This window comes from Pinus tabuliformis, chromosome 5_2 (genome assembly GCF_031772625.1).
Source record: "Pinus tabuliformis cultivar Carrire ecotype Pingquan chromosome 5_2, CPIR1, whole genome shotgun sequence".
Classification (NCBI taxonomy): domain Eukaryota; kingdom Viridiplantae; phylum Streptophyta; class Pinopsida; order Pinales; family Pinaceae; genus Pinus; species Pinus tabuliformis.
In genome coordinates, this window is record NC_142306.1 from 702025766 (window position 1) to 702097854 (window position 72089).

A 72089-nucleotide genomic window follows, 5' to 3' on the forward strand; every position below is an offset into this window, starting at 1 on the left:
ATCTACTAGTATTCTTCCAAATTTTCCAATCATGGCAGGACAACAAGCACCTACGAGGATAAAAAGAATTGTAGCTGCCAGATATGGACCATTGGTCTTGCCTGTTCCTTTAAATCCTATGCTTGTGGGAGAATATCAAAAATATATGCCTAAATTCACTGGTACAGAGGGAGTAACAGCAGAAGAACACCTTGAAGCTTTTTACAGTTATGCTAATAATTTAGATATAAGTGAAAATGATGTGTGGATGAGAGTTTTTGTCCAGAGCCTTGATGGAGAGGCTAGGAAGTGGTTTAGAGAATTACCCCAGAGATCTATAACTGATATTGAAGCATTAGATGATGCATTTTTGAAGCAATGGGGAGATAAAAAAGACTTGCTGTATTATCATACTGAGTTTGGTAATCTGAAGAGGGAAAATGGTGAATCTTTGCCTGATTTTAATAAAAGATTCAATCGAATGTATAGTAAGATACCAACTGAGGTAAAGCCTACTCCTACCTCTGCCAAACTTATTTACGCCAATTCTTTTGACTCTGATTTCTGCCTGTTATTGAGAGAAAAAAGATGTGCTACTCTAGCTAATATGCAGGATGTAGCACTAGAAATAGAGTCTAATATTATGGTTGCAGAAAAGTTAAAAAATCAAGCTGACAGAAGGAAGCAGAGAGCTTAGGCTTATACTTCTTCTGCTTCATCTTCAGAGCCTAAATTGGAAAAAATGACCAAGATGATAGAGTCATTAGCTGCTGAAATTTCTAAGTTAAAGGTTGAACAGAATTCAACAAAAACAAGGCAGCAAAACACATTTTCTCCAAAAAATCAGAATCCATTCAGAAGAGCAAATGAGCAGTTACAAATAATGCAGAGGGGTGAAGAATCAAAAGAAGAACAGAAAGTTAAAGCCCCCTTCCAAAATATAGTCATGGAGGAGGAACAATTGGAAGAAGATGAGGATGAAATTCACTGCATGGAAGATAAAGGTAGTGCTACATTTTTTACATTGGCTGAGTATGAACAATCGTTGCTGCAAGAAAAAGACAATCAAGAATGGGACAGAGGAGCTGTTCTACAAACTGGTGAGCAGTAGTAGAGATATAACCTGAGGTCAAATGCAAAGAATTTCAAAGAAAATTCTGCCCAAAGAGCTGTTGTCCAAACAGAGTCACAGAATAGCAGGCAGAGAAGACCAACAACTAATCCAGTCATCCTCAAAGCTCTAGTTCAAGAGGTAAAAAGTTCTGATAAATCATCTTCTTCTTTCAGCTTTGAGTCAGAAGTTTAGAAATTGAAAATATCTGTGCCTCTGATTGAGTTGGTGAAGAGTGAAGTATTTAGGAAGCCTATCCTTGAAGCCCTTGAGCTAGAAACCAAACAAACCTCCACTGACTCTGTTAATTTGCAAGATGACAAGCCTGCCATTGTGCTCAGCCCTATGATTGAACCTGCTGATAATAATTCTCCATCTTTTTATGTCTCATTGACCATTCATGACAAAATCCTCCACAATTGCCTGCTAGACACAGGGGCCAGCCACAATCTAATGCCTAAAGCTGTCATGGAAGAGTTAGGCCTTGATATCACTAGACCCTATCATGATTTATTTTCTTTTGATTCAAGGAAGGTGAAATGTCTTGGATTGATTAAAGATCTGGCCATTACCCTAACTCAATTGCCCATGAAGAGTATGATGATGGATATTGTGGTAGCAGATGTCCCTCCTAAGTTTGGCATGCTGTTGTCTAGAGGGTGGATTAAGAGACTAGGTGGGACATTACAGAATGATCTTTCTTATGCCACTGTCCTAGTTTTTGGAGGAGAAAGCAGGAGGTTATATAGAGAAGCACAGTTGGCCTATAGTATCAGTGAGGAGAAGAATTCTAAAAATCATCCATTTATGCAGTGGACACCGATTTTGGAGCATGTATCCTCCAAATAGAAGAGTTTCAGAAGGCCTCAATGTAGATCAGGAAACCAACAGTTCAGGCTGAAGAAGAGCAAGGAAGTCAGGTTTGGGAGATGTTCTTTAATGGAGCATGTACCAGGGAGACTGCAGGAGCAGGGGTGGTGCTAATATCTCCACAACAAGAAAGCATTCAGCTGTCTTTTAAGCTAGTTTTTCAAGTCACAAACAACATAGCAGAATATGAGGCTTTGCTGTTGGGCCTTAATGCAGCAAAAGACAGAGGAATTGGAAGCATAAAGGTGTTTGGAGATGCTGATTTGATAATTCGGCAAATTAATAAAACATTTCAAGCAAAGCACCCAAGGTTAAGAGCATACAGAGATGAGGTATGGAGAATCAGAGATTCTTTTGATTATTTCTGCATTTCATACATTCCTAGAGGTCAAAATCAGCTTGCTGATTCCCTTGCTATTTCTGCTAGTCTATTCATACCTCCCATGCCTCCCAGACTAGTTTATGAAGTTCAAATGAAATATAGACCATCCTTGCCTGATAATGTCCAGCATTGGAAATTTTTTAATGATGATGATGAAATAAATAGGTTCCTTCAAGTCATTGATGAGTTTTCTGAGATGCAAATTGACCAAGAAAATGAAGCCTTGGAAGAAAGCCACCAGCCCCAGCTTAGAAATAAAATTGGTAAAAACAGCATCATCCAGCTTCCTAGTAACCATATTCCTAAGGGTCTAATTCCTCTTGAAAGAATGTTTGACCAAAATGATGTGCTTTACAAAGCTGCCCAAAAAGAAGACCAATCTGCAGTCTGTAAGCATGATATAAGAAGTCCAGGTCAGCCTAGGTATGTGAATTTGTCCACTCATTTGTCTGCTGATCAAAGTGCTGAATACTGCAATTTAATGAGGCAGTTTGCTGATGTGTTTGCCTGGGAGTATAGTGACCTGAAAACATATGATAAGAACATAATTCAGCATAAAATTCCTTTGAAGAAAGATACTATTCCTTTGAAACAGAAGCTGAGACCAATAAATCCTATGCTTCTTCCAGTAATTGAAAAAGAAATTAAAAAATTGCTGGCTGCCAAGATCATTGTTCCTCTCAAATATTCCAAATGGGTGGCCAACTTAGTGGTAGTAAGGAAGAAGAGTGGAGAAATCAGACTGTGTGTTGATTTCAGAAATTTAAACAAATGCTCAAAGAAAGATAATTATCCCTTACCAAAGATGGAGCATTTGCTGCAAAAAGTCTCAGGAGCCAAAGTGATGTCATTTTTGGATGGATTTTCAGGCTTTAATCAGATTGCTGTGCACCCAGATGATCAAGAAAAGACTGCATTTACCACTCCTTGGGGCACTTTTATGTATGCTAAGATGCCTTTTGGATTGATGAATGCTGGAGCAACCTTTCAGAGAGCTATGGATATAGCATTTGTGGGAGAGAAGGACAAATTTGTGCTTATCTACCTTGATGATATAACAGTTTACTCCAGCAGCCATCAAAATCATTTGCAGCATTTAAAAAAAGTGTTCTTGAAGTGCAGGAGGTTTGGAATATCAGTCAATCCCAAAAAATCTCAATTTTCTTTAAATGAAGGCAAGCTGTTAGGACATATTGTGTCTGCTGCAGGTGTTCAGATTGACCCAAAAAGAGTAAAATCCATATAGACTTTGTCTGTCCCAAGATCAAAGAAAGATATCCAATCTTTTTTGGGCAAAATTAATTTTGTCAGGAGGTTTATTCCAAATTTTGCAGAATTGGTTAAGCATGTGACCTCCATGTTGAGAAAAGGATCAGAGGTAAGATGGATTGATGCGGCAAGAAAATCATTTGAGTCTATTAAAAATGCTATTATGGAGGCTCCCACATTAATAAGTCCAGATTACAGCAAGGAGTTCTATGTATTTTCTTTTGCCTCTGAAGACACCATTGCAGCAGTTTTATTGCCGCAAGATGAAGAAGGTTCAGAACATCTAATAGCATTTTTCAGCAAGAATTTGAGGGATGCTGAACTGAGGTATGATAGTATTGAGAAACATGCATATGCTCTTATCAAATCCTTAAAAGACTTTAGAGTTTATATCCTTCATTCCAAAATAATTGCATATGTACCCTCTGCTACAATTAAAGATGTCTTGACACAACCTGATGTTGATGGAAGAAGGGCAAAATGGATTGTAAAATTGATTGAATTCAATATAGAAATGAAGCCCACAAAGCTCGTCAGAGGTCAGGGGCTTGCCAAGTTATTGGCTGAAGAAAATTGCAGGTCTTTAGACATTGATTTCTTGTGCACAAATGTAGAAAATGGTCAGACAAATGAAGAAGAGGAAACAACTGAAACAGAGAGAAAGCAGTTAGTGGCCAAGAATCTAGCTTCATGTAACTGGTATGCTGAAATAATTAATTTCTTGCTGAAGCTAGAGATCCCTTCAGGATTTACTCAAAGTCAGGCCAGAACTTTAAAACTTAGAGTAGCAAAGTATTGCATTATGGAAAATCTGCTCTACTGGAGGGATCCATCTGGAATATTTTTGAGGTGTCTGGACAAAGAACAATCAATAGATGTGATGCAACAGTTTCATAACAACATGTGTGGAGGGCACCATTATTGGAAAACTATAGCCCATAAAATTCTCAGAGCTGGGTATTATTGGCCCACTTTATTTTCTGATGTGTTTGCTTTTGTTAAAACTTATGACAGGTGCCAAAGATTTGAAGGAAAACAACAGTTGAAATCCCTGCCCCTAAAACCAATTCAGGCAAAAGGACCTTTTCAGCAATGGGGCTTGGATTTTATTGGAGAAATCAATCCACATTCCAATGGCCAGCATAGGTGGATACTAGTAGCCACTGATTATTTCACAAAGTGGATTGAAGCAGTCCCCACCAGGAAGGCTAATCACAATGTGGTCATGAAGTTTTTGACAGAAAATATCTTCAACAGATTTGGTTGTCCACATAAATTAATTACAGATAATGCAGCAGCCTTCAGGGCAAAATAATTGGTGGAAATGTGTGATTCTATGGGTATTAAACTTGTTCATTCCACCTCATATTATCCACAGGGAAATGGTCTGGCGGAATCCTCTAATAAAAGTCTGATCAGGATAATTAAAAAGTTGTTAAAGGACAATAAAAATAATTGGGATTCAAAGCTCAAGTATGCACTATGGGCTGATAGAGTCACCATTAAAAAATCCACAAGCAATTCTCCTTTCAAGCTGGTATATGGCACTGATGTTGTATTTCCAATTCAACTAACTCTCCCTGTGGCAAAATTCCTTCAAATAGAACAGGATGAGGAAGAAGAAATGGCAAAGAGGATCACTGATCTAGCAGAGTTACATCAGATTAGAGAACAACTGGTTGAAAGGGCTGTAGCACATCAGAGAAAGATCAAGGAAGCCTTTGAAAAAAAGGCAAAAACAGATAATTTTCAGATTGGTGACTTGGTTTTGAAATGGGATGCACTAAAGGAAAAGAAAGGCAATCATGGGAAATTCTATGCTTTATGGACAAGGCCTTTCATCATTTCATAGGTTCAAGGGAACAACACCTTCATACTAAAAAGTATGGGAAGAGAGGTAGTCTTTGATGGCCCAATTAATGGGCGGTTTTTGAAAGTTTATGTTGTTTAAGGTCTTTGGCCTTAAAAGTTGTAAATGTTGTGTTTTTATCAGCTTTAGTATAGATGCAGTATACTCCATGCCCAATGGAACACTATGAATTTTGGCTAATTTGTTTGCAGCTGAAAAGGCAATGGTCTGCAGGTTCTTGAGACCTCACAGGGAGGATCTCATCCCTAGAAGGACCCAGTGTTAGCTCTGCTAGTTTCTTCAGCATTTGATGGATCAAAATAGGTGTTGAGCAGTGTTGGTTTGGTTGTATAAGGCTGGCAGCAGTTTTCATGCTTTATCCTTCATTTTCCCTTTTCTCCTTATGACTCCCACACCTTCGTTTCCTTCATCCCCTTAAATTCTCCTCATTCCCCTTTAAACCCCTTTGACCTTGTTTTCCTCCCATAACCCTGCATAAACCTTTGAAACGGCTTTTGGGCACTTTTTGTGTTATAATTCTATTAAACCCCTTTAAACCCTTTTTTTCCCATCCCCGCATGTTCTTTGTTTAAATTTCATAAACCTCGATAACTTTATAAAGCCCATATTAACCTATTTTCATTTTACCCTGGCACTATAGTCCTAACCGTTTATAACCTTGCATATAATAAAAAAAATCATAACCCATAGATTTAATAGAGCCCAGGCCTGCCCTCACCTGTCACATCATCCAACATACATGTGTATTAAATCTGGGCCATCCGATCATCTCCTGTAGAGATCTAACGGTTATCGCAACCCCCGCCACTGTAAATCGCTCGTTCGTTAGTCTACAGGAAAGTGGTTTCCCCCACCGACCTACCCGCCACACGTCGTCATATTGATGCATCGCAACGCCCTGTACGTAAACTGCCGAGCCCAGGTAAGTGGTGCGGGGAAACCGCTTACCGCCGCCGTACCCTTCCCCCGCTCATTAACGCGCTCACATCTTTGCTGCCCGTCAACCGTCTGATCTCCCCGATCATGATCCGACGGCCCTCATTGCATCTTCTTTTTCATCTCTTGATAGCTCCTCCCGCACAATCTCCGCCATTGATTTTATCATCCGACGGCTGGGATTTGTTTCGCTGTTTAATCTGCCTCTGTGTCTTACATCGCCTCCCGCCAGTTTCCAGTGTAATTTTCGTGTTTATAGTAGTCCTGTGCACCCGAAGAAAAAGGGAGCTCATGGTTAAATACTCAGCGCATTTAATCTGCAATCAACTGCTTTTAAAGACAAAATGGCCAAAGGACAGAAAGGACACCCTCGAGCAGTTCAATGACTGCAGCAGTTATGGAAAATATTCAGTTAATATTTTACCTATTCAGGAAGGACATCAAAGTACAGAAAGAGCTATTTTGTTCATTAAAAACAATCGAACTGTTATCAGAGACCCATATCTAACTATAAATGTGGTTGGTGGTCCATTATGACCTCTCCACGCTTAGCAGCAGAGCAATTTTTGTAAACAGATTCTATATATACCCAGAAACACGATGTAATCAAGTTGATGAGTGTTATTCTGTTGTAAGCTTCAACTTCTAGAGACTGTAACTATTGTGAGACCTGCAACTTCTAGTCTTCATTTCCAACTAATACAAGCTTCTTTTGTTGTCAATTGCTCATTTTTCACTTCTTATATGTTCCAGGTTGTGCCTGTCATGCATTTATTTATGTGTTGTTGATGTTTAGCATTGGACGGGCTGTCATCCCACCTCTGTGTTAAAATATAGCTAGTATCATTGAATTTGTATGCAGGTTTCTGTTGTTTTAATGCCAGAGAGCTGTCATCCTGTCTGAGCATTAGTAGATAGATTTGTAGACCTTTTAACTGGTTGCAGCTAGACAGCACAGGGTCTTGTGCATCTGCTAGTGTGATCAGTATTCTCCATCATCACATTTTCCTTAAACTATGAGTAATTGGTGGTTAAAAGCCCTGTAGTTTGGGGGTGTTCACCCATGTCTGGGGTTAAGCATAGTAGAAGTGGTTATCTGGCTTAAATATGCAACATTTATTTCATTCATCCACCATTTATCCAACAATTTTGTTGAGTTTGTAATGTTCCCAAGCATCTCTGAGATACAACCTAGGAGAGTTTCTTAGGGTGACAACAGGGAGTATTGAACAGGTTTATGTCAAAACCCAGGAAGGAGCACTCGACAACAGTGAAGTGGGTTTTCAGGTATTTGCGTGCCACTAGTGATTATGGTTTGTGCTACCAAGGAAGACCAGGATTGGATAGAGTGTTGGATATTCATGGCTTTGTTGATGCAGACTGGTGTGGAGATCTAGATCAGAGAAGATCTACAAGTGGGTATGTGTTTAACCTATTTGGAGGTGCAATCAGTTGGATGAGTAAGAAACAATCTGTAGTGGCACTATCAACTATAGAGGCAGAATACATGTCAGCTGTTGAGCAGTAAAAAGGGTCTTTTTAACCTCTATTTACCCTACATTAATTATCAATCCAGGTGCGATTTGTTATCTCAAGAGTGTACTTAGTTTGAGGCGGTCACTTGTTAAGAGTAATGCTATTAGTATAGTGTTTTTACAAAAGTAGATAAATGCTGGAAACAAATTCTAAATGCAATGGCAAGAAACTTAAATGCTTTGCAACCAAATCAAGAACTATAGCAATCATCAGTCAAGGATGCAGTAATGATAACTCTTTCCTTTGTAAACTAATGCAAATGGAAATCAATCAAAGATAAGATCTCCAATCTGGGAACTAGACAACAATAGTCAATGTTCACTACAGTTGTAGATCTTGCTGTTCACACCAAAGCAAATGCTAGAAATGACAATTCAATTAACAGAAAAAGGAACAACAACTGATCTATTGAAAAGGTTGAACAACAAAGCTAAATCTACAGGAATGAACTAAGGAGCAATCTTAACCAAAAGGAATTGAACAACAATCTTTAACTAGTAAATGAATTGAACAACAATCTAAGAAAGGAACGACAAACCTAAGTAAGTCTACGAAATATTGAACAACAAACTTAAATGTAAACACACAGCGAATCTAGAATGATGGAATCAGTAATCTTAGTTCAACATAACAAGTATTAACCATAGTTATAAGGGAACAACAATTGCAGTTTGTAATGGAACAGTAATCCGAATGAACAGCAATCACAATTATAGCTAAACCATAGCTAAATGAACAACAATACCAATTTGTAAATGAACAACAATGTTACTTTGTAAATGAAAAGTAATTTCAATCTGTAAATGAACAACAATGTCAATCTGTAAATGAGCAACAATGTCCAAATTAGACAACGCAATATGATTTCAGAATGAACATCATAAAATTTTTAGTTGCAAATAATAATCTTACTATTCAAATACGAAAACAGAACAAGGAAATGAAATGTCAAGGAACAACAGATTACTGAATAAAGCAAGTAAAGGAAATCAAACCACACACGACTTGTAATCGAAAAATAATGATACAGAAAGCAAGTGATCCACTAGGGCTGGGGCCTTAGCCACTAGGGATGCACTGATGTGGTTACTCTAGAATCAGATGACGGAACAACAACGAAGTTTATGTATTAATCATAAAAATAGAGTTACAATGATCGCTCTTTAAAGAGAGTCGATGATCAAAGTTCAGATTGCAACAACAAATTTTATAAATCAACAATAATCCGCCCCCTGGGCTAGCAGCACTATCCCTTTTTATAGTGGCCAGGTGGAAATACCAAAAATACAGATATCCTTAAGGTAGTGATCCCTCAGGATCAAAGGATCCTGAGGGATTCACCATATCTTTAATCTTCAATTATCTTTTCATCCTCTTGCGCTGATATTGCGTTTCTTCTTCCTTTTCCTAGCCCATGCGCTCCAATCTCGATTTCCTAATCTGGATGCAGTTTCTTGTCAAAGGGACAACAGTTGGTTTTAACTTGTCTTTTCCTCTGAAATGGCGATCTTCCATTTTCTTCATTTTCTGCACAGAAAAAGGCAATAATCAGTCATTTTACATTAATCACAAATCTCTTTATCTCTATCATAATCCTTTATCATATGTCCATCTTTAGAATGTAAAGAAGTTATGAATTAAAGGAAAAGATAAAGAAATAGGTGGCAATTACATACCTTTTCTAATGCTCAACACACCCGCCTGCTTACCCTTTTTCATGCCCTCATGAAAATATTGTAATTGACATACAAGGAAGTTAGGGAATAGGTTAGAGAAGGTTTTTCATGCAACGGTCTAAAACCATGATTTCTAGCTAAGACTTCAAAAATATGCCCTGTCTGACCTTCAGGCAATTCATATAAGGCTCTATACCCTGGTGCAGGATACCAGATGATTGGACTTCGAAACCTACAGCCTAACCAAGACGGGCCTTCTCTCAAGATGAGGTCACCATAGATAACCAAGCGGTCAGCAGCTAGCTTAAAATTCTCATAATTGAATGGCTCTCTGTTTTGGATATTCTGATTAGAAGTCTGGTATCGGAATTTGGCTGCTGCTATGGCAAGGTCTTTGATGGTTAGGAAGTATTCTACCCCTTGTCGGATGACTGTTGTGTGAATAGGTCCCAATGTCTGGATCACACCCTTCGTTCTCATTAAGCTCCTATGTTTATTCCATAGTTGCAATGGGTTTCTAGGTTCACCCCTTACCCACAGATCTAACCCATTCTCCTGTCTCTGGAAGGTATTGTAGGCTTTAAGCCATTTTATCTGGTTAACAGCAAAAGAGATAAATGCCTGAAGCTGGATATCACCCACAAAAGGGCTAGGGTTCTTTTATGTTTCTCCATCCAATACAAGATTATGTAAATAAAATTCACATAACAATCGCTGGACTTTCACCTCGTAATGCTTACAACAGTTTATGAAATCATCAATGGTTTTTATCTCTATAGGAATCCCTGCCTTGACAGCCTTAATTTTCAATTGTAAATATCTTTCCATAAAAAACAAGGCATAGTTTTTGGCGGGTGCCCTACATGCTAGAACATCAGTATACAGAGAGCATAAGGTATCCATTTGATTCATAACTATGTCTAGTCTATGGGTTACCTTTTTAACTTTTTCCTCTGCGCTTCGACATCCATCAAAGGCCTCGCTTTCCGATTCATTGATGTTCTTTAGCTGTTGTTGTAACTTATGATATTTCTCTTGAGGAAAAATTTCCTCTATGAGCTTTTCTATCATTTGTTGGGCCTGTGCCAGATCTTTTTGCAGTTTTACTATCCTCGGGTCATTATCCATCATGACATTTTTGGGCTGGAGATCTACTTGGATCTCCTTATTGCAACATCTGGTTTTTATAGTCTGTGTTTCCTTCTCACGCACTGTTCAGTTGGAGGACAATGCCTCTGTCTGGACTTCCTTATCACAGACTGGTGTGTTTTCTGTTTGTGCTTCTGCATTTGTGACAGTTACATGTTGTTCCCTGCAGTCCTGAATAATAATGGGTTTGACTTGAGTCCTCTTGGTTTTCTTCTTATGGGGTTTTGCCTGGGTGGCTGCACGCTTTGCCCCAGGGGTTCTTTTTGAATTCTTCCCCATTTTTAGGACCCTTATTTGTTGGCGAAGTTGTTTAATTACATTAAGCAGTCTCTGTTGTTCCTTTTGCAACTTTTTAATTTCATTTGTTTTCTTAGAAGGAACAACTGTTTCTTTTCTTGGGCCTGGGCTTTGTGCTTTAGGGATTGTACCCTTGCCTTGGCCAATTTCCATATTTCCTGCTTGGAACACTTCTTCAGTGTTCTCATCCTGCTGATTAGGTTTTTCAGGGGAGGAAACCCTGGTCTGTTCTGCTATTTCCTAGGTAGCTTCTTCTTCTACTTCTTCTTCATCGTTCATTTCTTTGGGTGTACTTTGACTGGGAGCAGAGTGTTCCTGAGATTGTCCTTCTTCTTCCTCCTCATCACCCATCTCCCCAGATACACTCTTATCATGAGCAGAGTGTCCTTGGGATTGTTCTTCTTCTTCCTCCTCATCACAAATCTCCTCCGATGCACTCTTATCATGAGAAGAGTGTTCCTGCGGCCTTTCTTCGATATCGGGGTTGAGTGGGCTTTGGGGTTGGACATGCTCACCCATATTGGCCAAAATTTGGGCCAATTCATCTTATTGCAGAGGGTTTTGCAGTGGACTTTCATTGCATTGCTCTTCTTCATCCCCTTCTTCCTGAACGGATTGCTTAGTTTCCTCTTCTGGCTCTTCTTCTTAGTTTTCTTCTAATTCTTCTTCATTTTCCCCTCCTTCAAGTTGTGGGGGTTGCTCATCCTCTGAGTCATGCATTTCTATAGGCTGGCTACTATTTCCTTGGGAATTTCCCAACATTCCTCTGATTCTTCCCAATCTGACAGATTGTCTTTGCTTTGGTGGTCTAATTGATGTGCTAGCAATATGTTTTTGTTTTGGGGCTGGTAAAGCCAGTCCCCCATCTATCGAGAAAATCAATTCTTCCCAACTACTCTGCTGTTGGGCAAGACTGTAACTAACTATCAACTGAATCAAACTGTGATGGCTTACTACTGATTCTACATGGCGAGATTTTCTTATACTTCGGGCAACATCATGCAATAAAAAATTTAAGAACGCAGGCAAATTCACAACACATTTTTGTTTTAATACAGCTAACAGTTTGAGATGGCGTGGTCTTACCACATCCTTTCTGCCATCGCAAGTGATGTAGCTTTGGATAATTCTGGCCAATTCTGCCAAAGGTTCTCCCAAGGTTGCCGGTAGGACTCCTTTTCCTTTGACGGTAATGTTTTTCCCTTCGTCCTGGAAGATGGTTATAGCGTCTTGTAGTCTCACCTTTTTTAGGGTCCATACTGGTCCAACGGTTGGCAGTCCCAAAACTTCAACAATTATCTCATCTGTTACTGCTATTTGTCTCCCTCTCACCATGGAATGATCTTCCTGCAAATTCTGCAGAAATTCAATTGCCACCGTCTCGTTAGATTGCTGTAGATGGTTAAGGTAGGCTATCCATCCTGCCCTTACTAAGATTTCGCGTGCAGCGTCAGAGACCATTAACACCTGTGGCTTGCTACGAATTGATTTGCCTCCCATTCTGTTCAAGCTTAGCACACTGTAAAAAACACAGAGATGTCGATGGAACAGCTAGCTGTTCAAATTTTAGCTCACTGTTAAAAAAACATAGAGGAGACGATGGAACAACAAGCTGTTCAAACTTTAGCTTACTGTTAATTTTTACAGAGCAAAACATGGAAATGGCGTTGGAACAGCAAGCCATGCATATTGGGAAATACAATACCATTAGAATTGCTATTCCCGAGTTTTGATGAAGTCATAATTTCTCTGAATAATGAGCTGACATGTATGCCAGTGAATTATGGAGATTACCCGCGCCCCCCTGAAATGTGATAGGCCGTCCTTGTCCGTCAAATAAAGGAGCAGCATGCTGAACTGCAATCGTACAGTGGAATAAAGGAACAACGTATAGATATATGACATGTTTACAAAAATGAGCAGATTACTGAAATTGAGGCTTATGATGGAAATTGCTAATAAATATGGAAATGTCGTGATATGATGTGAAAAGTAGAGGATAGGAAAACTGACGTAAGTAAAAATTCTTATGCGGTCATTATCCACTTTAACCATTATGATTGATTTATAAATGATTTTCATGTATCAAAGGTTCAAAAAGGTTATATAACATAATCTCATTTGAAATCACCATAAATATATAAGAAGAAGGGTTTATAATGACTATTGGTGTATGAAAAATATGACTTCAATACCATCAGTAGAGCTCTGTTGCCCACAGGTGTCCATAACCTTGACAGAGTTGCTTATTTCACCCTTGGAACCATAATCCTTTGTGTATGCCTAGGAAAGTGCTGTGCAATGTCAGAATGGAGGCCATTGTGTTGGCTTGGTAACCAGATGAATCACAATTCCATTCACCAGGAAGGAGTGAAAGGTGGACAGGCCAACTCGTGATGAGACCTTCTATTCCAAGGACTTTTTATTTTTCTGATGTGCCTCTTGGATCATATCCCTAGTGTGGTGGCCATAGTGGGAATGCCACTTCACTTTCTTCCTTATGATCATGGTAGGCTAGCTCTTGATGAGACCCCCTATCTTTCATCTAATAAATCATGTTAGTAATCATATAGATATATGTCTTTTCTTTTTATTCTTTTCTTTTGTATAACACTTTCCTATTTATATATAGAGAGTGGCTTAACACTCCTTAAGAGTAGGGATGGTGGAAGAAGTCTGAACATCTCAATAGAGGAAAATATGCCCTTATTCTTATTCAATAATAATGATCAAAGAGAATTATGGGGATTTAGAAAGAACCATCATGATAAAAATAATAAATCAAATTGGTGGTAGTGAAAGTAAAGACAACAAAGTGATATAAATAGTTGTGTCCTTTCCTCCTTTCTCTTATCAATTCAAAGCAATTTATTTAAAGATAATGATATTTCTTTGGTTTGCTGATTTCAGTATCCTCTAGTTTTTGTATTCTTGCATAAATGTATAGCTGTGCCTTAAATGACCATCACTCAAAAAAATCCTCACACATACATACAAAAAGAAAAATGCACTCAAAAAGTGTTGTTCTTTAGATGGAATAGCAAATAAAGCAAGCACAAACAAAAATGTGGAAATGTTGTTCCTTTGGAAAGGAACAGCAAAATCGAAAGTGTTGTTCCTTTGGAAAGGAACAACAAAAATGCGGATGTGTTGTTCCTTTGGAAAGGAACAACAAAACATGAAAGTGTTGTTCCTTAGGAAAGGAACAACAAAAAGGCGGAAATGTTGTTCCTTCAGAAAGGAACAACAAAAGGCAAAAATGCTGTTCCTTCAAAAAGGAACAAAAAAATGCAAAAGTGTTGTTCCTTCGAAAAGGAACAACAAAACAGCGAAAATGATCTTCCTTTGGAAAGGAACAACAAAATGCAAAAGTGTTGTTCCTTCGGAAAGGAACAACAAAATGGTGGAAATGCTGTTCCTTCGGAAAGGAACAACAAAATGCAAAAGTGTCATTCTTTCGAAAAAGAACAGCAAAACGGCGAAAGTGTTGTTCCTTTGGAAAGGAACAACAAAATGCAAAGGTGTTGTTCCTTTGAAAAGGAACAACAAAAAGGTAGAAATGTTGTTCCTTCGGAAAGGAACAACAAAATGCAAAAGTACCATTCCTTCGAAAAGGAACAGCAAAACGGCGAAAGTTCTGTTCCTTTGGAAAGGAACAGCAAAATGCAAAGGTGTTGCTCCTTTGAAAAGGAGCAAAAAAATGGCGAGAGTGTTGTTCCTTTGGAAAGGAACAACAAAATAATAAAAAAAAAAAAATCAGAAATGTGGAAATCTGTACAGAAATTAATTAATACAATCAGAACAGAAAAAGTTACGTACAAAATTTAAAAGCAATAAAATTACTTAGTGAACCAAAGGCGAGGAAGAATTCTCTTCCTCTGCCAGAATCTGCATGTCAGAATCTTCCCGGAGTTGCTGGTAGAAGGATTCCCCAGTAAGCAGTTTATGGTGCAGTCACACTCGGTGGCCATTTGCTTTAAAGGTATGTCCAGATCTGTTAATAGTAGTCAAAGTAATGGGACCATTTTCATGCACTTTCTGAATTTCATACGGTCCAAGCCAGCGAGTCTGAAGTTTTCCTAGAAAATCCTAAAACCTGGTATCGTACAGGAGTGCCCAATCTCCTTCATGGAAGATTTTCTTTTTGATCAGGGTGTTGTGCCATTTTGCTCTCTGCTGTTGGATTAATGTAGTGTGTTGAAGAGCTGAGAGCCTAATTTCATCTAGCTCGTTAATTTGCTGTAATCTATTAGTTTGGGCCTCATTTAAATCCAGACCGACCTCCTGTGTTGTTCTTAACGTTTGTATTTCGAACTCTATTGGAAAGATGGGTTCCTTTCCAAATACTAGCTGATATGGTGAATAACCGGTGGTGTTTCTCCACATTGTTCGGTATGCCCACAAGGTTTTCGACAATCTTGAAGCCCAATCACGCCTGTGTGATGCAATGGTTTTTGTTAATTTTGCCTCTATCACTTTATTCGTGCTCTCTAATTGGCCATTTGCCTGTGGGTGATACGGAGTGGTAATCTTGTGCTGAATGTGATAATTTTTTAACGTTGCAGCAAAGTGTGGTCCTCCGTTCGTGATTATGTCTCTTAGAAGGCCATATCGCACAAATATTTGGAACAGGAAGTGAATCACAGAGTCCTCTGTAGCTCTTGGAAGTGCCTCTGCTTCAACCCATTTGGTAACATACTCTGTTGCTACCAAAATATATGTTTTTTGATTTGATGATGGGTTGATCGGACCAACAAAATTGAGCGCCCAACGCTCAAATGGTTCGATTACTAGCTGTGGGTTTAAAGGCATTTCATCGGACTGTCTAGGGCGTCCTTCTCTTTGGCAACTGTCACAGGTTTGAACAAATTTCTTCCCGTCTTTGAAGATTGTGGGCCAGTAATACCCTGTTTGCATAACTTTGTGACTAGTTCTTCGATCTGCGAAATGTTCGCCACATGGTCCGTCGTGACAGGCTTTCAGAATGCCGAATATTTCATCTTCACGAACGCATCTTCTGATGTGCATATCTGCCCCTGTATGAAATAGGTAGCCCCCAATCCAAGAAAATTGGGTGCTATGTTGCACGATCTGTTTTCATTCATTAGGGGTCAAATGATTTGCTAATTTGCCTACTGCTCAATAATTTGCAACATCAGCATACCAAGGTGTCTTGACAGTGACAACAAATAGATTTTCATCTGGAAATTGATCTTCGACTGCTGCTGCATCCACTGGCTTCGACATTCGTGAGAGAAAATCAGCTATAGGATTCTCTTTCCCAGGTCGATCTTTTATTGTGATGTCAAATTCAGCTAAGAATTATTTTTCAGTAACAGTATAGTTTAGCTCAACAGGAGACAAATTCTTGTTGATATAATAGATTGCATATGGTTTTTTTTCTTCTTCCTGCCCAAGGACTGCTCCAATAGTTGTGTCCGAAGTGTCTGATGAAATTTGAAATGGAAGGTCCCAATTTGGGCCTCTGAGCATTGGGCCTGTTGACACAATATTTTTCAGATCTTCAAAAGCATGGTCGCATTTATCTATCCAAACAAAATCAACATTCCCTGTCAATGCATATAGAGGTGCAGCTATTTGAGAAAAATGTTATATAAATATCCTATAATAACCAGAAAATCCAAGAAAACTGCGTACCTATGTCTGTGTGGTAGGAGTAGGTATTAGCTAAATTATTTGAATTTTGGCCGGCTCTACCTGTATTCCAGCCATTGAGATATAATGACCTAGGATGAGTCCTTCAGTCATCATCATATAGCACTTTTCATGGCTCAAGCAGAGCTTGGTGGCGATACATCATTGCAGCACCTTTTCCAATGTGTCTAGTGCTGGGTCGAAATCATCTTCATATGGTGTGAAATCATCCATGTATACTTCGAGCCCTTAATTTATTAAATCTGAAAAGATGCTGAGGATGGCCCTTTGAAATGTGGCAGGGGCATTGCATAGGCCAAAGGGTAGGACTCTGTAGGCAAATGTTCCCCACGGACAGGTAAAAGTAGTTTTGTCCTGGTCTTCAAGGGCAATCTGAATCTGATTGTATCCACTGAAACCATCCAAGAAAGAAAAGAATTTATTTCCTGCTAATGTGTCTAATATCTGATCGATGAATGGAAGGGGAAAGTGGTATTTCTGGGTTTCTTTGTTTAATTCTCTATAATCTACACAGATCCTCCACTTTCCATTCTTCTTTGGCACCACTACTAGTGGAGAGACCCACTTGCTATCAGAGATCGGATAAATAAAGTTTACATCCAAAAGTTTTTGTAATTCAACTTTCACAATGTCTTTCAAGTGAGGGTTGAGTCTCCATTGGGGTTGGCGAATGGGTCTAACATCCTTTTCTGTATAAATGTGGTGCATACACAGCTGGGGATCAATTCCCTTCATGTCTGGATAATCCCATGCAAAAGCTTCCTTATATTTTCTCAGTAGTTGGACCAGCTTTTCTACTTGTTTAGGAGTCAGGTTATTATTGATGTTCAAGGTTTTTCCTAGCTCTATCTCTATAGTTTTGCTATTTGAAAGAGAAGTAGTGGGTATTGTTTGATCATGAGTGTCTTTGAGAGGATCTTCTTCTAGTTCATTGTCAAATTATGCCTCTATCATGTGACATTGTACATGGGACCTAGATTCAGATTGGTTAATGAAGTTGTTGATAACATCGTCCTCTATATGATATTTAAAATCGAGGGCATCTTCTATGGTTAATGGGGATCTAATGTTTTCTATGAGGTATAATACAGGATGTTTATTGGTTTTTATTATTTTTACACTTGGCTAGGCTGGAGGGTATAGAGCCAGATTCTTGATATTACCCCCTCTAGTTATGGTCATATTGCCTTTTTGGCAGCCGATGTAAGCATCAACAGTTGCAAGCCAAGGTCTATCTAAAATTAACGGGTGTACATCGAGTTAGTTTTTTGGGTTTATTAATAGAAAGTCGGCAGGATATTCCCAGGAATCAACAGATACCATGACATCATGTAGTGTACCTTCTGGCCTAACTATTTATCAGTTAGCGAGTTCTAATAAGGTGGAGGTTGGTTCTACTGACGTAATGCCCAGTTTTTGACAAGTAGTGTTTGTTAGAATATTCATTGCAGCCCCTAAACCAACTAAGGCATTTGAGAAGGTTTGTCCATTGATTTTCATTGTCACTATTGGATTTCCCGGGTCTTCATATTTGATAGGTGCTTCTCTTGCTGATAACAGATCAGATAGGGTGCCAACTACTTGGACTGTTGGGTTATTTGTTATTCTCCTCGGTTTTTTTATACATAGCTCTTTAATCGTTTTTGCATATATTGGAATATCTTGGATAGCTTGGAGGAGTGGGATTTTTATATACAAATTCTTTAGTTCTCCTAGAATATCAAAGTCAGGATGTTCTATAGGGCGCGATATGATTAATCGTTCTGGGAATGGGGCAGAAGATGTGGTTGCTTGGTCATGAGTCTGTTGTCTGACCACATCTTCTTCTTGTAATGGTTGTTCTACGGGTAACTAATTTTCAACTTGAGCATGTTTGTCTCCCTCGGTTTCTATAATGCGCCCAGACCTTAATTGAAGGTCGTTACACTCCCTTAGATCAGTTTCTAGTTATGGTGTTTCGATTATTTGAACGGATTGAACCAGTCTGTTATTTGGGTTCGGGTTGGGTTGGGCTAGGAGTTGCGGTCTTAAGTTGGACTGGGGATTTTGTTGTAGTGCTGGCAGTGTAGGTTGAGGGAGTGGAATGGCTCCTGTTGGCTGATTCATCGGTCTTTTCCAATTTTTCTGCCAGGCTTGACTCTGTGAAGTGGGAGGGGACCATTGTGTTGGATATGCGTTGTTTTGCCAATATGGTGGAGCATAGGGAAAATTTGGCCAATTAGATTGGCTTGTTTGGTTCGGCCATGGAGATGATGAAGGAAATGGTTGTTGTGACCAATTTGAGAAGGGAGGTTGATTTTGCCACATTGTATTATATTGTTGAGCATCATATTGCGGAGGTTGGAAAGAAGAAGATGGATAGAATGACATACCTGATTGTCATGGCTGCCATTGATGGCGTTGATTAAGTAGGTACACTGGTTCTGATTCTCCTTCTGCTTCTTTGTATACTGCTTTCAAACCAGGGAGTGAGGGACAGTTCTCTGTGGAGTGGTCTTTTGTACAGATAGCGCAGACTTGAACTGGATCTAGTGGGCACTCTTTGTGGCTGTGTTTCTTTCTGCATCTAAGATAGAATATTGTCAGATTTTGTTTTGCTTCTTCTTGTTTCTGTTTCGCTTGCATAATATCGATCTACGTTGTCAGAGTCCCCAATATATCAATTTTGAAATTCTCCAATAAGTTTCTGATTTCTGCACGAGTTACTCCTTCTCCAGAGATCTTGTTGTCCCTTGTGAACCTGTCATGTTTCACTCATTTTAGCCTTGTGCTGCCTCACGAACTCCTGATACATAAGTCAATAATGTCAGCAAACTTTTCTTGATAAATATCTCCTTTTCCCATAATATTTAGTGTTTCAACCCATTGTTCCTTCATGCCTTTAATTAATGTTGTTTTTAATACATTGTCAGGTAAGGGTAATGATGCATAAGGAGACCTTTGAAGATTATACTAAAAACGTTCAACATATTCTTCTAATGTCTCATTAGGTCTAGCTACCATCTGAAATATTTCATCTTTTAACTCTCTAGACCTACAATAACCCTGATATTTTTTTAAGAAAGCACCTTTCATCTGATCCCAGTCGTTTATGACACCTCCACCTAACCCCATAAACCATCGTAAGACAGCCCCTTTTAATGTAGAGGGAAATAATTTCAGCTTTTGGGGATCGGTGGTATAGTCGTACCCTTTGCATAGCACATCGAATTCAAACAAAAATGCGTCTGGATCTTCCGATGTTAGGCCATGGAATGTAGGGATGTGCTGGAGAGGAATGGCCTTCACAGGTGCATTAACTGCAACATCTACAATGGGATATTGCAGTGTAGAGGTTTGGGGGGTTTGCTGGTTGTGGGCCATTTGGTCAAATATGTGCCAATATCCTTCCAGGATTTCTAGGAGGGTATTCCTAGGCTGGTTAGAAGGAGTAGGAATGGCCTTAACAGGAATGGCCTTAACAACACTTCCTTTTTCTGGGATGATGAGAGTTCCTTGCTGAACTAATGTCTCAGGGGATCTTAGCTCTTCAGGTTCTTTAACTTGATTCTAGATGATTTTTATAGCACTTCCCTTATCTGGGCTGCTTAATGGCTGAACTATTCCAAGAGGAGATCTTGGTTCTTCAGTTTCCCCTGTTTCTCCTCTTCCTTCGCAGAGATTACTAAGGTTCCCTTCTTGTAATGATTTTGGGCTAGAATTCTCAATTTCTTGAAAATCTTGCTCCTCTGTTTGGTTGTGCACCTCAACAAAGGCTACAGATGGTGATTCTGTGGCCTGAAGGGAACTAGTAGGTTGTCTAGAAGCAACTTTTCTAGGTCCTACTAAAGGCTGAGATTCTTCTTTTTTAAGGATTTCGTCTATAAAGGTCGATCAGCCAAGGGTCATTGGCCCCTTAGCTTTATCAGGCTTGGGTAGTGGTTTAAGATTCTTTTCAGGCTTTTTCTGCTTAGTCATGCACACAAATAAAATGCTTATTTCTACCCAAAATAACAACAAATCTACAGGAAAGTGGGCAGGGGAGCAGGGTTGTTACATGCTCCGTATGCAAGTTCTTACCATCCATTTTTAAAACCCAACTCTCTCCTAGCAGGTACTTACACTACTCTCAAAAGAAACAAGTGGCTACACTTTTCCCCGACAACGACGCCAGAATGTTGAGCAATAAAAAGGGTCTTTTTAACCTCTATTTACCCTACATTAATTATCAATCTAGGTGTGATTTGTTATCTCAGGAGTGTACTCAGTCTGAGGCAGTCACTTGTCAAGAGTAATGCTAGTAGTATAGTGTTTTTACAAAAGTAGATAAATGCTGGAAACAAACTCTAAATGTAATGGCAAGAAACTGAAATGCTTTGCAACCAAATCAAGAACTATAGCAATCATCAGTCAAGGATGCAATAATGATAACTCTTTCCTTTGTAAACTGATGCAAATGGAAATCAATCAAATATAAGATCTCCAATCTGGGAACTAGACAGCAATAGTCAATGTTCACTACAGTTGTAGATCTTCCTGTTCACACCAAAGCAAATGCTGGAAATGATAATTCAATTAATAGAAAAAGGAACAACAATTGATCTATTGAAAAGGTTGAACAACAAAGCTAAATCTACAAGAATGAACTAAGGAGCAATCTTAACCAAAAGGAATTGAACAACAATTTTTAACTAGTAAATGAATTGAACAACAATCTAAGAAAGGAACAACAAACCTAAGTAAGTCTACGAAATATTGAACAACAAACGTAATGTAAACACACAACGAATCTAGAATGATGGAATCAGCAATCTTAGTTCAACATAACAAGTATTAACCACAGTTATAAGGGAACAACAATTGCAGTTTGTAATGGAACAGTAATCCAAATGAACAACAAACACAATTATAGGTAAACCGTAGCTAAATGAACAACAATACCAATCTGTAAATGAATAGCAATGTTACTTTGTAAACAAACAACAATGTCAATCTGTAAATGAAAAACAATGTCCGAATTAGACAACGCAATATAATTTCAGAATGAACAGCATAACATTTTCAGTTGCAAATAATAATCTTACTATTCAAATATGAAAATAGAACAAGGAAATGAAATGTCAAGGAACAGTAGATTACTGAATAAAGCAAGTAAAGGAAATCAAACCACACACGACTTGTAATCAGAAAATAATGATACAAAAAGCAAATGATCCACTAGGGCCGGGCCCTTAGCCACCAGGGATGCATTGCTACGGTTACTCCAGAATCAGATGACGGAATAGCAACGAAGTTTATGTATTAATCAAAAAAACAGAGTTACAGTGATTGCTCTTTAAAGAGAGTCAATGATCAAAGTTCAGATTGCAACAACAAATTTTATAAATCAACAATAATCCACCCCCTGGGCTAGCAACACTGTCCCTTTTTATAGTGGCCAGGCGGAAATACCAAAAATACAGATATCCTTAAGGTAGCGATCCCTTAGGATCAAAGGATCCTGAGGGATTCGCCATATCTTTAATCTTCAGTTATCTCTTCGTCCTCTTGCGCTGATATTGTGTTTCTTCTTCCTTTTCCTGGCCCATGCGCTCCAATCTTGATTTCCTCGTCTGGATGCGGTTTCCTGTCAAAGGGACAACAGTTGGTTTTGCCTTGTCTTTTCCTCCGAAATGGCAATCTTCCATTTTCTTCATTTTTCTGCATAGAAAAAGGCAATAATCAGTCATTTTACATTAATCTGAAATCTCTTTATCTCTATCATAATCCTTTATCATATGTCCATCTTTAGAATGTAAAGAAGTTATGAATTAAAGGAAAAGATAAAGAAATAGGTGGCAATTACATACCTTTTCTAATGCTCAACAGCAGCCACTCATGCAAACAAGGAAGCAGTTTGGTTGCAGAGATTGTATTCAAGTATGGGGTTAGCACAGGGAGCTATAAGGATAGATTGTGACAGCCAAAGTGCAATTTTCTTGGCAAAGAACCCTGCTTACCATTCAAAGACAAAGCACATTGATGTTCAGTATCACTTTGTGAGGGATATGATAGAAGACAAAAAGGTGTTGTTGGTAACGATGGACACTTTGAAGAATACTGTAGATGCATTGAAAAAATCTGTGAGCTCTGAGAAGTTCTCTTGGTGTAGAGAAACAATGGGCGTTTCTGGGCTGGATAAATGACTAATCTCTCTTGTGTCCCCCTGTGGAAAGAAGACAACAAGTGGGAGAATGTTTGGTTGTGTTATATTCTTTCCACGACTAGATTACCTAGTTAATCGAGGGGTTAGAGGGGGGGCAGAGCCCCCCCTTCGTTGCACCGATTGCGCAACAAGGGGTTTGAGGGGCGCAGGTAGCTCCCCTCTACGGGGTCTGAGGTAGTGCCCCAAAATTTTTTTTTGGACCCTATATTAGGTTGGGCAGACTTACCTATGGTTTTGTGCATGGTTTTCGCACATGGTTTTAGACATGATGGTTTTCGGTCCATGGTTTTGGACATGATGGTTTTCGGTCCACGGTATTGGATGCTTTGGCATGTATAAATATGTATTGTAACATTGAAAGGAACATAATGAAAAATCAATCTGGTAGTCCCAGTTTTGGGATCCAAGGGAAAATCTCTGTGTATATGTGATTCATGTGTTATTATCTCGCATTGTTTATTTTATGTGTTTTAGAATTCGTATGCAGGCAATTTATGTACGGGGTTAAAACCTACAATATGTAAATTTTAGTCATCATTTGAAATCAATTAATGACCGAAGAAATATGACTAAATTTTACTAGTGTTATAAGATACTCTAAATTAGCTACTAATAGTCGTATATATGCAAAATTTAATCATCATTTTAATAAAAAATTTATCATTTGTAGTAGTCATTTATCTTTCTTTGGTATTTTCATAATCATTATATAAACGACTGATTTAGTAGTTTATATTCATTTCATTCATAATCATTATAAACGAATAATAAAGTCATATATTCATTTTATTTGTGTTCATCATTAATTAATATAAACTACTAATTTAGTAGTTTTAGATTGATTTTATGTGTTCATTATTAATCAACATAAATTAATTAGTATGATTTTGCGACTAAATTTAAAAAAAAAAATGCCATACAATGTGCATGTTTATCTAATATGATAATGCAAAGTTACATATGTTAATTACAAGGCTAAATAATATTAAGTGCAAATAAAAATAATTTCGACCATATAAATTTTATTATATAAAATATCAAGTAATACAATATGAGTTTCCAACTTAATATCGGTTGGACTACAATTTACACATGAAATATTGTTTCATCATTTCAAAACCTTATCACTGTGTTGCCAAAGCACTGAAAGTGAATTCACCAACTCTCAAGGCTTGACCACCAGTCTTTATGAGTGTGTCTTATGCAAGATATTGGCTCTAAGTGTATCACTAGAAAAATTCTCTTCTCTCTCTCATTTTGCATTTGTCGCTCCAGTGTTATTGTTCTCCTCTTTTTTCAATTGCTGCTTCTTACCATCAATATTGAGTTCCTCTCCTGAAAGTGAAATAAGATACAATGAAAAGTATAAGACATGAAAGACACTGAATACTTAAATATAAAATAAAGTAGACTATAAAAGATTTATACGACATATACCTCAACATTCGATAGTGGCCACTATGCGGCTAGATGACCTATATAAAAAAAGCAAATAAAACGTCACCATAGAAAATAACACCTTAGGAACTTAGGATTTAACCTTCAACAAAACCTTAGGCACAATCATACCAACTAAGTTACATGTTAAAAATATCAGGCAATTGATAATTTGTTAAAACAAATGGAAAAAAAAAGATCAGTGTAAAAATATCCTTATTGCTTGTTCTAAGAGTCATGTTCCTTAAATTTGGATATTCTTTTGCCCATTGTAAAAGTTCCTCGCTATTATGACCTATGTTTTTAGGATCATGATATTGATCCAACATCATATTGGATTGTGGAGACAAAATGATTCAACTTTCGAAGATGAGTACCTCACTTGGTTGAATGAAGGTGCTAGCTGTGAGTAGTGTCAAAACCTTAGGGAAGGAGAACACTAAGGCCTAAGAAAATATATCACCACTTGTCCACTGAAACAAAAAAATTCCAATCCCATAATGGCCTCTAGGAGTGCATTTCGTTGGATGGATATCACACTTTGAGACATGGTTGTCTAATACAATGAGAAGTGTACATATATTTTCACAATACCCCTCAGAGTCAGACCCTATAGTTGTGTCCTATAATATTAATCATATTATACTATTTAATTATAAATTATGACTATGAGATAATTATTAGTTTGAAATTTCATTTTTAGTATTTTTGTATACATTAAAATATTCGGAAAAAAGGTACTTTTGGGACTAGTTAATATCGAGTGAATCTAAATACACAAGAAATTATGGTGCCTTGGTGTTTCTCTAGTGGTTATCCACTCATTGTACCAATTTCTCCCATGTCCTATACTGCTCTTGGTGAATTCCTCTTTGATGGTGTCCAATGCCAATGCAATGGACATTTATCCTTGATGTTTTTCTAAGCCAAAGGGAAGCTCCACAAGTAACAACCAAAAAGTAGCCTCAATTATATTATTGGGGGCCAAAATGTAGTGATTATATGACAAGCCAAGAAACAATGCACGTTAACTTTAATATTGATTAATAATTTCTTTTCATGATCATGTAATACTAAAGTGTTAAGTAGGGACATTTAAAGTTAGTCATCCATGAATATCACCTTTGAGAGTGATTAGTAATTAATACTTCCTATTACACACACAATAGATCACCAACTTCAAGGATAACAATATAAACACAACAAAAATTAAATTAAAAGAAATGTTAGGAAGTCAAATGCGACTAATCTTGAGTCAAGAAAATACCAATCCCTTCACATTAGCAAGGCATTCATAGGCACTAAAACAGAAAATCCTTCCATTTCATCATTTTTACATTTTCTTTAATTTCTTTAATTGAGAACATAACCTTTAGAAAGAAAAAAAAAAATTCATTGTAAAAGGTCTCAAAATCCTAACAAATGCTTGAGTGATTGTCGTATCAATTAAATAGAAAAGAAATCGTTCAATATGATTTTAACTTGAGGAATATATTGAAGAATATGAAGCTTTCTTATCCCTTGCTCCTAATCAAATTGTAATCCGTGGGTTCCCATCAAGTAATCAATTTCCTTCCAAGATAGTTAAGAGATCTGTTTGGAGAAGGACCTCTAGAAGCATTGGGATAGTAGAAATGGAATTAACCAGGACGAAAATGAAGCACTTTAGTGGGTGCACCAAAATATTTGAATGCAACTGAAAATGATTTTATACTCCCTCCACACATTTTAAAACAGAAACCATTCAGCTGCATCACATTTACTTTCCACCTTTCTGTAATATGTAATTCTTTGAGCAAGAATAGATCATTCATAAATATTTTCATGAAAGAGGACTCTTCATAATCCTAATAAGTTGGGCTCTAACAAATAAACAATTTCATGTAGTGAATAAATCTTACATGGTTTATTTCAGTGATTAAAATGACAAAAATAAATTCAAACCTAACTAGTTAGGATCTAACAAATCAAGAATTTCATGTCGTAAAGTAAACTTACATGGTAGATCCCAATTATTTGCAATGACAACTTTATTCTTGATCTTATTACAACATAGATAAATTCAAGAGTACATACATGTTTCCTTATCTGAGATAAACTTTGAACACATTCTAAGATTTCATAGAAATATAATGATACAGTTTACCTGTAGGACATGAGAAAGCTATCTATATCTTGCACCCCTCACTGGACAATAGTGTTATTGAGACACCATCTCATGGCATTAGAATCATGTAGAAAGATAGTGTTATAGAGATACCTTGTAACACCTATTCAACACTACCTTCAAGCTTCAAATTCATCAATTGATTTACTTTAGTAGCAAATTCTAGTGAGATTTCATTAAATACAACTTGACAAAAGCCATCTATGATAGTTGTTGTTGCCTTCTCTGGAAACAGAATAACTGATATTCCCCAATTTTTGAGGTATTTTCTTCATGTTCAACATGGGCTATTGGGTTCTTCATGTGGAAAAGGTTGCAAATATTAGATGTATAATGGAAATAAACATGCAATTCAAGGTTGCTCCTAAAGTCTCCTGGGTGAATTATAAAACACCATCTACTTAAAACATGATATATAATAGTAACAAAAACCTACCCAAGATCCCACTTAAGAAATCAAAATGTTGCAAATAGGAGATGTATTAAACAATATCAACTATTTAATCGCATAATCACACTAAAATAGACAAATATTTAAAATTTTGAAAAGTGTGAAAAAAAATGGAGTTGGAATATTATATTTATGTCACGGTAGATATAGCTATGTAAAATGTAACTTTTATATAAAACATGTAAATGTAACTTCTATAGCTACATGAAATGTAACTTCTATATAAAAAAATGGACTTGGAATATTATAGTTACGCGAGGGTAGATATAGCTACGTGAAATGGAACTTCTATATAACATTCTAAATGTCCTTTTTCAGTCATTTAATAGACTAACATTTTTTATCTTCGGTTAATAACTTAATATTCCACCAAAAATAGCATTGAATTGGTTCTTCACCAACCAAGGGGAAATTTTAAACCAGTGTGAAAATTATTACTCATTCCCCTTCCATATTTCTGATATTTTATTTGCGTGCAGATTTAAGCTAGTGTAATGTAACTTCTACATATTTGACGATTGAAATGTAAACAATTACCCAGATTGAAGTTATACAATTAACATATGCATAATAAGGTACAATATGCATGAGTTATAAGTAATATGAAGTTATACAATTAACATATGCACAATAAGATACAATATGCATGAGTTATAAGTAATATGACATTTACATGTTATATCAAGACAAACTTTTTCTCATCTCATTAACTCTTATCTTATAGTTGGTGATGGATATATCCTTTAAAATTATGATCCATCCTTGTCATATCTTATATTTAATGATGGATATAGCTTTTAAACGCATCAACATTGTTTGTTATTTTATGTACGGTTAATTTAAATGGAAGTGCTCATAATTTTATTCAATATTATCTTGTACAATTGTAAATACAATAATGTGGGGGTAGTATTTCTAGTGATTTTCAATCTTGTTTTAATTATCTAAATTTATCCTATTTAAAATAAACACGGGTGTTGTTTCTAGTGATTTTTAAACTTGTTTTAATTGCCTAAATTGAGCCTATTTGAATTAAATAGTTGCACTGACCATCTTATCTTCAATTCATTAACTTTGCTTGAGGGCATCTTCATTGCATCCACCATCTCTGAAAATTATGAAATATTAGTAGTATCTTGCACTAAATAGACAATGTTGGCATATAATCTTTTATTTTGTTTTTTATTGGGTCACAAATTTATTGATATTTTATGATTGTTGGTTTCGATTTCCATGCTAAGACTGGATTCATCATGCCTGCTAGTATTTTTAGTTGTGTACACATCATATTGCTCACTTCTAATTGTATAAAAAATTGAGAATATACAAAATGACATGTAGTGACATGTGGGTGTCTATATTAATCAATAATATGCTTGATTTTTTAACCCGTTCCAATCCTACCACAATGAAACTAAGAGAGACAAGGACACAAGAAGGACTATCAATAAATGAAATTAGAGACTTTAGAATGCAACTCAAATTGTACTTGAATGTAACGATAAGTATTTGCAACTGCCTGGTCACCATTGAGCATCAAATCACACTGTGAAAAATTCCCTACACTATGAGAGTTTGGTTGCACTTGCACTAATACTTTGTAGTAGTTCCTTGACTTGCCTATAGATATAATTTTGGAAACAATCCTATTCTTGCAATTATTCCCTATATGGATCTTCTTTGTCCCCCCTATTGATATCTATTTTTCAATGCAACAGAATAGAACTCTCCAATTGCATCATCACCTTTCAAAACAATGCTTGAGTATTTCCAGGTGATTGTCAAACTAGTCTCTACTTAGGTCCATGAAATCCTTGATTTGTCTCCATCGCATAAATCTCTTTTCATAATAAAATTATAAATCCCACGTCTGCATTCCTCATCCCCAACATACAAATTCTTTATAGTGTAATACTTTATCGTTTCTCCCTCGATGCAATAGAGATCCACTACTATGGCATGGAGATTATTGGTGTCATAAAATGGTGCAGTGGATCCTTTAATATATGTCACAGAACTCCTCTTATCGATAACAATAATAGTCCTCTCAAACTGCCTGGTCTCCATCTCATTCATCCTGAAATAAATGGACATTTCCATGGGTGACAAAGTGTGCTTGTGGATTTAATAAAAGGAGTTATCACTAAAAAATAAATACAATGTAGCATAATAGTTATCAATAGGAGGAACAAACCTGCCAAGCTACTTCCTAACTAAATCAAGATACTCCCAAATTACCTCTTATAACAAACAAAATATAACCTCAACTGCCTATAGAGTCTACCTATGCATGGTAGCAATGAAAACACCATCAAAGACAACATCTACAACAACGTTGGTCAATCTCTTCTTCTAGTCAAGGGCGTGCCCAAATTTTGAAAAGTATCAAGCAGGTCAGCGTCCACCTCATCCAGACTACTCTTCTTCTTCTATTCTCTCTGTTTAGGTTTAGAATAATAGCAAAGGTTTTGGAAATTGATGGGTGGGTAAAATATATCAGACCATTTGGGTTCTTCCATTCTTAATCATTGTCTGTAAGCATTGAGTCTAAATTGCAAAAACCATTCAGGTTCCTTCTTTTTATGTGAAATTAACATAAGCCTTGGAGAGTTGTAAGGTTTAATGGATCTAAGTATATTCTACTTAAAATATAGTAACATGGTTTAAAACTGTAGGCATTGAGATCAGAATCTAAGGATGAAACAGGAAAGATTTTATGTTCATGATTACAAGAAATTTTAAGTTCATGTAACAAAGTTTGAGGAAGGCCTAGTATTTGCATCTTGTCAGAAAATTTTCTTGCATAACTCGAGCCCTTTGAATTTGGTCATGGTAGAGTCCATTACACAAACAATCAACCATTAAAAAAAGGTGAAAAGAAAAAATAAAATCTCATTCATTCTAACCCTAAAAAAGTTAGGGAGAAGCGAACTGGTCTGTAAAATAAGGACATGCAAAATGCTTACTTGTCCATTGTCTTTTGATGAATTGTTGGTCGCAATCAAGATCTGCATTATCATAATCATTAAACCCATTGTACAATAAGGACATGCAAAATGCTTACTTATGCATTTTCTTTTGATGAATTTTTGGCAGCAATAAAGATCTGCATTATCATGATCATTAAACCCTCAACTCTAGATGAAATTTATGCTTTGATCATATAAAGCCTTGAAATTATTTACCCATAAGAACAAAAATAATCTTTAATAAAAAGGAAGAACTCTCCATCTGCATTATCATAATCATTAAAACCTTTGTACAATAAGGACATGCAAAATGCTTACTTGTGCATTGTCTTTTGATGAATTGTTGGCTGCAATCAAGATCTGCATTATCATGATCATTAAACTCTCAACTGTAGATGAAATTTATGCTTTTATCATATAAACCCTAGAAATTATTTACCCATAAGAACAAAAATCATGTTTAGTAAAAAGGAAGAACTCTTTAGAGTCCAAGTTCATATCCATGTACAAATGACCAAAATCTCCATGCCCAATGACCTTGTCCTTTCTCCATCTAATAGTTGATGCTCTCCTAAGGTGTTTCCAATGCAAACTCCATCTGGGGTTCAAATACTATGAAATCCATTAATCATGTTGATGGTCTTCCTTCTTTTGGAATTTTCACGTAGATATCAACAAGTCAGAGAAAAATGCATTGCTACAGTGTGATGTTGTAATATGTGAATATTTTATTTGAACCCAACACTAAACTGGAAATGAAAAAGAAAATAAATATTAATAATGAAAAAAATAAAAGAAATATTTATAATATAAATTAAAATATATAAATTGCAATTGGGTTAAATGATTTATTTTTAACAAGAATTTGTTATTTTTGGATAAGATCCTAAATTAAAAAGAAGAATAAGAAGTTAAAAATGATATTGGGATGAGTGTAAACATTTAAATATGGCCTCAATTAATAATAAAAAGTTAAATTAATAAAAATAATAAAATTCAATTTGTTATATTTTGATTTTGTTATTAACTTGTGAATAGGCTTTGTTACAATACCATGGGCCAATACCATGGCTTATCAATACTACAAGTCCAAAAACCATAACATATTTCACAACCAAAATATTTTATAACAATATGACAAAATTCTTAATAGATGATTGTTGGGCATGGAATCCTCCCAAGGCATGTTTTGGGGCTTAAAGCCCAAGTTTTGACCAAGTCTTTTGTAAAATCTTCGTGAATTGTGGGCGCGGGGCACGAAAGTATAATAGAGTCACAAGGTTGTCCGCCCTAGTTGTTGTAATGTAATGTCGGGTTGATAGACCTACCCATGGTCCACGGACCATGGGATTGTATAAATAGAGCAAGGCTCTAAGTTGTAAAAGATAATCAATAATGACATGAAATATGAAGAGGAAAGATTGAGTCTAAGTGTGTAAAGTGGGTCTTTGGGTCATAGAATAGGAGAAGGCTTTGCAGCAGAGTGTGCAGAGGCTTAAAAGTTCATAGCTGAGTGCACAGACTCCTACAGCTGAGTGCGCGGGGCGAGTCGAGTCTATAACCATCTGAAGTATTAATAAAGAGAAGTTTTACTACATTTCTGTGTATCTTTTCAGGGGTTTAATGCATGATTGAATAATAATTGCAAGTATATTGTGTATATGATGCGCGAGCTTATCTGAATGTGTTGTGGGGAAAAGTGCCTATGCAGGGCGACCCTATCCACCTAAGGTGTGATAGTGCCTTAGCAACAAACAGAAACAACTATTCTAGTATTCTTCCTTTATGAATTAAGAATGAAGAGAGATGGGATGGACTAACCGGTGTCTTCCGTTTGTCCTTTGATCCGGTTTCTCTTCTCTTTGAGAGCTCCCAGCTACTTGCCTTCTCGCTCGCCCAACTTCACCAAGTTCCTGCAAGATCACAAAAGGGGAAAACTACACAAAGACATAGATTCATATTCATAACTAGCTCAGGATTAGAAATAAGCTAAACATACTAATGCAATCATACATCAAAGACACATCAGCATGTAGGAGAAACTCAAATAGTTTTATTGATGAAATAACAAGGTTCAAGAGGAGATACAACCAAGTGAGTTCCAATCCAGCATCTACCTCCCAGCAAAGGAATCCCTTCTTCACCTCCCTTCAAAGCATAAAGCACCCAATGATCTCAATCTCAAACCAACAGCAATTCTTTGCAATTGTTATCTCAAAATCAGGCCCTGGAAGGCTGCAGACCAGGAAGACTTCAAGTAACTATTTCAAACCTACTTTAGGCTGAGGCTTAGCCTCCTCAACCTGAGAGGGCTCTCTCTAGAGGGGTTTATGATTTTGATTAAGATAAGATGGCTAACTCTTTGTGAAATAACTGTGACAAAAATGAATGATGGAAATATATTAAACAAGTTTCCATTGGGCCTATGGAGTTACTAACACTTCAATGTAATAGTGAACTTAATCTTACATGGCAGTCAGGGCATTCTGAATTTGAAGTTCAGAACATAACACATATGGAACCACAGTTTATAGATTTATACAGGAAATCAGAGCACAATCAGTGAATTCTGAGTGATTATACATCTACACAACTGTAAAAAACATTAAGGGAAGGATAAAATCACACATTCTGAACATAGAAATCCTTCATGAATCCTGAGAAGTAAAACTGAAATTATATTACTGAAATGAGTGTTTACATAAGCCAAATACAAGCTGTGTCATAAAATTTTCCAACCCTGATTACATTGCTGTTTCAGCTATATATAGAGTTCTTATTCTCAATGATCGAGATTCCTCCTCCAGCATGAGGGGAATTCGATCACTACCTCTAATGACACCTATCAACTATTTAACAAACTAATAAATACAATAAAGTGCTGACTGTAGTTTTTAAGAGTTCTAAATCAACTATGACTGTAACTCCATTTTCCATGCATAATGGCTTCTCCTTGTTCCTTGACACCTGGTCTTCTTTCGATTTGGCTGAGCTGGATGTTTAATGCTCCATATTGACCTTGAACGCTGAACCTTTTAACTGCTCAGAAGTATTAGGAGATTTCCCTTGCTTCTCGGCTTCAGTTTTCCTCAAAAAGTTCGAATGTACAGAAGCATGTCTTCTAGCCTTTAATAACCCAAAACATGGAAAACTGCCACGTTCTTGATGCGTTGTAAGCTTCATCAATGAACATGTGTGCAAGCAAGAGTTCCTTGTATGCAAATCGTTTGATACCTCTTGAACGGTGATAAAGGGGCTTTACAACAGAAATTTAAAATTGGGTTGAAATATTCCACCTTTTTTAAGCTTCCACCTGTCTTGATCTGATTAACTGTTAGATATCTTCAGATAATGCTTTGTATGCCCTTTAGGTGTTCCCATTTCAAAATTCCTGCTTATAATTAAAAATTGCTTGTTTGCGTTAAAATCATCACCTACAGCAGTTTCGTAGCGCGCTACGAAACTGCTGAGTTTTTTTTTAAAACAGCTTGCTTTTAACCTGAGACCTTTATTAACCGAGTGCTTGATTGCCAAAAACTTCTTTAGACTTGAAATGAAAACTCATTTAGCAGGTCCTTCAAGCTGGCTTAGCTGTGCCTTCAGATCTTCAATTTGTCTTTTCATATTTTGTGATTCAAACTCTAACACCTCTGAACATGGTTTAACTGCTTTCTGGTAGTCTTTCAATTTAAGACAGCACGCTGCATGATTCAGGTTCTGTTTTAATCAGGTCAATCTCCCCTGTCTTCATGGTTTCCACTGCCTTATCAAAACCAACAATGATTTTATGTTGAGACATGACAAAGCAACAAGACTTCGAGAAATTTGCAGTTCATTTCAAGTTTGTAAGCCCAGCCATAGGTTTGAATTTGAGTTCTTTATACAATTGCACCATCCAATGTTCAATGCTTCTAATTTTGTAAGCCCTTTTAGATGCACCAATCCACCATGAATCCCTGAGCACATCTCCAGATCCAGAATTGTCAAGTTCACAAGACCAGCTAAAGCATGTAAGCCTGATGCATTTTTTGGTTTCCCTGTACTACCACTTGTATATATCTTTTGCCTGAGGAGTGTATTTCAATTTATGTTTTATCCTATCAGTCCATTCAGGTGAAGCATCTGACCATGGACCATTCCACTCAACTTCATTTGCCCAAGGATTCTGTATCTGCACAAGCTTATGACCATCTACCTCACGTACCTGCAACAATGAGTAGGCATGTCTTTGAACAATGCCACTAGAAGACACATGAACATCTGAGCCTGATGGGCTCCCTGCTGATTTTTTTTATTTATGAAATTTCCACAAGGATCCACCTCTGACTTATCCTTCAAACTATTCTGAAGCATCATCTTGCCCATATTTTCATCATTTCTAACACCAATGTCTGAAGCAAATTTCTCTATCAACTATCCAATTCGAAAATTCTTCCCCTCAGGCTTTTCTGCATTATTAAATTGCCTTCCCTTTTCATTTTCTATCAATAATTCCTCTGGCCCAATAACGTTAATGCTACTCACTGGACTTTGATCATATACTGGAGGACCAGTGGAGTTTAGGTTATTGCTTCTTGGATGTGAAGAAGATAACGCAGATGATAAGACTTGAAGTGATGTTGAAAGAGTAAGGCTATCGGGTAAGAAGAGCTTTGATGTGGTTCTAGGATGAGAACAAGCATTGTTAGACATAGTCTCATTCTTTTCCAAATTAACAAATGGATCAGGAGCCTGTTCTGTAAGGATTCTGGACTGCCTTATTCTCTGCAACCGTAATTGAGCAAGTTGAGTATACTACATAACCTCCTGATTTTGAGCCTGCATCCGCCATGTCAATTGCTGCAAGAAGTAATTGCTTTTGCGGAAAAGCACATTTTGGCACCAAATCCAAAGCATACACCAGTTCCATAGAAACTTCAGTGGAGCCATTAGATTTAAATCACACCACTCCTGAAGGAAGCCGCAACACAAGTTGCCCTCCTACAACACTTTGAACATATTAGTAGCAAAAGTCTGCCAAAATAAAAGTCTGAACAATCTCTAACAAAGTACCATGAACGGCCACAAGCCATGGCCCAATGCAAAACAAGTAGCCACGGCTATCCAAAACCTAGAGTACCCAATGTGCACAGCTGAAAAACCTTGCAATACCCAATGCAAACACATAATGGGCTGTGAATGGTTCAACTATCTTTGTATTTTGCATCACGCGAAGCTGGGGTAAAACTGCAACAGCTTCAAAGTAAACACAAAAGGCCCAAAGTATCCTGTTTACAATATTATGGGATGTTGATGGATGGATAAAAAGGGCAAGTACTGCACATGGAATCACCACATAATATAACGGAAAATTATCCAGATCTTCATCATGTGTTGCCTTCAACTTGAAACGTAACCTGTAAATCACCCACAAAGTGGTGACTAATGTTGCACAATCAAGCACTGTGTGTATATCATATTCTATAAAAAAACTGCAGTACACCCTCACTGCTAAGAATATAACAGTAAGCTCCTGAGATTTAAGTGATAAGCCTGCACAGTTCCGTTCCTTGAAGAGCTTGTAGATCAAGACAGAGATGCCCACAGCATGTGTTGCTTCGGCAGCAATGAAGAGATTATCATGGTTGTGAACCATGAATCTGAGAGCGACAAGAGCTGTGATGTCACTTACTTCCTCTAGAAACGCCTTTTGAATCCATTTCTCACAATGAATGTGCCAAGCTCATTATCTAGTGTCCATATGCTGAAGCCTTCTCTCGTATGTTTAATTTCGGTTGTGTCCCAAATGCTGTTATCAGGAAACTGACCTCCACTTACCAAATCACTACGAACACATCATAATAAAGTAGTTTCCTCAGGTTTCATTGTACTCTTACTTGCAATACAACCTAGCGAAACATATCCTGGAATTGCAATATCACCGACATAAAAGCATCCAGGTGGAAGAATAGGACGCCAAATAGAGACCTTTCTCTTTGCACTGTTTCCTCTGTTCCACCACACTAACTCAAACTCTGCTACATTTTGATATCTCTGACTAGATAATATGAGTTCCGGGCTTTCCTCAACGGAATCACACTGATCCTTACAAACCTCACGCCAATCAACATTATATTCAACATCCTGTACCCTAGCTTTAAGATATACGAGCTGTTCGTTGAACTGAAGATTCTCCATTTCTGGCTTTCTTAAAACCTTGAGGGCATGAACATAGGCCTTGTAATAGGTGCTTGTAGATTCGAATATGCAATACTCCACTCCAATATGCAATACTCCGCTCCATTCTGGAGCTCAATTATCTCATGCCCATCCACTGGAAATACAGAGCAAGGATTTGTTCATCAAAAGTTTTGAATTCTCCCAATCGACTTGGACACCACTTTCGACATCAAAGGAAACACCATAATCCACACCATCGCGACCTGCTCTCATGCCAACATATCTAACGAAACTGTAACTTGAATATCACATAACCTTCTCTGCTTTTGCAGCCCAAATGACATAATATCCAACTCCACCTGTCGCAGCCCAATCTCTGCACCACCAAGGTGTGAGCATGAACTCACAGCTACATGAACTTTGAGGCTTCGAGATTCTATGTCTTCTTTTGAAACTTGCAATCTGAGCTTACGACGACACCTAATGACCTGATGATAAGGATAAGCGGTCGAATTGACAGGCAAAGGGTATAAGCTGATCACTGATAATGGATTTTGATGGATATGACAGCTGTGTAAGATTGGCTATGGATTAGGACAAATCCCCGATTTTGTAGCGCAGTGAGTACAAAATATGAATTATGCGCTACGAAATTAATTAAAACATGTTGCGCTGCGAAACTGATAAAAGGATTTATGTGCTGCGAAACCACTTTAAAATGATTACAGGCCCTACGAAATCACCTAAAGAGCTTTGTGGGACACAGTAACCTTTGAACAAAACTGACACATGGTTATGTGACCGGTAATGAATGAGAATGCATAGTTGATTCAAGACTCCTAAGACTCGGACTCTAAGGCAAACAAAAATCAAAATTAGACTAGCACTGACCTTTTTTACCATCAAGCTAATGTGAGTGGTTTTGAAATCAGAATTCTTAAGTGATAACATCAATATCAAAATTCCAGCCTCCGGATCTCATGGATGAGAGATCCATATATAGATGTTTGGAGAGGGGATGAGTCAGCTTGTGATCTGACTAGTGTCCTCTCTCTCTGTCAGTTCTTGCTTCCACTTGGAGACTAAGAGCCTCTTACTCATCACTTAGTCGAACTCAGCAAGGCAAGTGTCATGGAGGAAGATTCTGGAAGCTTCCATAGTCTTTACACCTCGCGGAATGGCACTGCCATTTGTCATTTCCTGTTCAGCGCACCCTGGTAGTGCATTTGGGTGCGTTGCAACACACCTAGCTAGTGTACTGGGGTGCTTTTCAACGCAGGTGGCCAGTGGAGCCACTGAAATGATCCTGATTTGACTGTTTTTGAGCAGTTTCTGGTGGAGAACTTCTGTGAATTGCTGTGGTTTGCTGGCCTTGTTCCTCTAGGGGTAGGAACAACATATTTAGGGACTTTGGATCCCTTGGTTTATGGACATTTCATGCTCAGAGTTGTAAGGCACAAAAATGTCTATAACAGTTGCCCCCTAAAGTATGAGGCCGTTTATCGGGTGAAATGCTTTATTAGGAGGATCCGAAGTTCTTTCAATGCTGGGAGGAGACCTGTAATAAGATACAATACAATACATTATTTTCATACTGTTTTCATGATCTAGCTGAGGCGGGCATTCCCATGCTCAGCTTTATAAATTAATTTTCATGTACATAGGACAGACAATTGTCTGATGATAGACTGATGATTCTGATAGAGCCATCATCCTTTTGGTAGGATGATTATCTGTGCTACAAAGCTGTACATTTCCATGTTTTTATTTTTCTGAATATATATCGCAGCACGGATGGACGAAACTAGATCCGGGGTCTTCAATCTCGTCCGATCTTCACTCTAAGTACAAGTCGATCCATGTGAGAATTGTTTTGAAGTCGAACATGGAAAGACATCGCTTGATTACCAGTCAATGATGTAAACTGTTAACAAGCGCGAGAGGAATCACCGATAATGATGATGACCCTCAAGGTACTGTAGTACAATTCACGTGGTGTGAATAGAGGACTTGGCGTCGAACACCACGCAAAATCTTTTGGTCGAAGGTCATTGATGTATACCTGTCGCCGGAAGTGAGAAACTTGCCATTGAGGCATGCAAGCTTCAAAGTACTGAAGGGGGTGTTCCTAGATCAACTTCTTGGATAATGAGCTGATGTCGACAAGAAGCGATCCGTCAAAGGAGGGCCTTAATGAATCCCACATCAATGACACGGAATGGAGCAAATGATTTTGATGGAGGTGAAAACGATCTGATGATATATGATTCAGGGTGGCGGTCATGAAAGAGTATAATGTATGGTAGTGGATGGGACACAGGTGACTTCTCTGAACGACTTCTCTTGAACATGTGGCGACACTTATGCGATGGATTGGTAGCATTTACCCCAAATATGGATGGTATGGCGAGACCATGGTGATGTGACCGGTGAATGAAACAACCCAACCCGATTGTGGTACGGAGGAGAAGTGTCATGTTCAAGAGTGACTTGCTACCAATAAAGTTTCTTTGAGTTTTTCCCATTTTTTCCCCAGTCATTGCTGACCAGTACCTCTTTATTTTTGTCAAGCTTGAGGAGGATAACATATGCTTGTTCTATAATTTGCCCTTCGGGCAAACCCATCGCTATGTTTTAACGAGCCTAGCGATAGTGAAACTCGTTCTCGTCTAAAGACAAGTTTGTCGCTATTTAATGCATTTAACAAGTCTAACGACAAGGATAACTCGGTCCTTTTCATTTTTAGAGAGTCTGAAAAGGTACATAAAGTTAACTCCGAAAGTCCTTTTTCGTCATCTAATCCCTTAAGTCCGAAAAAGTATAAAACAATACAGAAGGGATGAATTTTCGATAGCTTTAACGAGCCGAATAAAACAAGCGCTCGATCTTTTTGTGCAATAATCCCTCAGGTCCAAAAAGATTAAAATCTAGAGGAGGGATAGCACTTCCGGTCACTTTAACGAGCTGGAAGGCCAAAACTCGGCAATCTTTTCATATTTTACGAGTCAGATGAAAAGAGCTTAAAGAAGACTCGTCTTTTGAGGAACGAGTGATAAAATGGGTAGCAGCTGATTCCAGGGAAGGATTGGAATTTCCAAATCACGGCAGTGTCACAAGGATGGCTAGTGAAATCACTCTTCGCAGCTGTTCCTCAAAATGGGTAAACAATCAAATGGAGGTGAATGATCGGCCAATGGAAAAGTGGAGGTGACGAGCAAACACGACCAAGGCTTTAATGGCTGAAGTACTACATTCACGGTGGTCATTTACCGTAACAGTTCATTTTTTAACGAGCTTAAACGCGGGTTGAAACATTTTCTCGATCTTATGTTTATTTTTTAACGAGCATGAACTATGTGCTAAAACTGCTCGGATTTGTTTATTTTTTAACGAGCATGAACTATGGACTAAAACTGCTCGGTAAGATGGTCTTGCTTTGATTTTTTACCATAAATAGCTTTGTTCTTTCAAAGATAGTACTGCATTTTCAACTGCTTCATCAAATTAGTCAGAAATGAACAATATTTGTTTGAAAATGAGATTAAAACACTAATATTTTACTTTGAACTACGTGAAAAGCAATTAAAAAGTGTTTTTACCTCTCATTTTACCATTTCATTTGAACTTGGTTTGTTGGAGCTTTGGAGGTGCTTTTCCCCCTTGATTTTCATCAGCTGATTTCGGGAGATTCTGTGGACGATTCTCGGCGCCGTCTGGACCAGGTAGGAGCTAAACCCGAGCTCTTTCATTTCATGGTTTCCTTTTTGCATTCTGTGCTTCTTTTCCTGTTTTTCTGAGCCCCTGGGGTTTGATGGGCTCGTTCTGCCATCAACGCACCCTGTGCCTATCGAAACCTGCGCTGAATGTTGGCCAGTATGAAGGCAGTTTGGCATTCAACGCAGGTGGAACACTCCTGCAGGTGCGTTGGGCGAAAAAGGGGAATTTGTTGCACAGTTTTTGATGAAAATTTTGCCTGTTTCTCATCAAAATCAGGATCTTACTCCTTCTCTTGTTTGTTTTGCAGGGATCTTTGAGCAAAATGACCCTTACATGGCGAGAACGAGAACATGAAGAAGAGGACATGATTGCCCTACATGATCCAGTTACAGTAAACGCGCTGCGGAACTGTGGCTTGCTGAAGTTCTTCCGCATTTCTAGCATGAGACAGCAGATCAACCTACTGCAATATTTGCTCGATGCTTGGGATCCTGACAACCAAGTTTTCCAGATTAGGGGCAAATCTATCCCCTTGACAGCAGTGGACATCTATTTCTTGACTGGTTTGTCGAGGCGAGGTGCCCCCATCTCTTTGTCAGGTTCGGTCCGGGGGAGCGATTCTGTGAGAGATTATGTCCGCCAGTATTGCAGGGAAGGATCTCAGCCGAGTAAAGACGGCAAGATCATCATCCGTGATGTCACTGACAGGCCCCTTAGGGCTATCCTGTTTACTTTTGGTAGGATGGCCGGTAGTGCGTCTCTTCATGTAGCCAACAGATCCTATATGCAGCATGCCTTGGAGTGCCTCCAACCGAAAGTGTTCAACTGGTGCGATGCAGTACTTCATGTGATGAAAGAACAGTTGACCAAGGTAAAGAACGGGAGGTTGAAGAACTTTGGGTTTGGTTCTATTTTGACCGCCTTTGCCTTGGAGAAGATACCACTGATGCAGCCTCAGTACATTGCACTCGACTTACCTTCTCCTACTGAACCACGTATGCAGAGATGGGTTGACCACATGTCTAGGCATGCAGGCCAGTCTCAGATTTCATTTTCTGATACCTTCTTCAGGTGGTTTGATCGTCAGGAGATGTTTTATGCCGAGTATCCATATGTTGGCATGGATTTCCGGGGTGATCCAGATTTAGTACTGCCGGCTGGCGAGCAGTGGGGTGCTATTGGTAAAATCTCTGACCATATCACTGTTTACTGTTTTTGCTTATAATGTTCTTGTGCTTTACTCTATCAAGACTTTAATCAAACTCATGTGTACATGCAGATGTTGGTCCTGTTCGTCCAGTAGTTCGACTGAGAGCGCCAGCCGCCGTCCCAGCAGGAGAGGCTGCCGGAAGAGTTATTCTTCGTGACCTCGATGTAGCCGAGACCCTTACAGCTGTGCAGGAGCAGGTTGAGAGCCTTACTCTCGGTATTCCAGATGTGAGGATTGACGAGCTGCCGTTGCAGTTACAGCGGCATACCACTGGTGTGCCCAGACGATGGACTCGTCTCTTACGCATGATTGCACAGGCCGTGACTTGCTATCACGAGCATCATTAGACTAGGGTGCCCCCTAGCATTTTGAGTTTTGGGTCATGTGACCGATTTTGTCTTGGTTACAGAACATTATATGTAAACCATAAACAGCTATATACATTTTTGATTTTCGGAGTTTTATTTTGGTTGACTTATATGATCCACATGTGAAACATTGATGATGTGTTTCTTTTTATAAATTTTGCAAATGTCTATCTAACACATAGTTTGCTAATGAGTCGGTTAATGTGTTTAAGTTTCTGGAAATGTGTTGATATTGAATAAGATCAAATCGTCTTTCCAAAATCTTAACCCTTAGGAACATGCGATAAATAGCTGGATTTCGGACAGAGTAGACACCAGTGAGTTGTAGTATTACGAGTTGTGAGTCTAGCCTGACGATTAGTCGGCGTATACCATGGGTGATGGCATCAGAGAGTAGTTCTATCAACGCGCTATACTCAGCGATGTTATTCGTTGATTGACCAATACATACACCTCTGAAACTTACTAACTCGCCACTTGGATCAAAAATGGCCCAGGCTGCGGAGGATAGGTTCCGCGAACTACGACTCGCTCCGTCAGCATATCCAACACACGGTTCCAATGGGTTTGACATCTGCAATAAATGTAAAAGTGGATTACTTGACCAAAATAAACACTTTAGCGAAAACAAAAATATAACAAAAGCATACAGGTTACTATTAGGCATAGTAACGCTTGAGGTACAACCCGTTACGAGGTTGCGCCAGTGGAATTCCGTCATAATCCATTAACTCGTAGGCTCCTTTTGCTAATACCCTTTTAACAATATAGGGGCCCATCCATAAAGACTTAAATTTACCAGCTCCCAATTTATCGGATTCTTGGTCGTAAAGCAAGACCAAGTCACCTTCCGAGAAGACACGGGGTTTGACATTTTTGTCGAACTGCGCCTTGACTCGTTTCTTATGGGCTTCATTAGCCAAAGCGGCGTCACGACGGGTTTCATCCAATTGGATTAACTCCAAGAAACGAGCCTCTTCTTCTGAAGTTCCGGGGAGGATATCAATTGCGAGTTTAAGAGACGAGATTTCACACTGGATTGGTAGGTCTGCTTCCAGGCCATACACCAGTTGGAAAGGTGTGAATTCGGTTGCATTCCTTACTGATGTTCGGTAGGCCGACAAAGCTGAGTACAGGATTAGGTGCCATCTTCTTTTGTGAACCCCAATCATCCTTTGCAACATGCGCTTCAGGACTTTGTTGATTGCTTCAACTTGTCCGTTAGCTTGCGGATAATATGGAGTAGAGCTGTCGTGAGACAACCCTAGTTTGGCAGCTAATTCGACCATCATGTGATTGCGAAAATGCGATCCATGATCTGTAACTATGGCATGTGGTATGCCGAATCTGGCGACTACATGATTGAAAAAGAAAAGGGCAGCTGTTTCACCAGTATTATCTAATGTAGGCATCGCCTCGGCCCATTTGGTAAAATAGTCAACCGTGACTATGATATACCCATGCCCCCCGGTCGAGGTGGGGTTACATGTCATGAAATCGATGCCTCATTTGGCGAAAGGCCCAACAGCTACTATTGGTTGTAGCGGAGCGGGTGGTCTTCTGGTTTTGCTATCAAAAATTTGACAAGCATGGCAACTTCTGAATGCGGTTATGCAATCTTTGAACATGGTTGGCCAGAAGTATCCTGCTCGTAAGATTTTTTGTGCTTTAGCATATCCAGATTGATGCCCCCCACAAGCGCCTGAATGACACTCATTTAGGGCTTTTTCAGCTTCCTCATGGGTGAGGCACCTTCTCAGAACTGTATCGACACCACGACGGTAAAGTGTATCACCGACGATCATGTAGTCTTTTGCTTGGTATCGAATACGTTTTTGTTCTGAGTGGGAGGTGTTTGGCCGAAATTTTTGGGTTTGGAGATAAACAATTATATCTCCATACCACTCATTGCTTGTTGATATCAGAAACAAACTTTCGTCCACGATTGATTCTTGGGATGTTTCATCGTTGGACGACGATGGAAGATTGCATAATAATTCTGCGAAAACTAGAGCTTTCTTCGATTTGGATTTTACAAATTCCAGATCAAACTCTTGAAGGATCGCTATCCATTTTGAATATTTGCCCCCCAGCAATTGTCGCGACAATATATAAGTCATGGGTTTTGCAATCTGATAGAATGGTAGTTTTCTAAAAGAGGACATAATGTCGAAATCTCTGTATCGCTTGAACAGCAGCAAGTGCTAGCTTTTCAACGTAAGAATATTTGCTTTCTGTATCATTTAAGTTTTTACTTAAATAATATACAGGATGTTCAATTCCATCGACTTCTTGAACTAAAACCGTCGCAATGGTCGTATCCGCTGTAGCCAGATACAGGTTAAAGTCTCTTTGATAGTCAGGGGCATACATTAATGATGCTTTTACTAGGGAATCTTTCAAAGCATCAAAGGAAGCTTGCGCAACCTGATCCCAGACAAAAGGTACTTCCTTTTTCAAAAGACGTGTATAACCTTTAGCAAGTTCTGCGTAATTTGGAATGAACCTCCTCAGAAAGTTTGCTTTCCCTTGGAGTTTCTGAATCTGAAGCAAATTTGAAGGTGGAGGCAAATTTATGATTGCCTGAACCTTACAGGGGTCAAGACAAATTCCATCCTTGGAGACTACAAAGCCAAGTAAACGACCAGAACTGACGCAAAATACACATTTGTGTGGATTGAGTCGTATCTTGTAGTGTCGGCAACGTAGAAATATCGCTCTTAAATGCTGCGGATGATCAGTCCGCTTTTGCGAGTGAGCCGGAAGGTCGTCAAGGTATGGTTGAATGATGTTCTTGATGTCATGGAAGGCATAATTCATTTCCCTCTGAAACGTCGCCCCAGCGTTCTTTAAACCAAAGGGTAATTTTCGATATGCGAATGTGCCCCATGGACAAATGAATGCAGTCTTTGACTGGTCCTGTGGGCGGATATTTATTTGATTATACCCGGAGAATCCATCCATAAATGAAAAGATTTCACATCTGGCGCATTCATCAATTATCTGGTCGATAAAGGGTGTAGGGTAGTTGTCCTTTGGACAAGCTTGATTTACATCCCTATAATCGACGCACACTCTAATTGTTCCTTGTTTTTTCATAACAGGGACAATATTCGATACCCAATCGGTTAGAGGAACCGGGTAGATGAAACCAGCATGGAGAAGTTTTTCAACTTCTGCCTTAATGGCAGCGGCTTTCTTGGGGTGCACCTGCCGTAGCCGTTGTCTTACCGGTTTGACATCAGGATACATCTTAATTTCATGTTCAACGATACTTGAGTCGATGCCTGGCATTTCATCATATGACCAAGCAAAGACATCTCTGAATTCGCGAAAAAGAGCGTTATATATTTCCAGTTCTGAAGGAGAACAACATTTTCCAACATAAATATTCTCTACAACATCTGTTTTGGTCGAGATATTTATGGTTATAGTCTCTTCAATATTAGATAGGTTTCGCTCGGAATCCACCGTATTTACAGTGTTTGATAGGAATTCAAAAACTGAAGGATGATAAAGGTCATCTTGAGTATCTTCTTCACAATCCGGAAGAAGGGAACGATGGTGGCTATCATTCCATGGTGCCCCTTCAATCAACATTGATTGGATAATTCCTTCGTCGGTTCCATGCACTCGCGACCAAGGATCCAAAGGGGTACCATATTCTCTAGACCTATCTACCCAAACGCATGATGAGCGTTGATTTGGGTTTGCCTCCCATGCTAGGAACATTGATTGCTACAATATCTCCATTGGGCTTGGGGGCAAAACCATTGCATGATCCATGTCAATATCGTCTTCTGAAATCTTTTGTGTTGAAGATATCATGTTGCAGGTTCCTACCGACGCTACTTCTCCTATATTGATTGGAGGTGGAAGTGCGAAAGTTCCCATTAATATGGGGTCTTTTAGTAGGCCTACTCCGATATTTTGAAGCGAATGGGTGCTTCCATGGATCATTGGAATGCTTCCCGTAACTTGAGAACCGTTAGGGAGGAAGTTTTGCTGGTCGACGATTGTAATCCCTCCTTGGAAAGGGAATGCAATCTTTCTGAAATAGGTCGACACGACAGCTGCCATGGCATAGATCCATGGTCTTCCTAGTAGGATGTTGTAGTCAAGGTTCCCATCAATGACTTTGACATCTATTTCTACTGTTTTCCCTCCTAGTTCAACTTTCAAGTTATTCAGGATACCATATGGGGTATACGATCGTCCATCAAATGCTTTTAATGTTGTCGAAGATCGCGACAAGGTTGGAGATCCTAAAGTTTTCCAGCAACTCATCGACATAATATATGTGGATGCCCCCTCATCAATAATCGTTCGATGAACGGTTTTGTTAAGGGCTTTCACTTGAATAAGGAAAGCTAGTTGAGCTGGTAACTGAGGATCGTATCCTTTATGATTGAAGGATACAAGATTGGAATCCTTTGGGTCAACCCCACCGATAGCTGATAACAAAGCCTGCCTTTGGGATGGGCAATTCTGTAGTACTTCAAGAGTCGACATAGCAGATGGCGATTGGGCCAAATCTTCCACTATGTTATAATGCTGCGCTGCCCTAGCGTGAGGATTAAATGTCGACTTGTGTACTACTCCCTTTGGCGGTTTTATTATTAATTCAGGTATTATTGGTGGCGTTACAACTTCTGTCGAAGTTGTTGTCGAACTACTTGGTTGATCTTTATCCTTGTTGTTCGATAGCTGCGGATTCCCGTAATCTTTGTTCCTTGTCGAGATCAAAGCATTATTTTGCTGTTTTGAAACCGACAACATTAGCACTTGAGACGGGGAAGCATCTCCACTATCAACCAGATTTGTTCCTGGATTTGGAAACGGATCAGTTAACACTGCTGAGGTTTTTGAACTCTTAAATAATTTCTTAAGCTCAGCTTTGTATGGAAATTCGCTTGTCCAATGACGCTCGTCACATATTTGACACCCTGAAGTAGGGGGTTTCCTATTTCCAGGAGGGTTTGAAGAAGTTTTTTCAGGTGATGACTCATCCTGTTTCTTCTTCTTCCCTTTGTTTTGTTTCTTCTTGCTTCCTGGTTGTTTGGTTTCTTTGCCTTATCTGTCGATACGGCATTTACTTCCGAAGCAAGAATTTCGTCTTTTGCATTTTGATCTGAAATCTTACGGGCTTTCTTGGATATAGCCTTTGTCGCTTTCACGTTTGTCGTGCCAATCACCCCATCGCCGGTGTGAGAGTCATTGTTTGATTTAGGAGGAGGAGGAATTGAGAATTCCGGTCTAGGGGCGTCAGGTATTTTGTCGTAGAGCGTGCCAGACTGGGTATAGACCAAGTCTAGGTATTGCGCACGAGCGATAACTTGCTCTTCCGTTACGACTCCCCCCTTGGCCACATCTTCCGTGATGGTAGGAAGTAATGACTTGATAAACCATTCAGCTAACAACTGATCGGGAACATATGTTTTTACCATCCTACGACCACGTCGCCACTCATGTATATGATCAGATATGTGAGTGGCCGTTGTCTGTTTGAAGTTGGTAAGGATTTCCGTTCCCGTTTCATACCTTATTGGTAATTGAAAATGGGTTAAAAAGGTTGTGGCTAAGGTACTGAAGTTGTCGAATGAAGCTCTCGGTAATTCAATATACCATTTTGCCGCTGGACCCGTTAACGTCCTCTGAAAGAGGCGAAGCCTTATCGAATCATCATTTAAGGTGTTAAATGAACACCATAGATGGAATGTCATCACATGATTCGATGGATCTTCACCCAGATTTCCATTAAACTTAGGAATATCCGATGGAAGTTTGTGTGGAATCGCTGGCCACCAAGGGGCGTAAGAAATTGGATCGTTTGTTAACCGTTGTAAATCAGGTAACTCTAAAGTTGCCACAAATGGTAACTGTTGGCTCAGGTTAGGTGAAGCGTAGCCAGGATACGATGGGATCGCCTGAGCAGTTGGTCTTTGCATACCAGCATAATGCAGTTGATGCTGGTATGACTGGTAAGGTTGGTGGACAAGACCATTGTAAAATGGTTGATTTTGACCGTTTTGAATGTACGGTTGTCCACTGTTCGCAAAGATCTGTTGCTCAGAACCTTGGTATACTTGTTGGAATTGTGGTTGTTGGTATTGCACCAGCCATGGTTGAGAAGCCATGTGTTGTTGCGCCATACTAACCGTTGGACCAAGGTGTGGGGTAATTGTACCCATCTGGACCTGTGTCGCCCCACTAGTTGGCGATTGTGGTTGAGTCGCAGGGTCAAGGGGATGTTGCATTACAACCTGAGAAATCTTAGGTTGGCATACAATAGGGAGCGCTTGAACTTGTGACACTGTCACAATAGCTGGTGTAGTTGGGATGTTCGACATAGGTACACACTGTTGCATTGAATACACAACCCTTGGTTGTTGAGGTAGCATAGGTACCCAACCCTTTGAAGCAATTCCAGTGTAACCTGAACTTTGTTGTGAACTCCCGTATGGATACCCTCCCGGAGGGGGTAATGAAAGGGCATACTGCCCCCCATACGGTGGTAATCTGGAACTGAAGGGGATTGTTTGCCCTTGGGGACCGGATTGCCCAAATTGACCTCCAAATGGATCAATTTGTTGAGTCTCAACATAAGAGTTGCCGGGTATTATTCCGGAAGAACAAACAGGAACCGACCATCCTGTCGTAATAGCCCTTGAGTGGGCTCCTTCTAGCGGTTGAGAGCTAGTCGGGACAGATGGTACGCCGGAAAACATTGTCAGAGTGATGGCAGGGAGTTCTGCTGTCGCTGTGTCGGATGCCACAGTCCTAGATGTTGACAGTTGTTCAGACATTTGTAGTCTATCCAAGAGATTCCCTAGCGATTCTACAGGAACTTCCGCTGGTGGTAGACTAACTTCTGAAGAAGGATATAGAGTGACCCCGACTCCAAATTGAGTTGGAGTACTTGCTGGAGGATCTTCTACAATTTCTTCAATCGCAATCAGACCAGATGGAAGGGGAAGACTGTCAGGTCCGTAAAATATTTCTGGTGCCGAAGAAGGGGTGGAATCGATAGCAACGAATGTTTGAAGAGCAAGACTCTCCGGACTGGTTACTGATGGAACTGGTTCGGTAACACAAGTGTTTACTCTCAAACTAGGATCAGTATCACTGTCCCTCTGTGGCTGTTGAACTTCTTCTGTAGAGGCAGGGGTTCCAGAAATGTTTGGAGTAACCGGAATCTCTGTTGTCGTCGGAACACTTGTTCTAACTTTAAGAGGAGATTTGGAACCGGTTAAACGAGTTCGCTTTGTCTGTACTGGTTTCGATTCCGGAGACAAAGACGATTGACTCGTAAGACTCCGCGAACGACGGGGTTTCAATTGACTTTCTTCCACGATTGCGGATTACTCGATCAACTAAAATAAAAAGGGGAAGTATGTTTCCGATTTGAATGAATTTTAGACGCTTTTAGACACAACTTGTTTTTTCAGTTTTAAAGAGTCGAGAAAAAACAAAAGATGACTCTAGTCTCCTTCGATGTTTTAACGAGCCCGAAGTGACAAATGCTCGGATGGACTTTTTCTGTTATAGAGTCTGAAAAAGGCCAAAAGGAACTGCTCTGGAGATCTAGGTAGAGGGTGTGCCAAACCAATCACAAAACTGCAGAATACGTTTTACGGTACGGCAGCCAATCTTCCCGAATGCTGTGTTTGGTGCATTGCGATCAGTAGGGCGGCCGACACGGCTTCCTAAGGATAAAAGGTTTTAAGCCTATAGGGGTCTCCCAATATATACTCGACGGTATGTGGGAGCACAATCCGTACTGGCACTTTTGGTCCCTCAGGAGGAATCACCCAACCATCAGTGAGGCCAACAGATACCAGGTTTTACGACGTCGGAACACGTCTCTAGCCTAGACCTCTATGTTGTGCGTTAAGTTACAAAGCGTTGTTAAGTTCATTCAGTTTATTTTATGTTGATCTTTCTTAGAAGTTTTCCTTTTGAGGCTCACCACGAGATGTAGATATAATTCCTAAATGCAATCTAAAAGATGATAAGCAAATCTTTTATCTCTTTTTTCAACAATGAAAATCCTAGCTACAAGGGGAAAAGAAAGACACCATCTTTTCTCAAAGAGCAAACAGCACACTATAAATGCACTTTTCCTAAATCAAGCCACACAAACTATCAATATGCAAATGCACAAATGCATGTGTTTGTTTTTCGCTTTCTTAATATTGATGCCTAAAAAGAAAGTTTTTGCACAACTTTGAATTCGCTTTTAAATGACAAATACAAACAAGCTTACTTTTTCGAAATCAAAAAGGGTAGAAGAGATTACAACACTTTACGATTTTCGAAATAAACACTTGTTTCGACACTTAAAAGAGACAAACTCAAACCAAAAGCAAAAGTAAATATACAATCAACTGTCAATCAGCCAATGAACTCTCTCCTAAGACCAAAATCAACAGATCTGAATCAAGGGCTACAGTATGACTATTTCACTCTTGCAATGGAAAACTGTAAATGATGCCACAAACACATAAAAACACTCACAGTCTTTTTGTACAAAGGAGGCAGAATTAAGGCAGAGAAAAGGGGTTTTCAGACAGGTACCTATGCTGGTTACAGGCTGCAAAAATCAGAGATCAAAACTGGGCAAAACAGAGCAAAGAACCCCAGCTGCACAAGGCATAAGCTGATCAGCGCACCTGTATAACAGAGAAACTGAATTGCAGCGCAGGTAGCCCTCTCGGGACCTGCGTTGAAATGCAGAGTCTCTTCACAGAGCCTGCGCTGGAGCAGAAACGAGAGTTCTCTCCGGGTTCTGGGTCACGGTTTGTTGTTTAATCTACGGTTTCAGGCCAAATAAAAGCAACAAGCAAGGTACAATCAAAGGGATGATTTGAAGGAGGGCTAAGAGCTATCACAAAGGGTCATCAAATCATTTGTGAGTCCATTGTTCAGATCATAGACAAATCCAGTGATTGGATCAAAGCAGCAGTTGTCTACTTTGCATCTGAAAATAGCAGATGCAGTTCGATTGCTGCTCTTAAGTCTATGAAACAAACAATGATAGAAACACAAATAAAATGATTAGACAGATCTCCCCAGCGGAGTCGCCAATTTGTTGTGGGGAAAAGTGCCTATGCAGGACGACCCTATCCACCTAAGGTGTGATAGTGCCTTAGCAACAAACAGAAACAACTATTCTAGTATTCTTCCTTTATGAATTAAGAATGAAGAGAGATGGGATGGACTAACCGGTGTCTTCCGTTTGTCCTTTGATCCGGTTTCTCTTCTCTTTGAGAGCTCCCAGCTACTTGCCTTCTCGCTCGCCCAGCTTCACCAAGTTCCTGCAAGATCACAAAAGGGGAAAACTACACAAAGACATAGATTCATATTCATAACTAGCTCAGGATTAGAAATAAGCTAAACATACTAATGCAATCATACATCAAAGACACATCAGCATGTAGGAGAAACTCAAATAGTTTTATTGATGAAATAACAAGGTTCAGGAGGAGATACAACCAAGTGAGTTCCAATCCAACATCTACCTCCCAACAAAGGAATCCCTTCTTCACCTCCCTTCAAAGCATAAAGCACCCAATGATCTCAATCTCAAACCAACAGCAATTCTTTGCAATATCAAAATTCCAGCCTCCGGATCTCATGGATGAGAGATCCATATATAGATGTTTGGAGAGGGGATGAGTCAGCTTGTGATATGACTAGTGTCCTCTCTCTCTGTCAGTTCTTGCTTCCACTTGGAGACTAAGAGCCTCTTACTCATCACTTAGTCGAACTCAGCAAGGCAAGTGTCATGGAGGAAGATTCTGGAAGCTTCCATAGTCTTTACACCTCACGGAATGGCACTGCCATTTGTCATTTCCCGTTCAGCGCACCCTGGTAGTGCAGTTGGGTGCGTTGCAACGCACCTAGCTAGTGTACTGGGGTGCTTTGCAACGCAGGTGGCCAGTGGAGCCACTGAAATGATCCTGATTTGATTGTTTTTGAGCAGTTTCTAGTGGAGAACTTCTGTGAATTGTTGTGGTTTGCTGGCCTTGTTCCTCTAGGGGTAGGAACAACATATTTAGGGACTTTGGATCCCTTGGATTATGGACATTTCATGCTCAGAGCTGTAAGGAACAAAAATGTCTATAACAGAATGTCTTGTATAACTAATTATAACATAAGGCATCCAAGTACACAAAGGTAATTAATTGGTCTCAGAGAATAAGTAAGGTTGCAGGAGATAACCCTGAGTAGCGTGGAAGCTCCATAGTCCCTAGTTAGGGTTGTGCGAGGGCAGTGTATCAGACTACGAGGGACAGGAAAGTGCGTGACGCAACATGCACGTAGACCAATTGAACTTATCAGACATCTCAAGGGTGCGGAAACCTGGTTCTAGCACGCTCCCATACTACTTGAGGTGAGGCCTCAGTTCGAGTTCTGTGGATTGTTGCTGAAAGGGCCAATAGTATCGGGATTTGTTTGGCTAACTAACTCTGAACCTGGGTCAGGCCCCCATAATCCAACAATGATATTCATCCCCACATTACAGTAGATATTATTAACCCTTAAAATATCATTTGTCACAATACCATGGGTTAATACCATGGATTATCAATACCACATGCCAAAAAAACATAAATTATTTCACAATCAAAATATTTTATAACAATATGACAAGATTGTTAACCATGGATATTCACCCTCACTTTACCATGGATATTAACTTGTAAATCGGATTTGTTACAATACCATAGGCCAATACCATGGCTTATCAATACCACATGCCAAAAAACCATAACTTAAATCATAGTAAAAATATTTTATTTTAATTTAATTTTACAACATTTTTTTAATTGAATATAAAAGGGAAAATGTTACAATTTGAGATATATCTAAACCTCTATCCCCACAACTACTAAAAATATTCCCATAGAAATTAAATTAAGGTTTTAATAAAATTAAACTAAGTTGGATCTATGCATAGAACTGGAATAGAACCATCTTAGCTAAGGATCCAACCCACGACTACTAAAAATATTCCCATAAAAGTTAAATTAAGGTTTTAATAAAATTAAGCTAAGATGGATCTATGCATAGAACCGAAATAGATCCATCTTAGCTAAGGATCCAAGGGATGAGAGCAAGGAAGTTGACTAATTATAATAGATTAAATATACTGCATGATTTTTTAAAGTTTTTCATTATTTTATTTTCTTTGACATGATTGATCCAAAATATAGGTTTAATATTTTAGAGCCAATTAAGTTTTTTTAATTTAGATAATTTCTTAAACACAATACAATGTGATCAAATTTAAGAGAGAGTTGGGGAGGGGGCAGAAAGAGGGAGGGAGATAGTGAAAAATTTGGAGGGAAAATAGAGATAAAGAGAGAGTGATGGGGGGGGGGGGGGAGAGAGAGAGAGAGAGAGAGAGAGAGAGAGAGAGTTGGAGAGAGGGAGTGAGAGGAAGGGGGAGAGAGAGAGAGAGAGAGTGAGGTTGGAGAGAGGGAGTGAGAGGAAGGGGGAGAGAGAGAGATGGAGTTGGAGTGGGAGAGAGAGGGAGGAAAGAACAAATACATAGAGAGATAGAGGTGGCGAGAGAGAGGAGTGAGAAGGGAGAGATGGAGAGAGAGTAGAGGAGGGAAGAGAAATAAGAGGAGAGGATAGATATAGGGAGAGAAGGGGAAGGGAGAGGTATGGAGACATATAGATGGAGAAGGAGAGGGAGGGGGAAGATAGTGATAGAGTTGGACAGAAGAGAGAGAGAAAGAGGGAGAGCGATTTGGGGGGGAGAGATAGAGGGAGGTGGGAGATAAGGGATAGAGAAGAAGGAAGATAGAGATGAGGAGAGAGAGATGGAATTAGAGGGGAAGGAGAGGGAGGGAACAAGAAAAACATAGAGGGAGAAAGGTGGAGAGAGAGAGGGGGTGACAAGGGAGTCATGGAGAGAGAGTGAGGGAGAGAGGAGAGTGGGAGGGAATAGAGAGAAGGATATAGATAGAGAGGGAGAGAAGGGGAAGGGAGAGGTAAACATAGAAGGGGAAGAAAGGGAGAGTGTGTGTGTGTATCTCTGGGGGTTGAGATAGCAAGAGGGAATAACAAAGAGACACAAATACAAATATAGATATTTTATAGCAATATATAACCAACCTAGATCCATATTAACCCTATAACTATCAAGTGTTGAGAGGGATCCAATCTCTCGAGGTGCAAACATTTCCTCAAGTTTTGCACTAGAAAAAAAAGTTTGCACCTCGAGAGATTGGATCCCTCTCGGTGCTTGATAGATCCGGGGTTAAGATGGATTTAGGTCGGTTAATATGAAATTAAAGTAGTTTTTATTTGATATTAAAATTTAAAATTTCTCTTAAAATTAATTTCAAATTGGAACTAGATGCAATTAGATTCAATGAATAGATTTTTTAAAAGTACATAAAATATTTTTTTATTATTAAATATATATATTTTTAAAATTACAAATTATTAGAGATAAATAATGCAAAGTTGGCTCACCTATACACCATGTGAGGATGAAGAAGTGTTTAAGGAAGGATAAAATTTCAACCAATCTTTAACAAACTTGCAATCCCCTATCACTTGTATGTTTAGATTGCTTGACACAATTAAGATGACTAACATAAAAAACTGATTCATATTATTATAGTACTTGTTAGGTAGTTGTATTTTTGTTCTTAGACTACATTAGTCATTCATGTTAGTCATTTTTAATTGTATTACTTATTAGCTAGTCACATATTTTAACCCGTGACTAAATTAGTGATATATGTTGATCATTTTTAGTTCAGTCACTTAGGATTGCTCAGTTTTTCTAGTATTGCATTTGGAAAAGCTGTGGTGACTTCTAAATCTAAATCTAAGAATGTGGAAGAAGTGGGCCTCTATGAACTGAAGATAGAGAGAAGAAAAACCCACAGGTGGATGTAAATTTCTAAATCTAAGCATGTGGAAGATGTGGGCCTCATGGAGGAGACAATCATTGAAATGGGTAAGGAGTTAAGTGATTTGAGACTGAGGGAGTCTATTATGGAGTAGCTACAGGAAGACAACACAAGGTTGAGAGAGAGGCTACAGGAGCAAAAAACACAACTTGCCATCATGGCAAGTATCTCTATGGAAGCCCTGCAATGTAGGAAACTATCAAAGTCTTATGCTCTCTTCCTCAAAGAACAATGGCTACAGCTCCAAATAAAAAATCTAGCACAATATAGATCTTTTCATTTTTAGGACTACAGGCAGTTTATTGACTTTTTCCACCAAACTAACATGGAAGACAAGGCAAAACTAACTGAATTCTATATGCATAATCTCACTTTAACAAATCTGAATTTTTGGGATCCCAATTCAAGATTGGGAGACATGTAGCTAATGGATTTAGCATCTTGGTTGACTCACAAGAATACAAGAACTGAAGAGGTGAAAAAGGTAATGGAAAAGGAGGAGAAGGAACCCTTGTATGTCATAGTAGGCTTAGTGATACCTAAGGTTGTCATTAGCAATCCTAGCCCCATCTCCAATGATGCTACTTTAGCACCCAAATACATTGTTACCTAGGAGCAAACCATTCTACACTTTGAAGACACATTTAGAATGTTGGGAATAGAAAGTCTACAAGCTTGCCAAAGAATATGGCATGCCTTACCCCACAACCTACAAATCAGAGAATATCACTCTCCCAAACGGCTAAGGAATGGCTTGGAGAGAACACCATTGTACAAGAGAATCATGTAGAGGATAAAAATGAGGTGGATAGGACTCAAACTCAGTACACCCTTGCTACTAGGCTTATAAGAAGGAAGAGATGAAGTAGAAGAGCAGAGGGAGTGAACAGAGATAGAAAGAACTGTAAGTTTTTACCCACAAGAGGGCACACCATCTGAGGAGCCTTGGAATGTCAAGGAGGCCACTAGGGAAATGAAAGAGCTTCACATGGATGATTAAGTTGCTTAGAGGATGAGAAACACCTTTAGCAGGGCGTGATGGTGAGTCCCACCAATAGGTATATTTTGAAGATCATTATGCCATCTTCCAACCTTAAAACTATCCTTCTCTCACATTAATCCACATTTTTTATTATATTGTGCTTAATAAGAGGAGTAAAATGTATTTTCCATAGTATGTGGCCAATGTGGTTTAATTGCAGGAAAAGGAAGAATTTTTGAGGCAATTACTATGCAGGGGCTTGATGGAGACAACTAGGAGAGAATCTAGGGGTTTTTTCCACCTCCTTAACTCCCTAACTCGGCTTGGGATCACAACATCCTCTCTCACCAGTTCGAATTCATTAGTAGCCGATTGTCTCCTAGTCCAAGTGAAGCTCAAGAGGGACAAGATCCACCAATTCTGAGATGAAGAAGGGAATCACTCCTATTTTCAAGGGAGTTGCTATCAACTGCCCTTTTGTACAAATAAACAAGAAGAAAAACTCATTAGGATTCAAAGTTTTTGTTCAGCTAGGTGCCGTTATTGAGCTTGAATCTTGACATTGTTACTTTGAACTTTTATGTGATGTATGAGGTATTTACTTTTTTATAATGAGAAGTTGGATTTTAAGCTACATTTGAGTTAGTTTAAGAGGGTTGAGACCTTTGGGTATGGGCCCAACCTAGAGGCTTTGGTCCCTCTTTTTGTACTTATTTTTCTTCTTGATTCCAAGCAGTTCATAGTTTCTTTCATTTCAGTAGAGATCAAGCTATAAAGACATGTGATTACAAGCCTCTACGTCATTTCTCTTATGGGAGAATGAGTGGGAGAATTCACAACCTTAGCCCAAACTACCGTGTTAATGATTTCTTGGAAATAGATGAATGTTATTTTTCTAATTTACTTTTGATTTATGTAGCCTAGAATTCAATTTAGTGATTATTAGTGTTATGGAATAAAATAGATGTTATATAAATTCAACTCATCTTTTCCATGATAGGTTATCCCATTTTGTTAATGATCAATGGATGCATGCATGTGATTGATTGTAGGGTTGTGTTGATCTACATGGAAGGGAACCTTCACCTCTTACATATTGAAATCCTTCATATTCTCTTTTTACTTCAATTCTATCCCAAAACTCTATTTCTAATAGTGATTTTTCCTAGTACAGCGTGGGCATTCACCCTAGTGCAAGACAGACCTATGAGAGGTCCTTGGCTTGGCTAGGGGCTTGACCCAACCTACCGCCATTTTCTTCAACCTCCATCCACCTCTCCATACCCTTAGGACATATTTATCACCCTCAAAAGCCACTCAGAACCCCTCTTGTAGAATTACAGGCCCTCCCGTAGCAATACAAGACCACCTATAGCAGCCACATGTAGCAACCCTGTAGCACCAATTTCCTTCATCAGTTTTGGTCCCTACTGCAAGTTTAGCTCAGTCAAGATGAATAATGACTCCCAAAAATGATTTTATGATCAGGGGAAGCTCCTAGGCCACACCAACCATTCCTTTTCTTCACTGCAAAACAAAGTAGAAATACTTTTTTTTTTTTATCACAAGTATGATGCAAGTAGGCTACTTATTTTCAAGAAAATGTGAACTAGGTAGATGATACATGCAATTATGATTGGTAGTTTGATGTATTTTGCAAGATAAAATAGATTTCTTTCTGCAAGTATATTAGCCCTTTTCCTTTCATGAATTGATTAATTAAGCATCTAAGGGTTGAGTAATTGGAATTTCCACTTTCATATCTTTTAAGATTCTCTCGTGGACCTCTGCGTCATGGGTCCAGATATACAACGAAAGCCTTTGCATTGGTGGATTTTAACAAAACCCGACCAATCACCAAACTTCGGAATAACATAGAAACTGCCAATGAATGCCGAACCCACTCCGAACGCATACAGCGGGAACCCAAATAGAATAAATCCCAATTCAATTTTTATCGGATCCGCCTTTCCCACAAATATTATCGGATTAATTCTCCGCCATTGATCTTACCCTTTCAATCCAATGCTTGATGGTTCACCCGATCAACCAACCTAATTGGTGATCCCCTACCGTTTGATCAAAACACACTTGATCCAACGGTCAACAATGACATCGAACGCTAATCACGCACAATGCTTGACCGCCCTTACGGAGTTGATAAGGAATATAAATCCTTGATCTATAAATGCTTGGGTCCGTTTTTGAAATTAAAGATTGATCACTTTATGACCCAATATCCGTTGGATATAAGAGGCCATTAAATCTTTGGTTTGCGGGACTTCAACTAGCACACGATTTAAAAAACAGCTTAACTCCCGCAATTGGCTGTGATCTAAAATTTGAATATGAGATCGATGGCTAGGAGTGAGTACGGTCATCAGCCACGATCAAGAATTCCGTACACTCTTACCCCCGCAATTGCTGATCACCATCGGATCGGCCAGCCAAACGACGGTCCTGATTTATTCTGGGATTTCTTCACAAATTTAACAAGTTCCACCAATACTTAGTGCTTCTGCCAAGTTATTCAGTCTCTAAAATATACTCCGGTTTCTTAAAACATATCTAGGCTCTTAACTATTCACTGTAATTACAGAGGATTCAACCCACGATCTATGAAACCAATCACATAACAAAAGATCACACAAAACAAGCTTTGTACACAAACTCCTTTTGTTCATAACAGTCTTTACATATTGTACAAACATCTCATGCTCTGATATGTTCTCTCTACACTATCTAATCTCTGTGTAACACACTCTGCCTACTCTAACACACTCAATACCGAATTACACAAAGAAATACACAATCCACACTGTATTCATATTGATAACTATTTAAAGAAGAAATAGTCACACTAGACTGCTTTCAGTTCTCCCCTCGCCCATCCATCCTATCTTTCCATCTAAATCTAGCCTCACTAACCTCTCGAATTATGCAAAAAGAGCATAATTTATACAAGAATGGATTCATGAACCAATTTTAGTTCAGATCCAGAAATCTCTCATTCTCTCCTAAAGAATCTATTCAATTCCACTCTTTTATAAAACAAACGCTAATTTAAGCTTTCAAATCCATCATGTCCTATTCAAACCAGATAATCTAACTGCTTGGCCTAATCTCCATGCAGGGAGGATCAATCAGCCACTTATACCCTTTTCTAATATTTGACAACAAATAAAACACTCTCATACATTTAAATAAGTAAAATTAACTAATCTCTTGTCTTCCAACCCTTTGTTAATCACAACATGTGATCATACCATCACATTGCTAACTAGGTCTAAATGATCCTGCATCCAAAGTTGGAAGTTTTCGTGACCTCCTAGTCATCTGTTTCTTCTGCTGATCATCCAATATCCCAAACTTTACTTTGTAACTGGTCATCACTTTCATCATGCTGCTGATTTAATTCTTCTGCCACTGTCACTTCTGTTCTTCGAAGATTCAAATCTTATGTTGTTGTTGTCTACTTCCCTTGCTGACACAAATTCCTTTTGTTAATTTCTCTTCCTTTTTGTCCCTCTTCTTATCTGACTTCATCTTCCACAATTTTTCAACCTCCCCTTTACAATTTGTTCTTAGCTAAAATTCACTGACATTTCTCTGTTGTATATTCTCCCTTACCATAGAAATTATGAAATTTCTGTCTAATTCTTCTTCACCTCTGTCATTTACAAACTGTTGCTTGTACTCTACAGCTTCCATTTCATTATCATTAAAGATAATCTTTCCCTTTATCTTATCAGGTTCATATAATAACTTGTCCAGTAATTTGAATATTCCCTCATCTCTAATAAGCATATCATTTGCATATGACTCCTCTTTCCTGTATAAAACTGAATTTCTGCCACAATTATCAGATTTAAAGTTACTATGGATTCTTGTCTCCACAGATAACTCTGCCATCAAGTCCTTATACTGATCCTCTGCAAAATTTATAAAACTTTCAATAAATTTCATTTGAGCACTTTCTTGTTCATTACAGAATATTCCCTATTTTGACACAAAAATGTCATTCAACAACTCAAGAATTAAAATGTCCTGAAATGTATCATTGTGAGGTATCCTTTCACCTTTTGTACAACTAATTAATTTTGTTTCATCTTCACCTACAACAAAAACAAAATTCTAGTTTTTTAAAGTTTCTTCATCGTTTACAGATTCATAAAAATAATCCACTTTAAAATCACAGAATTCCTAAACTTCTGTATCTATCAAAATCATCACATATTCCTTCACAATTTCCATTATACTTTCATTTTGATTCTCTACTGAAGATACTTCATTCTGGTTATCATCACAAACTTTCATTTTCTTATCTTCGACTTCTTTAATCATGAAAATTTCCCTGTCAATACCATCATTCTCAAAATTATTAAATACATGCTCAAAATATCTTTCTGCTTCAACAATTCCTTCCAGTAATCTCACTTCTTCATCAACATGCATAAGCACATTGTCCAATTGCTATTCATTACCTATCAAACCTGAAAACATACACAACATGTCAATTTCAAAAGGCTCTTCATTTGAAGCCTCAGTGATCAGATCCCCATGCTTCTCTGAACTATTCTGATAGTTCACTAAGTTATTGAGAAATTCTTCCTCAACATCCCTGATTTCTTCCTCATCAAAGAAAATTTTTGGGACTGCAGCTTCTTTACTATGATTGGCAACTTCATCATAGGTTTGTAGAATACCTTTTTGTTTTACACAATTTTCTCCAGCACTCAGTTTATCCAAATAAGACAACAATGTCTCCTTCTCTTCTATGATAAGACTTTGATCTTTCAAATATTTCCTAGACTTAACTTCTTCAGTTGAGTTCTCCGTATCAGCTTTGCTTCTCTTCACTTCACAATTCTGCAATGCATTTATTTCCTTTCCTTTGTCCATTTCCCATTGGTTTTCTATCCATGCTAAAATTCCTTCAAACATGATCCAATATTATTTTAATAAGAGAAGACACAACCATTCAGCCATACCTTTTAATTTCCTCCACCAATTGAATTCTTGAAAGTCTTTATGCATCTCCTTTTCTGTTTTTCTTGTCTCTGCCTCTTTCACTTTTTCATGCATAGGTTCAAATTCATTAGGCTGCATACCTACAATTTTACATTCACGTAAATAATTAATCCCAAAAATATGAGATTCTCTTGTTTGTGAAGATGCTACCAACACCTTTCTCTCATGTTGATCTGTGTGGATCATCCCTTTGTCATTATCATTACTGTCATCACTGTCTCCTTCCCCACGAAGGGATCCTTTCTCTGGTTCACAAATGTATTCTACTCCTTCATCCTCAACTATTTGGAGTATTAACTTCTTAGCAAACAATTATTTGACAGGCCATTTAACTCCTTTTCCCACATAAAATCCTTGTTTCCATTTTTCTCTAATTCCTTTCAGTAATAGCTTCTTCAAATGACTGGGTTCTACCTTCACCTCATCCAACTCTATGTCCATTTCTTCTTTACTCATTCTTTTGAGTCCAACTGCTTTGGCACTCTTTTTCCTCTGTTTCTGACTTTCCTATGTACCCCTGTTATGACTATCAATAGTTAATTCCATTTCTTCCTCTGGTGAAATTTCCTTGCTCACTGGTGAGCTGCAACTAGCCCTTTCTTTCATCTGTAACAAGTCTCCTTCATGCCTCACCAAACTTTTCTGAGTTTAGTCTTTTGGCATCTATTGGTTCTTTCCTCGAACCTTTCACTGACTAGAAATTCTACCCAGCACTCCTCTTGCTGGAATTGTTATCTTTAAGACAACTCTACCCACAATCACAATTGTGGAGTTGCCTCAATAACTTCTACCCAACCGCAGTTGGAAGTTGTTCTCAGTTTCTCTTGAACACTCTTTGCTCTAGGCTGCTGCATCTTCAATTTCTCACTTCCTTCTTTCATTCAATAATTTCATTTACTATTGGATATTGTCACCTTTACTCATCTGAGAGTTCTTCTTGCTTCATCTTCTTTAACATAGCTCATGTGCTATGATGCTAATACAATTCATTCTACCTCCCAATAATTTCACTGCTCCCATTGACCTGTACAATCTTATCCCAAGATACATTAAAGTACCGTTCAAACCTGCTAATTTTCCTTCAAAGATGTCTTAAAACTAATTCCCATTCCATCAGTTAAATCTTTTCCAAATGATTCATATGTTCACTATTTCATTTAGAGTTCTCCATTCAAATAACTCCATACAGTCAGAAACTATTCTTCATCTTACAATTAAGATTCAATTTGAAATTCACATATATTTACAAATTCATGACAGAAACTACAAATTCCTTCTGATAACCTGTTTGTAAGCAAATCCTGTCTTGCTTCTACAAATTCCAAAATTCATTCCTTGTAGTGGTTCTTCTTTCAGTCCTATTAAACCCAATTTCTGTTCTTTCAACCATCAATATCATTATCTTCAACAATGCTTTAAGCAATCCTCAATTATTAAAAATCTTCAAATCATTTAAAGGATTTCAGTCATAGCAATCCACTCTTCTATTTGACTTTAAATTTAAAACCTTCTACTTGAATTTTGCTTTCAAATCAAACCAATCATTTAATCAATTTACATGGAAATTCATTTGTCTGAAAGGAAATTTTCACTCCCTTGTTGTTCTTCAAACATTCAAAACAAATATCTATAAATTGCAAAATAAATCGTCTTACCAGATCTGCAATACCTTATAGTAATTCCCAGATTTCAACAATTATGACAGAGTATCGAATTGCCTCTGTTTAAGAATTCTGATAGGTATCTCCAATGTTCTTATGATCATTCCAAGACTTTTTCCTTACATTCTCTCTACTGAAATGGCTTCATTTTATTCTTTATCATGACTACTTGCCGAGAATAAAATATAGCCTTTCAACCAAATTCCATAGTGCATTGGTCTAGCTCTGATACCACCTTGATGCATTCAAACTGCATCATTTAAGATTCTCTCATGGACCTCTGCATCATGGGTCCACATATACAACAGAAGCCTTTGCATTGGTGGATTTTAACAAAACCAGAGCAATCACCAAATTGCGGAATAACACAGAAGCCGCCAACGAACGCCGAACCCACTTCGAACGCATACAGCTGGAACCCAAATAGAATAAATCCCAGTTCAATTCTTATCGGATCTGCCTTTCCCACAAATATTATCGGATTAATTCTCTACAATTGATCTTACCCTTTCAATTTGATGGTTGATGGTTCACTCGATCAACCAACCTAATCAGTGATCCCCCACCATTTGATCAAAACACACTTGATCCAACAGTCAACAAAGACATCGAACGGGAATCATGCACAACATTTAACCACCCTTACGGAGCCGATAAGGAATATAAATCCTTGATCTATAAATGCTCGGGTCTGGTTTTGAAATTAAAGATCAATCACTTTATGACCCAATATCCATTGGATATAAGAGGCCATCAAATCTTTGGTTTGCGAGACTTCAACTAGCACACGATAAAAAAAAAAGCTTAACTCCCGCAGTTGACTATGACCTAAAATTTGAATATGAGATTGAAGACTAGGAGTGAGTGCAGGATTCAACCACGATCAAGAAATCTATACACTCTTACCCCTGCAATTTCTAATCATTGTCGGATCTGCCAGCCAACGGACGGTCCTGATTTCTTCTCGGGTTTCTTCACAAATTTAACAAGTTCCGCCAAGACTTAGTGCTTCTGCAAATTTAGTCAGTCTCTAAACTATATACTCTGGTTTCTTAAAACATATCCAGGCTCTTAACTGTTCACTGTAATTACAGAGGATTTGGCACACAATCTATGAAATCAATCACATAACAAACGATCACGCAAAACAAGCTTTGTACACAAACTCCTTTTGTTCATAATAGTCTTTACATAATGTATATAACATCTCGTGCTATGATCTGTTCTCTCTACACTATCTAATCTATGTGTAACACACTCAATACTGAATTACACAACGAAATACACAATCCATATTGTATTCATATTGATAACTATTTACATAAGAAATAGTCACACTCGAATGTTTTTAGTTCTCCCCTCGCTCATCCATCCTATCTTTCCATCTGAATCTAACTTCGCTAACCTCTCGAATTATGGAAAAAGATCATAATTTATACAAGAATGGATTCATGAACCAATTTTAGTTCAGATCCAAAAATATCTCATTCTCTCCTAAAGAATCTATTCAATTCCACTCTTTTCTAAAACAAATTCTAGTTTAAGCTTTCAAATCCCTCATGTCCTATTCAAACCAGATAATCTAACTGCTTGGCCTGATCTCCAGGTAGGGAGGATCAATCAACACCCTTTTCTCATATTTGACAACAAATAAAACACTCTCATACATTTAAATAAGTAAAATTAACTAATCTCTTGTCTTCCAACCCTTTGTTAGTCACAACATGTGATCATACCATCACATTGCTGACTAGGTCTAAATGCTCCTGCATCACTTTATCAACAAGATTTCATTTTAATTCAGTAGGAGGAATGGTCTCAGAGCACTTTTGATCTAATGTCATGAATAAGGGTGGCATGAGTGGAATCCAATCTTTTATGTATATAGCACTGTAACCTCTAATTTTGTACAAACCCCAGGTTGATAATTTGAGTTGAGGATTTGTTGATAGTTTTGGACCTGCCAACATGTCAAAAGATCTCCCTGGTAAGAAGTCCCAACTAGACCTCAAACCGTTTGGAGTAGGATTCCCAACAGTGGGTAGTATGGTGTCACTTTGACTGTGGTTGCATGTAGAGATAAGCAATATGTCTTTGTTGGAAGCAAGGGTGTGACCTTGCAACACGTCAAGGGAGATGGATAGAGAGGCTCTAACACACAGAAAGGGAGAGGAGTGCACCCCTTAGAAGCCTGTTATAGTACGTAACTTGAAGGGAACACAAGAGCTGAAAGACATCACAAGATGGAAAGCAAAATAGTCGACAATCCAAAGTGATGAGTTAAACCAACAACATGCTTCAATAAGGTTCATATAAACATATACGTAATAGTCCATACATACGTACGTAAGTTACAACTACATACATTGTTAGAGTAACTAGAATAGTCGAACTACAATGGGAAATACATGCATGAAATGTGTTGGCCCTGTTATATTAAAAGAGTGAAATATCCAATCATACATACAACCATGACAACCACTAGCCCTAGTAGTGGAACGATACAGTCATTGTCGCCTACTCCTCCAAAGAGATGTACTCACTTTGCACTATGGAGAAGCCAAGGCTTGTTACAATACACTCCAAGCTTTCTCTAAGTTATACCTATTAGAAGCTTGGCTCCCAAAAGCCTGTACAATGAGTTATGAGGTTCCATATATAGCAAAGGGTGGGGTGACCCTTGACATTCCCCTTTGTAACTCTTCAACTATCCTTATGACTCTTCAACTTACACATTGTTGTTTACATTCTGCTGTTGACACTTGGTCTTTCACTTTACAATATGTTTACAATACAATCTACACACGTACTTGTGTGAGACAAAAATGGGCTTGACTAAGCCATACAAGACATCACTGAGACTCAGACAGTTGTGGGAAGACTAACTCATTGACATCCTCTTGGTGATCGTTGGTGGTGACCTGATGCCAAGCTTGGTAGCCTGCTATGGTGTCCATATAATCTATGGTGACATCCTTTTGAAAGCGAACTCTTGCCTTTGTAACATCTGGGTACACTGATCTGGCACCTCTATCCAACTCATCATGTAGCATGCGTATCATAGCCTTGAGTGCATCCAAAACAACAACATACTTGTGTATAGTGTTTGTGCTCATATGAAAATCTGCGCCGGTGGCTATGCGCATCAACTGCTCGAAGTATATGTGTAGCTCCAGTCGGACTTGGCGCTTTTCTTTCACCTCGGTGAGTGTGCCAATGGATGGGATCACATGTGTGTGCACAATGACATCCATGCTACTGAACACACGTGCATGTGAATCCTACAAACTAGTGATGAGTTGTAGGAGTTCCTCAAGCTTATGTAAAAATGAAACTGAATCCAAGCATAGTTTTTCATTTCAAGCTTGTGTAAACATGAAACTGAATCCAAGCATAGTTCCCTATGGTTCAAGATTGTGTAAAAATTAACCCATCTCCATTTTAACCCCCGTTATTTTCATTCTATTTGCCTCTTCCGTCAGATGAGCCTTGGTTTTTCTCCTTCTATCGTTACTATCAGCTTGGCTGATCAAGCGCTTTCACTTGGTTGTTTTACCCTTTTTGAGGAACAGTTGCAATGAGTGGTCTTATTAGCTAGCCTCTTCACATAAATCAATAAGTTTTGAGAAGTTACAAGATACTGGAACCAATTTTTATCTTAGACACCACTCATTCCTCAAAGTGGAGTCCTCTTTAAGCTCTTTTCAGACTCGAGAAATATGAAAATATTGCTGAGCGCTTGTCCTTTTCATCTCGTTAATGGATTGGAAATGAAATCTACTTAGTATAAGTTTAACCCTTTTCCGATCTGAGATAGATTATTTACAAAAAAGGAATACGTTGACCGGACATGGTCAATAGGTTCTCCCTTGTATTGTTTTACACTTTTTCAAACTTGAGAGACAAATATATGAAAAATAAATTGTGGAGTTTTCTTTTTCTCCCTTTTCAAACTCTCTAAACATGAAAAGGACTGAGTTATCATTGTTGTTAGACTCATTAAAACATCAAATAGCGACAAACTTGTCCATCATGACAAGACCGAGTTTCACCTTCACTAGACTCGTTAAAACATCACATAGCGATGGATTCACCCGAAGGGTGGAATTATACAACAAGCACATGTTATCCTCCTCAAGCTTGATAAAAAATAAAGAGGTAATGGTGAACAATGACTAGGGAAAATGGGAAAAGGGGTAAACCACTTTATGGCAGTAGGTCGCTCTTGAACATGACACTTTCACTTCATCACTGTGACTATTTGGGTTGGGTTATCTACTTGATGGTCATCATACCTTGGTCTATCATACCATCCATTACTTTGTTTTTGGGTCAATGCTTCCAATCCATTCAGTGTCACCGACATGTTCAAGAGAAGTCACTTAGTTTAAATTCATCCTTTGCAATACACATAAACCTTCATTTTCATGACTGCCATTCCTGAACCTTGTTTCGTTAGTCAAATTTTGTCTCCAAAATCATTACGCTCATTTTGTGTTGTTGATGTGGGATATATCAAGGCCCTCCTTTGACGAGTCTCTTCTTGTCGACATCAGCATATTATCCAAGAAGTTGACTTAGAAACACCCTTCTAGTACCTTGAGGCTTGCATACATCAATGGCAGGTTTCTTGCTTCCGCGATAGGTTGACATCACTGGCCTTTGACCGAAATACTTTGTATGGTGTTCGACATCAAAACATCCATTCACACCATGTAGAATGTATTGTAGTACCTTGAGGATCATTATCATTATCGGTGATTTCTCTTGCATCTATTAATGGCTTACATCATTGGCTGGTAATCAGATGGTGTCTTCCCATGTTCTACTTCAGATCACATATTCGCATGGTTAGACTCGTACTTGAGCGAAAAATTGAATGAAATAGAAGACCTCGGATCTAGTTTCATCCATCTAGGATGCGATTTCAGGAAATGTACCAAATCCTCCGTACAATGGATTTACATTGATGGTCATCCTATCATGGGTCTATATCTATAGATGACTATCTATGTACCTGTAATGAAAGTTTATATGTTGAGCATGGGTATGCCTTCCCTCAATAATTCATGAGAAAAAATCAAAATATCATGATATTATGTATTGTAATCGATGCAGGCCACCATCCACTTCAGAACCTCCTCATCACATCGTAAAGCATATCACTTGACATTATTATTTTCAACTTCATACTTTAGGGGGTATTTGTTACAGATCCATTTGGGCACATCACTCCCATCATTCAGAGCAGTACCATTAGGGCTCATCAAACCCTAATTCAGTTGCTACATGCCCTAGGCAAGTCATCACTTTGAATGCCTCCTTCCCTGAGAGTTTCTTGGCCTCCAGAATTGCCTCCTTAAGGGACTAGCACAGCCTTGGTCAGGGGTAAGTGCGCTTCAATGCAGGTAGGCCCATGTCAGGGTGCTTTCCAGAGCACTTAGGCCCACTTTGACCTATGCTAGGCGTGTTTGAGCGAAATCATCATAGGGTTCTGGGAATATTCTTATCTTCTAGAGCCATCTAGAAGATTCCCACACTTATTATCTGCTATGAACCCAAAAATGGATGACGAATAAGTTAAGTAACCTCCTATTATCTCATCCCTTCCTCCATGGAAACTAAATCTAAGTTTGGAAGGCCATTCAATACCCTCATTTATGACTAAGCCACCATCATTTTCCTATAAATTGAGCACTCATCTAAGTGATCAGGGGATGGACTTTGAGAATTTGTAAGGGGATATTGTTGGTGTGAGGTTTGATATTGTAAGCAAGTATTGTTATGCTGTCGGAGTGCTATGTTATTGATGTGATGTTGGTTCGAACCCAAGTTGGAAGAGTGATAATGGATTGGACTTCATGGTTGTAATGCTTCCTTCTACTTAATAAAGTTGTTTACACCTTTTTCCATATGCTTATCTTGATATATGATATTTATATGTGTGAATGTATCTGATTCCATTTACTTATAGTCAATAGATCTCTTTCTTTAATTGGTTCTATGTCTTTTGTTTATTCTTGTAGGTAATTTTTTAGTGAGTTAAGTTCGAGGAGGAGCGACGGGAGCCATACAAAGGAGACAAAAGGAAAGCGAAAGATCAAGTAGGTCCTTTGATTCCCTTGTCTTATTTATCATCTATAGAAAAAGGATAAGCACTTTAAATTTGTTGTTCTAGGTATAACTACCTACCTAGGGAATTAGTATTTATCCATAGATGCAAAATTCCTCATAACAATACCAATTACTTCGTGAACACTATTAGTTTTAGGATAATATCCATGTATAATATCGCATGCATGTTCTTTGTCCCAAATTTGTGCACCATATTCAATAATTTTACCAATGAATTCACATAAGAATAAAATTTCTTCTTTTAGTACATACCCTTCAACCATGCAACCCTCTAGATGTACCTTTTGTCGGACATATCTTTTTAGGGTTTTCATGTATCTCTCAAAGAAAAACATCCATCTCATTGAAATGAAACTTGTCATTTCAATGTCAGCGATTAGATATATAAGTAAATGGACCTGTAGGTCCATGAAACTTGTAGGAAACTCCTTTAATACACATACAATTTCTGTGATTGCTTTCTTCCATCTTGGCACTTTAGACTCATGGATATATTTAGAAGTCACACACCTAATTAGATATTTTCATTAAGTTAGTATGGATTTTTAGTGACATTTACATTGACATATAATATATCATTGTATCATATAGGGGAACACTTCATACCATGTCAAACTTTGTAAATATCAATTGACCACATACCTCATAAAGGCTAACAATCAACATATGTCATTCCTTAAGACAATTGCAAGGCATGAATCCCATCTTATTTCTAGTAGCATGATATGCTATCAAACCAAATTATTATAGTTCATTAGTATTGATTTATCGTAGTATATAAAAAAAAAAATAGTAAGTAAATGATAAGAATGACAATTAATTAATGTTAATATCTTCATAAAATTGTGATAATCACGTGTTTTGAATCTTTTGATATGTTCGTCTACTGTAAAAGTTTTATTTAGTGATGACCCATATGCAATGGGTGTTCTTAGTTAATGAATCACATTTTTTAGTTGATCTAACTAGTTGTTTTTGAGTATCCATGGAGAGTATGCATATGATTTGTTTTCCTTACTTGGCCAGAAATGTATTCTATCAAATTTTGTACATGAAAGAGAAATATATCTGCTTGATGATAAGGTGTCTTTATCTTTTCTTGATATATGTCAAAAAATAGAATCAAGGACATTTTTAAAAATATGCATAGGGTCTAATAAATGAGATATTAATAGATCCTTCTAGTAAGGGAGATCATAAAATATGGATTTCCTTTTCATTCATTTTGGTATTTGAACCATAACTTGTTCTGGTTCCTCGATTGAATGATCATGATGAAAAAAATGGTTCCAATATTTTGATTGAGCATATTCATACATGTAAGTCAATCGGTTGGACCCATAACCTTGGGAGGAGATTTATTTTCAATTTTCCATCAAATTGATTCTTGAGGCGGTTTCTAAACTTATGGTCCGATGGTAGAAAAATCTTGTTGTTTTCATAAATAACTTTTTCTATATCCTTAGAATATCGCCCCTCAAATTGTTCTACACATCTTGGACATGCAAAAATCCATTTTGTTTGTAGCCTTGTAATTCAATAACTAGCTTACAAAAGAAAACAATAATAATGTACTACTTATATACAAGTTGAATTGAAAATAAATTATGATGTACTGAAAATATATAGATTATCTAATCTCTTACCAGAGCAAACACCAAGTCCTGGGAAATCATGAATTGTCCAACATAGTATGACATAAGACATGAAGGACATATTAGATGTAGGATATCATATGTCATACATTATTATTCCTTTCCATAACAATTGCATCTCATCAATAAAAGGTGCAATGTAAAAATCCATTTTTTCATTTGATGTTTTCCTAGAATGATGAGAGTTAGAATAAGGTGTTCCTTTCTAACTCTCATCCATGGGGAAAAATTGTATAATATCATTCGAACTGGACAAACACTATAATTTTAGCTTAGGAAGAGAAAGGGCACACTCCATCCATTACAAGTCCTATCCTAATACTGCAAGGTTCATCTTTGAATTTTCTTGGCCATTTTCCTCTATATATTTCATTGCTTTGGATTCCACAAGAATTATCATGAATCCATATTTACTCTTTTTCTTTGCATGCCATTCCATCAATTATGAAAGATATTTATAGCAAAACATTTGTTATCGTCTAGGAATAATTGGCATGTGCCATAAAACCTTATTTGGAACTATAGGACCTTGTACATCTAGGCAATATATTTTCTCTTTGCATACAAGGAATTCTTCATTATTTTTATAATATCTATATATAATATGCAATCATTTTTACATGCGTGATTTTTCTTATATTCAATCCCCAACTTGACCAAAAATTGACGCGCTTCTCTACAAGTTGATGGCAAACAATTTCTCTGTGGAATATTTCATCCTTTAGAGCCCTATAAGTTTGTTTTCAGCCCCACGTGATAGAAATGTTATTTATAGAATTGTTTATATACCATAATTTAAAATCCACCTAAAATAAATTTAGTACTTATATTCTAATTAAGGACACAAATTGATAGTGAAAACTAGAAAAATAATTCAAACTACTTTAGTAATATTGTGAATCTCTTGTTTCACCAACCAAATAATGACTTGATTTCCAATAGTATTAATATGCATGAAAGCTTGGATTTTCTACTTGCACCTGATTTGAACATGATTTTATTTGCTACTTTTTTAATTGACTCATTAATGCTGATATCATAATAATTATGTTGGTGGTAGTTTCCCTCTATATCTGAATCATCATTATTATGCATAGGATCATTACCCTCATAATTTTTTCCATCCCCAAAGAAGCTTGTGAGCATTTTGTTCAATCCTTCTTCATGCATTACATTTCCATCAACATCTTCTCTCTGAACAATGGATGGCATGTCATCAGTGTACGCTAATTTCTTCAATTCCTCTATTTTTCACGTGGTAGTGTTCTCTTCAATGCTTCTCTTCTTCTCCTAGTGTGATCTAAAGGATGAATTAGATCATCAACTTGAATTATTAATTGTCCAGTTTATCTTGGTCATTAATAGGTGTATCATCAACATCATTGACCTATAATTAAATGCGATCATTATTTAATGATAGATATAAATTATTGGATAAAACATGGATCCATTTCGAAGACATATGCAATAAATTACTCAAAAAAATCATATTCTTATATATTTTTCCTTGGGAACATCCACAAACAAAAATTGTGTCAACGTATTCATCCTTGCATGTAGTATCATTATGACCATTCTCTTGTTCATTGTGTTGATTTTCTATTGTATCTACAAACTCCATTGGCATATCCTCTTCCACCCATTTATTTTTGTGTGATTTAAATATATGACGTAGGCCACATCAATATGGAAGTATTTGTATTGGTCTATCAGAATGATTGAACTCCTCATTTTTTCAGATTGAATTCTCAACCTAAAATAATTGATACATGGAATATGTTTTCCAAGGTTAGAGAATAGACTATATAATATACCTATATTGTACATCAATTTCTAGCTAAACTTATTTATAACACCCACAAAGTATAACAATTGTATCAAATTATTCATCTCATGTATTATCATCATGACTAAACTCTTGTTCATTGCCACTAGTTTCTATTGTATTTGCAAACTAAATTGCCATATCTTCTTCCACCCACTTTCTCATGTGATGTGCTTTAATAGTATGGGTTCCACCCTTGTGCACATATTTTATTTATTTTCTAGTAAAAGGGTTTAAGTTTGTATTTTTTGCAAACACATTTTCCACCTAAAATAATCATCAACATGCATTATTTTTTGTCAATTTTGTATAATAAACTATATAAGTTACTAGGTTTAGGAAAAACAAAGATGGGAAATTAATTTTCATTTTATTGATATTTCATATATTAATGTGATATTTAAGTACTTGATGCCTCAAATCATGTTGTTTGTATTCATTGGAAATAA

The 72089-nt window shown here is 38.0% G+C and overlaps 1 pseudogene; it reads right to left on the reverse strand.

Moving 5' to 3' along the window:
- Positions 1–34898: 34898 nt before the first annotated feature.
- LOC149161072 (uncharacterized) lies at positions 34899–36136 on the reverse strand (annotated as a pseudogene).
- Between the last annotated feature and the right edge of the window lie 35953 nt (positions 36137–72089).